Source organism: Thalassophryne amazonica, chromosome 22 (assembly GCF_902500255.1).
Source record: "Thalassophryne amazonica chromosome 22, fThaAma1.1, whole genome shotgun sequence".
NCBI classification, from domain to species: domain Eukaryota; kingdom Metazoa; phylum Chordata; class Actinopteri; order Batrachoidiformes; family Batrachoididae; genus Thalassophryne; species Thalassophryne amazonica.
The window spans coordinates 2,507,677-2,579,765 of record NC_047124.1 but is presented as its reverse complement, the minus strand read 5'-3'; the positions used below and the strand labels follow the sequence as shown (position 1 = coordinate 2,579,765).

The following is a 72,089-nucleotide window of genomic DNA, read 5'->3' as shown; positions in this document are numbered from 1 at the left end:
GTTGCCACAGTTACTTTGAGAAGTTACTTTATACAGTTACTTCATACAGTTACTTCATTACCAGTTTTACGCAGTTACTTTATTAGAAGCTGCCAACAATTTGTAACTCGTAAGTAACGTAATTAATGAAGTAACTGTAAAATATCACTGTTTAAAGTAACTAATAAAGTAACTTTTCAAAGTTACTGTTGCAACACTCGTCGTCATAATCTTATGTCATGGTATCGTGCGCCAACCAGCACTCGTGTCACGTTTCAGCAGCATAATTAATGTATCAGATTGCTCTGCAGGATATCCTGAAACTTTCCAGAATCCCTAATAGGTTGCTGGATGACACAGCCAGCCTATAAACAACAGATAGTTTCAACTGTACAAACTTGTGTTAACCTGAAAGCTTCATTGAAAACGGCAGGATACAGCCTCTACATGTTTGGAAAGGAGCCCATCTGGGCTTCCTTTGGAGGACAACGTAGGTTTTGTTTAACACCTGCTGCAGAAAAAAACTCGACGTCATCCACCCACCCCTTCCTCAAGAACATGATGCTCCCTTAATTCTCACTGTGAATAGCCAGACTCCCTGATGAAGCAGCGGAGTCACTACCAAACCTCCCAAGGGATCTGAACCTACAACCTGGAGCCTGCAGAACAGTCCATCACCTTCAGACAGTTCTGCCTCTCGAAAGGCAGAGTAAATCTGAAGTAAATGCTGTAATCACTCTAGCTGGACAAAGCCTCCTGTAATGCTTTGGTCAATACTGGCCTTCGGGCTAAAGAGGACACGCTGGCAACAATGTATCTCCGTTTACTCGATGGCCAATCACAAAGACAGAGCTCCTTCATGGAGACAACGCGTCCCTCGTAGGGAGAGGAGGAGTGAACAGACCGCATCTTTAACTCTGAACACCACAAGAACACGCTGTTCTCACATGGACAATGTCTACATGCATGTTTAATGAAACACTATTACCGCCGTCACAGCTCAGCCAATCTACAACCGAGGCAGCCGTCATGTGACACGCGGAAGAGATAGCCCATCTCATAAAGTGCTTTTACATCACAGCCACGCCGACGAGAGCAATATCATCACATTTATGAGAAAATAATGATTTCCTCTCTGAATTTGAGCATCTCAGTGAAAAAAGGTTCACATAAATTGCATCAGCATTAGAAAAAAAATAAGGAAGAAAAGGAAAAACACTCTGTTTAATTTGTTTCCCCCACAAGGGAATAAATACAGCTCTGTAATATCAGGCATAAAAGTCAATCCTGTCGACAAAGAATAGCCCAATTAGTTGAGCCTGGAGGAGATAAACAAAGGAATCAAAGCAGATCAATAAGGTAGAGCCACCGCCGCTTTATGACCACCAATCAATAAGAGCTTGTGAGAGGCAGACATCATTAGGCATCAGTAAGTTACAGCTAGCCTGTCCTTAATCAGAGGTAAGCTCATAAGTGCAGCAACCACTCAGGGGCTTCGTACATGATCGTGATCATCACAGAGTATTATTGAAACACCATTGATCCTGTTGGAATAGAAAATAAATAAGAGGAACCGCTGAAAGAAGCAGCTCAGAGGCATCAAACAATAATCCCAACTACTCTGATAATCAATTAATTGTCGATGTAACTGAAGTGAAAATCCAAATCTTTCACTGGGGCCAGCATTTAAAATAGAATTATTCACTGATTTTCTCTTCTTTAAAGCGCTTCAATGCAACAGTCACAAAAAGAGTTGCCAAAATTCCCAACATGGTTGAATATCAATGTTATCTGATGAATGCAAGGTAGGCTTTCTCACTCGATGGCTTGGCGCTAAACCCAGAAAGTAAGGTAAGAAAATGCTTTACAAGAATGTATTTATGATGCAGTCTTGCCTTTTAAGTGACTGCAAACTACAATGATCTGTTTGGGAGCCGTTAATCCTTTGACCTAACAGGACGTTAGCTGGACATAAAGCTTAGTAGGAAGCTCAAGGTGGATAACTGTGGCATGTGAATACCACAGTCGTCCACGAATATGACCTTCCATGTGGGTTGATGAGGTAACACGGTGGCCTAGCACGCAGTATGGCACTGCCATACTCCTGCTACAGTTAAAACAAGACCACTGTACAATGACAGAAAATCCCAGCTCACCATGAACATCCTTCCGGAGTGTCTACGGTATTCTGAGACAAGGACGAGGATTGAAACAATGAGCATCCAAGATAGATGACTGTGAAACTAAGAAATAGACTTTAGTGATTAATTTACCTTAAATAAACCGTGAGAACTTCAAGTAATTGCTGTTTGAAAATGTGAAATTTATTTGCAATGTAATTTGCAATATTTGTGTTTGAGAGAAATGCATAATTCATGTTTTCAAATCCCAAAGAACCTCAAACTGTCCAGTTTTTAACCCTACGGAGATGCAACCATCCGATGTATAGCCTGGTGTGTTCCAGCCACAATAGCAACTTACTGAAACAGTTGTGTTATCTTGAACAGAATAGGACTGAAATAGAAAAACTGTGTATACAGGTAGCTAAAACAACCTTCTTTTTTACTGTTATGTGGGCCAACATAAGAAGGGTTGATTTGGAGCTGCCATCTTCAAGCGACCCCCCCAACCCAAACCTGCCCCCACACAGTAATTCCATCATCCCTGCTATAAAGAAAACATATATTTGTTTGTTTGGTGGAAAATTGTACTTTGAATTCCAGTAAGAGAGCGCACACATGAAGGATGTTGATGAGTCTTCATATGAAATGGTTGCAATGCACTGCGACTGTGCTGGACAGCCCCGCAAGCTGTGTTCTGACCCAATGTCCTGTGGGGAGATATTGTGCAGCTCAGTGTGCGAGGCAACTTTCAAATTTCACACCACATGGTGAAAACGTTAATTCCAGGTAAGAGTTCACCTGGCTGGGTGGAGATGCAGCCATCACGACCCAAAACAGGGTGAGTTCTCTGTCCAAATGTTCACAGAATTAAAGAACACAATTCACATTCATCCATGGAACATTCTGCTGATGACACAAAAAGCACAAAACCTCTTTCCCTTGTGGTCCAGATCCTGTCCAGTTTCATTGTCCATTGCAATGTTTTCTGTACACATTGTTATTTTCAAATCAAGTTCATGTCTCCAATCTCTGCTGCCTGTTGCTACGGATGAGTTGAGGCGGTGTGGGACTCTGCTTAGGGTGCATCATGGAGGTTTTTCTAGCATGTTCAAGATCAGTGGAGATGATCCAGAATCCATGTGAAATGGAACACTTTGGTTACTTGCAAGCAGGCGCTGGAAGGCATTCATGGGCACCTCGTTTCTTGCTGCCACTGTGACTTCCACCAGAATACACAACTGAATAAACGGGTGCTTGGACCTATAAGTCACTGTCAATTCAGAAAGATATTTGCATGGTAGTTCTGATTCATTCAAACCACATTTAACCACACTAAAGTACTAAGTACATCAAAGTGTAGTATAAAATATGCATGATCATAGCATTTTTGCCATTTTTTTTCTTGGAATGGCAGCAAAAGCTCATTAACCGCCTGTACTGTATATAAAACGAGGACACATACTCGCAATAAGAAGAAGAAAATATATTCATGCATAATTGTGTGGAATCCAATCAAAATGTCTCAGATTGATTTCAGTGTAAGAAATTGATCAATTAAAGAGTGTCATGAAACAAACTGTGCCACATCCATCACGTCAGCCAACATAAACTTTTGAATAAGCAGTGACCCGACATTTCGGAAAACCAATTAATCAGCCTAACCCGACTAGGTGATATGTGTTCACCCAAACCAACTCACTCCATTTGGTGGCTCACAACCGGAACCAGAGGTGAAGCCGGCCTATTATATGAAAATTAATATGCCAACTTCTATTGCGGAGAGTGAAGGCAGGATTCATGGAAGTTGTGCAGGACTTGTTAGTGAGAGGTTCACGCCTGTCCGACAACAGTTCTCATGACGTTACAGCCCCTTCGCTGCTCAACATGTGTCCCACGGGGTCCCAGCTCTCATCCAATCACACATGGCATAAATCCATAACTTCGGCTCTCACCTTGGCCCCCAGGAAAACACAATAAACTGCACTCATCTTTTATGCATGATTTTCCTGCCGTCTCTCGAGCTAGCTTCACTTTTCAATGCGTATCAATCATCGCAGGGACGCTGCAGGGCAGTGAGCCAAAGAGAAAGTGAGAGCGATGGCGGGTGGGGAAATATACATGGTTGCACAACAAGGCAAAATGAAGAGTCCTGTTTCTTTACCCAGTGTCTTGGATTTCAATTTGGTTTGCCCCCGTCATTCCCTGCTGTCACCTCCTTCCAACTCTGCACTTTTCTGCCACCGCCTCAAACCTCCTTCTTCCCAAGTGAGAAAAAGGAATGCTCACGATATAAAACTGACCCGTTCACTTACATACATACATTGAGAGCCAGGAGTTCAAGGACAAATGCTGGTGTTTCATTTTCGACACAACACTTTCCTCAGGTTCAGGGGACTGGGGATGTGTGGGCCGATGTCCCCTCCTGCACACAGGTTAGCACTGGGAACATGTATAACGGATCTACATGACCCTCATTATTCACACCAGCCTACTCTCCAACTTCCAGAGTAAAGCTGGCACTGTGTGCTGGCTACTGTCTAGTAACCAACTATCCTGTCACAGCCTGTCTCTTGGCCTACGCCAGTCACAGGGGTCCCCAACACTGACCCAAACATGCTGGGTCATACATAGAGAAATGCACCACATGGCCAAAAGGGTGAAGCCTCACAATAAGTAATCACTAGCACCACAGTGTTCACCATAATGCAGTTTTAATCTGGGTGATAGTTCTTAGTACTATGCTGATGTCTAACCCCACTGAACACCATCAACAGTTTGGGAACTACTGCACACTTAGATACCAATTAACGTCATATACGTCGTCTTCATTGGCTTCATGTTAATTCTAGAATAGAATTTAAAATTCTTCTTCTTACTTATAAGGTTTTGAATAATCAGGTCCCTTCTTATCTTAGGGACCTCATAGTATCATATCACCCCAATAGAGCGCTTTGCTCTCAGACTGCAGGCTTACTTGTAGTTCCTAGGGTTTGTAAGAGTAGAATGGGAGGCAGAGCCTTCAGCTTTCAGGCTCCTCTCCTGTGGAACCAGCTCCCAATTCAGATCAGGGAGACAGACACCCTCTCTACTTTTAAGATTAGGCTTAAAACTTTCCTTTTTGCTAAAGCTTATAGTTAGGGCTGGATCAGGTGACCCTGAACCATCCCTTAGTTATGCTGCTATAGACTTAGACTGCTGGGGGGTTCCCATAATGCACTGAGTGTTTCTTTCTCTTTTTGCTCTGTATGCACCACTCTGCATTTAATCATTAGTGATTGATCTCTGCTCCCCTCCACAGCATGTCTTTTTCCTGGTTCTCTCCCTCAGCCCCAACCAGTCCCAGCAGAAGGCTGCCTCTCCCTGAGCCTGGTTCTGCTGGAGGTTTCTTCCTATTAAAAGGGAGTTTTTCCTTCCCACTGTCGCCAAGTGCTTGCTCACAGGGGGTCGTTTTGACCATTGGGGTTTTTACGTAATTATTGCATGGCCTTGCCTTACAATATAAAGCGCCTTGGGGCAACTGTTTGTTGTGATTTGGCGCTATATAAATAAAATTGATTGAAATTGATTGATACCCAGGATGCATCCATTTGAGATCCAGTCCCTTACTTGAGGACATATCAACACAGTGACCAAAGTAACCGCGATTTGATCTCCTAACCTTTTGGCAAGAGGACAACCCACTCTACCCACTGAACTACAGTCTGGTTTTGACTTTGACAGAAAAAAAAAACTGTCTTCTGACTTTTCTGCTGTCACCATTGATCAGAGGTCTACTTCCACTCACTGCTAATTCTTGTCAAGTGTTTTGGACAGAAGGTCTTTTGAAAGAGAAATTTTTCTTTGCATAAACACTTTGGGCACCAAGCCGTTGATTATTCTGAACCCCCACTCCCCTCCAGGCCAATCCATCACAATCAATCAGTCAATCAAATACATTTTTGTGGTGCTTTTAACTGAACCATTTGCCGCTCTTCACCTGCAGTTTCACGGTGCTGTGAACAGCGGGGGCTGAACGTGCAAAGCTAAATGTTTTGTGCACGGTTATAATGGAACACTGAATGTACGGTGTTTAAAGCCCACAGTGTGCACTGTAAAACATCGCTCCAATCAACCAATCTCCAACTGTGAACAGACATGCTTTCTCAATTTCATGTCAAACATAAGAATTTATTATCATTTGATGTCAGTGTAAAATTAAATTGTGGACACATTTCTTTAAAAAGAATTATGATGGAGATGGAATTTGGTCATTCTGAAGGTAACCGCGATAAAGTAAAGAAAAAAAAAATCAGGGTACAAGTTGGACATAGGACTATAGAACATTTTTTTCATGAGGAAGAAGTTCTATCTCCACAATCTGATCCAAAGATCTCTGACTGAATGAAGATTTAAATCAGGGTAAAAATAAACTATATATCATCACTCAATGCAAAAATACGGCCAAAGTTTCAAATCCATTTTTCTTTAAACAATAAAAAGTGGACATAGAAGCAGCTGATTCTCAGCGGACGAACCGTCTGTGTTGCGTTTTATGTTTTGGACGACCTCGCTGTCTTCATCTGGAGATGATTCATTTAAATTCTCTTTTCAAACTGTTAAGGACATTTTAAGAATAAAATCCTGAGTCTGAAGCATGTTTGATGCAAATGTTTCAGAGGATGAAATAGGAAATTCAGATGTTTTTATCTTGTTTTGTAGCATTCATTTGCTAAATGTACACTGACAGGTTAACCGGCTAATAGTATATCTCCTGTTTAGGTAAAAAACAACAACAAAACATCACCCACATGGCACGTTACACAGCAGTAAGAATCATGTCATCGTTCTCTGCCTATTTTGTGAAGTAAAATAAAATTACATGCAACTGAGTGCATCAAGCACACAAACACAACATTCAAAAGTGCATTAATCCATCCATCCATTCATTTTCTTCCGCTTTATCTGGAGTCGGGTCACGGGGGTAGCAGCTCAAGCAAAGCCGCCCAGACCTCCCGATCCACACACACCTCCCCCAGCTCCTCCGGGGGAACCCCAAGGCGTTCCAAAGCCAGCTGAGAGTCGTAGTCCCTCCAGCGTGTCCTGGGTCTTCCCCAGGGCCTCCTCCCAATGGGACGTGCCCGGAACACCTCTCCAGCGAGGCGTCCAGGGGGCATCTTGAAAAGATGCCCGAGCCACCTCAACTGACTCCTTTCGACGTGGAGGAGCAGCGGCTCGACTCCGAGCTCCTTCCGAGTGACCAAGCTCCTCACCCTATCTCTAAGGGAGTGCCCAGCCACCCTGCGGAGGAAACTCATCTCGCGATCTTCTTTCGGTCATGAGCCAAATCTCATGACCATAGGTGAGGATCGGAACATAGATCGATCGGTAAATCGAGAGCTTTGCCCCCTACTCAGCTCTCTCTTCACCACGACGGCCCGATACAGCGACCGCATCACTGCAGATGCTGCACCGATCCGTCAGTTGATCTCACACTCCATCCATCCCTCACTCGTGAACAAGACCCCGAGATACTTAAACTCCTCCACTTGAGGCAAGGACATGCCACCGACCTGAAGAGGGCAAAGCACCTTTTTCCGGTCGAGAACCATGGCCTTGAATTTGGAAGTGCTGATTTTCATCCCAGACGTTTCACACTCGGCTGCAAACCACCCCAGTGCACGCTGAAGGTCCTGATTTGACGAAGGCAGCAGAACCACATTGTCCGCAAACAGCAGAGATGCGATTCTGTGGTTCCAAACCAGACCCCCTCTACACCCTGGCTGCGCCTAGAAATTCTGTCCATAAAGATAATGAACAGAACCGGTGACAAAGGGCAGCCCTGGCGGAGGCCAACGTGCAACTGGAAACAGGTTTGACTTACTACCGGCAATGTGAACCAAGCTCCTGCTGCGGTCGTACAGGGACCGGATAGCCATTAGCAAAGGACCCCGGACCTCATACTCCCGGAGCACCCCCCACAGGGTGCCCCGAGGGACACGGTCGAACGCCTTCTCCAGATCCACAAAGCACATGTGGACTGGTTGGGTGAACTCCCATGAACCCTCGAGCACCCGATGGAGCGTGTAGAGCTGGTCCAGTGTGCCGCGACCAGGACAAAAACCACACTGCTCCTCCTGAATCCAAGGTTTGACTATCGGTCGAATTCTCCTCTCGAGGTACTCTGGAATAGACCTTACCGGAGAGGCTGAGGAGTGTGAGCCCCCCGTAATGGAACACACCCTCCAGTCCCCCTTCTTAAACAGAGGGACCACCACCCCGGTCTGCCAATCGAGAGGCACTGTCCCTGACCACCACGCAATGTTGCATAGGCGTGTCAGCCAGGACAGTCCCACAACATCCAGAGACTTAAGGTACTCAGGACGGATTTCATCCACCCCAGGAGCCTTGCCATCGAGGAGCTTTCTAACTACCTCGGTGACTTCGGCCTGGGTAATGGATGAGCCCGCCTCTGAGTCCCCAGTCTCTGCTTCCTCTTTGGAAGATGTGACGAAGGGATTGAGGAGATCCTCGAAGTATTCCTTCCACCGCCCGACAACATCCCCAGTCCGGGTCAACAGCTCCCCATCTGCACAATAGACAGTGCTGGTGGAGAGCTGCTTCCGCCTCCTGAGGCGTCAGACACTTTGCCAGAATTTCTTCAAGGCCGACCGATAGTCTTCCTCCATGGCCTCCCCGAACTCCTCCCAGACCCGAGTTTTTGCCTCTGCGATCACACGGGCTGCGGCACGCTTGGCCTGCCAGTACTTGTCAGCTGCCTCCGGGGTCCCACCTAGCAACAAAGACAAGTAGGACTCCTTCTTCAGCTTGATGGCATCCTTACTTCTGGAGTCCACCACCAGGTTCGGGGATTGCCGCTGCGACAGGCACCAGAGACCTTGTGACCACAGCTACAAGCGGCCGCATTGACAATGGAGGTGGAGAACATAGTCCACTCGGACTCCATGTCTCCAACCTCCCCCGGGATATGGGAGAAGCTCTCCCGGAGGTGGGAGTTGAAGACCTCGCTGACAGAGGGTTCCGCCAGTTGTTCCTAGCAGACCCTCACGATACGTTTGGGCCTGCCAGGTCTGACCGGCTTCCTCCCCTCCCAGTGGATCCAACTCACCACCAGGTGGTGATCGGTCGACAGCTCAGCCCCTCTCTTCACTCGAGTGTCTGAGACACGTGGCCGAAGGTCAGATGATACAACTACAAAGTTGATCATCGACCTCCGGCTCAGGGTGTCCTAGTGCCACGGACACCCTTGTGCTCCAACATGGTGTTCGTGATGGAAAACTGTGACTCCCACAGAAGTCCAACAACTGAACACCACTCGGGTTCAGATCGGGGAGGCCGTGCTTCCCGATAACCCCCCCCCCCAGGTTTTACTGTCACCGCCCACGTGGGCGTTGAAATCTCCCAGGAGAACAATGGAGTCGCCGGTCGGAGCGCTATCTAGTACCCCTCCCAGGGATTCCAAGAAGGTCAGGTACTCTGCACTGCCGCTCGGCCAGTAGGCCGAGAGAACAGTGAGAAACCTGTCCCCGACCTGAAGGTGTAGGGACGTGACCCTCTCGTTCACTGGAGTGAACTTCAACACATGGCGACTGAGCTGGGGAGCAATAAGCAATGCGACCCCAGCTCTCCGCCTCTCCCCATGGGCAACGCCAGAAGCAGCTGATTAATGTTAAAAATTAAAGTCTAAAATCAGAACTATATTCATGATCACAACCCGTAAAGGTGATGATAAGGGCACTTTGCCCTCACAATTAAACTCTAACTGAATTCACTCGTACTTTTAAAACAGAGAGAATGTGAGTCATATTGACTGGGAATGTTTTAGAGTGCAGCGCATTCACAGGAACGTCACAGCAGCCACAGGGAGGCTGAGATTACAGAGTAAAACCTGCTCCTCATCCCCAAAGTAATAACATCAAAATTAGACTGACATTTCACTGTCAAGGGGGGGGGACACTTTCAGTCACTCTCTCTCTCACACACACACACACATACACACAGTGAGCTGAGAATTCACCCACACAAACATCAGTGAAATCAGCAACAAGTTGCACTGTGAAAATGACGTAGAGTGACAATGGCACAAAAACTCCAAATTACAAACCCAAGAAGGGTAAGTTTTGAAAAATTTGGAAATAAGACAACAGGTCTGCCTCACCCTAAAGGGTTCAACATATGCCGAACCTCATATGTTAGCTCAAATCCATCTTTATCACAGCGCCATGTGAATCAATGTGGACAGCACTGCTTTCAACCACCGTCTGACAGCAACCTCAACAACTAATTGACAAGAAGTCATCGGACCAAAACCTCTGCATGCACAGATAGCTTTTTCCGGCTCTACGGTATATACGGCTCTGTAGGTGTGACGCACTGGCCGACATTTTCTGTTCACTAGTTCCCAGCCCTGACCAGAGGGAGAAGAATGCTCTTTCAGGCTGTAATGGATCTGGCAGTATGTGAGGTAGTTTGTCCTTTCCATAAGAAAATTGAAAGAGTCATCATCAGGTGGGAGACGGATTGTACTCTTTTTTTTCAGTTTGTGCCATCTGGCAGCTCTGGCCTGCCCACAGCTCACATCTGCACTCTCAGTACAAAGGAGCTCTCTTGCCTCAGAATTGATCTTCACCTTCTCCAACGCCTTCTTCTTCCCATGCCCATAGGACCCTGAGGTGTGGTCACTACCAGTGATCACATGGAGAGGTATGATGATATCTGTAAGCTCTTTCGAGAGCACGGCAGATGATTAATGCATGTTTTCATTTAATCAGCAGATCACCTCTGACTTGCTGAGAGACATCAGCTGCTTGGACAGACACATCTGAGTCCTCACTGACTAGTACAACAGGTCCACTGTACTTCCTGGCTCTAACCTTTGCACAGGCAGACAGCAGCACTGTATCTGCTTCTGGCTGTCTGAAGACAAAGTCCCCATTAGCCAGCGCTCAGGTTGGTTGACGTTTCTCCCTCGCAGTATATGACATCACCCTGCATCTGACCCACTTGTCTTTTCAGCTGTTCCTTTGGAACTTTCTCTAGTCTAACCTTGTTTCTGTAATTAATCATCAGTTGGTTGAACTCAGCAACACCTGGGAACCTGTCTTCGGGCTTGCAAAAACATTTGGGCTTTTTGGATGTTTTGCTGCTTGACGAGCATGCTCATCATCCTTGATGCTGAAGGGAAGGTCATATATGTCATTGACAAGGATGATGAGGTATGCATTGGTCATGGCGTGAGAAGATCACAGCACAGATTTTATAAAGGTAGTCACCCCAGTGGTACTCCGAACCATCCTGCTGCTGAGATTCAGGGTCTTCAGGTGTGGGTACAACAAGGCGCCAGATTAGTCCAATGTCCACAACACTAACGTGGTCTCTTGGATTTCACTTACTGGGTCTAGCTTAAAGACCTCATAACAACTTGCCCTTCACATTCTTGTGAATTTACCCATCTACATTGTAGAGTGAAAGGCACTCCTCAGTCACTCTCCTCTCAAGGGCTGACTCAACATGGATCATTCCTGATCCATCTTCAAGGTCCACTAGGGCTGCCAGCCCTGACCTCTCTATATGAGCAACCTTCATATGAGCACTGGATAGTGTACAGATCATTTCTCCGACTCCCACCTCTTATTCTTATGGATGGATGCAGTGAGAGGCTTGCAGGAAGGTTTCAATGTGAGCTTGGACATCAGGAAGTGCAGTGTTTAGGTCATGCACCAAGTCTGGCAAAGTGACCAAGCCAGACTGTAGCAACCCCAGTGTAGATGAAGAGACATCAAAGGCCTCAGCTTCAAACTCCATAATCCATGCCTCAGGTCCTGAACTGCCTGCAGCTCGTCCTTCCTCGTCCTTGCTGGCTGGCATTCAACATGCTTCCCGTGGCAGCCCTGGAACTTGAGGCTCTGCTTCACAGTAGACCTCATTCTCGCAATGTTGTTTGCATTTCTTGTTGTTGACAACAGCTGCTTCTCATTCTGTAGAAGTTGAATCTATCCCTATTTTAACTTCAACTTCAGATTCATAGTTTCTATCCAAAAGTCAAGTGGTTGACATTGGCTGGGTGAAGTAAATGTTGAAAAATGCCATTTTCTCATCTGGCAGTGAAGAGAGCACTGCCCAATAATTTGGCTACCACCTTCCATAATCATGGTTGTCATATGCCATCAGTCCAGGAAGCATAATGTATGTTGACAGTAGGTATTCTGTACCATTTCTTGCATGACATGCATCAAGACATTGTACAAGTTGGTCTGTCATCTCCAGGAATGAGACCAAAGGTCTGTGCCAGGTTTCTCATAAACTCTGTTGATTAGCTCCTTTACGTCACCATCCTCTTCAAGATCCTTGTGAGCTTCCTGTACAGCCTCCTGAGTTTCAGTGAGTGCATTGTGCGGGAGATTTTTCTTGATGTACTCTGATGGCTCTTCATGCTCAAGGATCTTTGCTAGTTGTTTATGGATTAGAGCCTCTCTCCAGAGCAAGATGCAGTGCACGCCTCGCCTATAGTGCTTCACTCATAGTGCTTGGTCTACAGACCCCTCCACAACTACCCCTGCTGTAACCAGAGTGTCTGCCATTCCAGAGTGCTTGAGTCTCTTGTAGATGGCACAGATGTAGGACATCTGTTTGTGGAAAGAGCTGAAGATTGGGATAATGTCCTTGAACATTTGTTCATTCTCTACCTTGAGAACGATTGTCTTGTAGGTGGACAGGTCACCAACGAGAAAGGAGAATGGAATATTCTTTTTGTGCATGGCGTTCACTATTTTAACCATAATGTCATGCACCACAGACTTGCTTGGAGGTTCACTGTAGGTTGTGTGGTAGTAAGGCTTGTTCTTGTTGTGTGGTAGACTGAGCACTCCTGTATCCTGGAACCGGCTGCTCTTGAGGTGTTGGTCTTGAACCATCAGTGCCTATGCGAGACCGTGCATGTATGACAGAGCAAGCACGCTGTGGAGCTGTGCCAGTCACTGGTAGATCTACCTTGGGATGAGCTGGTGGCTCACTCTTGCTACCAGGTGGGCATCTGTACTGATGGACCTTTGTCAGCTCTGCACAGTTGTGCCTCAGCTTTGCAGAGATCTCCTTCTTCTTGGAGAGCCTTGCAGCAGGAACTTCATCTGGTTTCTTTTTATAGCTCTCTGGTTGCAAATATATATTTGTTCGATGGGCTCCTGTCAGGGTGTCAGTCTTAAAGTCATTATTGTCTATAATAATAACAATAGCTGGTTTTCCATCTGCAATCTCCTGTGGGCAGGTTGCTGATGTCTCTATAGTCATCAAAGCCCATCATGTCTGCATAGCCAAAGCAGACACACCGCTCTTGTGTAGAGTGTCTACCAGAGCTTTACTCAAAGTCATGCTGTGGACACTGGCACCCAGGTGGATGGCAGTGGTAGTGCACTGTGCAGTAATGTGGTAGGTGATCATGGAGGCCAGACTAAGTGTGGCTGGGCTGAGGTTGGCAGTTTTTCTCTGAGGCTGTTTTAGCCAGGTCAAACGATTCACCAGCAACTCACACAACTGTTCATCTTCCTCAAGATGATCACTGTAAGGTGGCCAGGGAACAGTAGGTGTGTCTTTGAACATCTTCAATAGCCACAGTGCCAAATTCTAGAGGAGCTGCTCATCGCTGATGCCATGGGATGAGACTGCAGCCTCAATGTAGTCACCTCCTCCCCCAACAGCAGAGACCCACTCGCTTTTGTTAAGCTCACTTCTCTCTCTGAAGCCAATTTTCTCTGGATACTCATTGATCAGCAGGTCCTTGATGTAAGATGATCTAACACTGCCCAAAGTATAGCCACACTCACTGACAATGGATTTGTGGTCTGCTAAAAGAGACTGTAGTGAATGGATCTCACACTCAGTAAAGATGACAGAATCAACATGTCTAAAGAACAAACTCTTTGCCTCTGAGAGCGACACATTCTGGAGATGCATCGCATCATCTGGCTTGAAATGTGTACGGTGGATCATCCAACAGACACGGGGGTACATGATGTCATTTGCAAAAGGGTCTGACAGAGCTGATGTTGACTCAATGAGCCTCAACTGTTCACCTTCGATAAGGACTGCGTGGGGCTTGACGGAGTGCCATGCTGACTGTGTGCTGATTCTGAACAGCTTGCTTCGCACTCTATTTGGGTGCCTCGTGTCCTCATCTTTCATGCACCACACACACTTTGTTTTGTCGTGGAGAGGCCCACCCACAGATGAATGCAGGCGCTTTGGTGATGGTCCCTCTGACTCTTGATCACAGAGAGCCTTCTGAACTGGCATTTCACAACTTGAACACTGAGCAATGTCGCTTTCTCTGCTGATGTGCCATCCGGCTTTTTCAAGCTTGAGATATAACATGAGATGTAATGATCGCCTGGCCCATCCTGCCATGAAGTGGTGGTGTAAACATGGCCATAAACCATATGCTATTGAGAAGTGTTAAATTATTTTCTGGTTCATAATGAAATGATGGGACCAACTGATCAACACAATTCAGGTAACCAATGAAAAACAGGACATCAGCAAAGTGTGATAACCACAAACCTTGATCTTTTTGACCTTTGAGATTACTTCTGTGTAGTCTACTTGTAATTTATAGTCCCTAGCTTTGCTCAGTATGAGAAGAGCTTTCATTTGAGCCTAATACTGAGGCTCTATGATCAGTTTGAAAAACTGTCATTTAAAGAGCCAAAAATTGGCTGCCATCTTGAATTTGAAAGTCAAAAACAGGTCAAATTAATAAATCTACATCATTTATGAATTTCTTGACCCAAATACTCTCAGAAGCCATATGCTATGCAATACTGTGGGCCAAACCATTAAAAAGAACATTTACAAACATTTTGGATTTCGGGCTTTCACAAAATTTCCCCACATTTTTGCGAGGGGCACCCCAGCTTGATTTTTTTTATTTTTTTATTTAACCTCTCTAGATAACAAATCCAGTGAGAAACAAACCTTCGCTCTCCATGGTCACGGAACCACTATATGATGACCCCACCATTCCCCAATGAAGTAAGAGAAAGAGAGCTTGTTCAACTTTAGAAGAAATGACATTACACTGGAAAAAAAATTCTGTGAAATTAACTGTGAGATCACGAGATAAAAAAAAAAAAACTGTGAAAAGAAAAACAATGAAGTAATATTTAATTTACAGCTCAAGTGAAACTGAATTGTGAATTTAACAGTACACTTATGTTAAAATAATCATATACCATTGTAGAATTTACAAAACGCAGTTAGATTTTACAGATGAGTATTTTCACAAATACAGTAAAATACTGATAAGGGTTTGAAAAAGAGGTGATGTGTCTATTTAAACTACATTTTGAGGATAATTAAACATAAGATAAGCATTTTGCAGAGATTTTATCTTCTAAACACACAATAAAATTACAACAGGTTTACACTGTACAATGTACATATTTTACGTAAAAAAAAACATTTACATATTCAATGTGATTTTTTTCAGAATTCTCCTGGTGACCACAACTGCCAGAATGTCTCCATAAAAACAAGGGAACTTTTTTTTTTTTAAACAGCATACAACAATACAGGATTTTTCTTAAAAAAACAATGAAATGAGAATGGTTAGCGGGACTTACTAATCTGTTGGTATGACAGTTGGAACTGCGGTTCTCATGACAGCCTCACTTGAACAATAGTTATCACAGTATGGCGAGATAAAGCCCAATCACTCAATGGAAACACCGTCATTCTGCAATTCTGAAAATATCACTAAACGTTTGCATAAATCTATCATGAAAGCCAGACGGTGCATTTTCAATACCGACTGCACTGAAGTGAGACATGTAACTGGTCACTCCTAAACGTTACCGTTACCTATCAGAGCTGAAGCTTAGTGGACACGCGCCCTCGCCCAGGTTTAGCCTGCTAGTAACCGCAGGCTGAATTGACATACATAGTTCTTCTTTTGTTGCATAAGTTATTACAATTCCATTACATTTTTCAATTCAATTTTATCTTTTCAAATTCAATATTTTATTTGATGTTCCACAATGCATTTTTTTTTAAACACGTGGTGGGACATCAAGCTGAAGACAAAAGCAGAATGTGAAAATAAGGCAGCAGACGGAAAGAGTTATTAAGTGCATATTAATGTTTGCTCTCCTCCTCCATAGCAGCTTCTCCTGAGATCCACCCGTGACTACTTTAAGTATGAATACTTAATTACACACCAAACACGGTCTAATTCCTCTTCTCAGAAGGCAAGAAACACGGCAGAGCGAAGCGGAAACAGAAAAAACATTGAAATGTCACAGAGGCAGTGCCAGGATGCTAATAAAGCTCTGCAAACAGCAATTAGCTGAACCAATAACTTCAGAGTCAATACCGAAGCGCTCGAATGGGGAATACCCCAGTGCCAGGCTCAAGAGCTCAAAGGTCATGTAGCAAGGTCAGGGCACAAACAGAACCAGGAAAAAGAGCCACTAATTTTTCATTTGTTATGAGTTTAAGTGATTACAATTGGGCCACAATATCTTGCTGCTTTTATCTTCTGTTCATGTCCTCAGCGTTAAAAGCTTTTTAATTTCTGGAAATTGATGACAACAACAGCGACTTGAAGAGACCTGTTTTTAACAGGTTTCTAATTGTTGGAGGTCAGAGTGAGACTGGTTCAGCATTTTTTATTTACTCTGAATGGGATTTAAACACGACATGACCTGGTTCTGAACACGTGTATTCAACAGCCACAAGCTTATTTGATTATGACGGATTATAATCTGTCATAATTTGTGTACACCAAATGTAAAATGTTTTAAACTGATCTCATTTGCTGTTTAAACTGGTCTTAAATCTAGATTTGTCTGTCCATATTAAAGCCACTTTAATACAGTTTACCAATGGTTTAAAGTGGTTTCAGATGGTTCAAATTAAACCATTATCTTTTGTAAAATATTTGAAGTAGTTTCAAAGCTTTAACTCTTTCTCTTTGCTGTAGAACAACTTGAAACCAGTTCAAATCACAGTCACCACATCAAATACTTCAATATATCAGATTTAAACCCATTTAAACACTGTTCATGAAGATTTAAACACTTCTAGACAAATATAAACTGGTTTAATGGCTTTAAAGTTTTAGATAAATTGGTGTTCATTTTTTTTTTTCTCATTTTGTTGGCATTACCTTGATGGTGCCACTGGGTTCTGTGAAATTGTGAAGCACTTGTTTAACGTATACACTCACCGGCCACTTTATTAGGTACACTGCTTCAACTGCCTGTTGACACAAATTGCTAATCAGCCAATCACATGGCAGCACTCGGTGCATTTAGTCACCTAGACGCATTGAAGCTGACTTAATGAAGTTGTAAGAGAGCATCAGAATGAAGAAGAAAGGGGATTTAAGTGACTTTGAACGTGGCATGGTTGTTGGTCCAGACAGGCTGGTCTGAGTATTTTATAAACTGCTGATCTACTGGGATTTTCATGGATGACCATCTCAACAGAGAATGGTCCAAAAAAAGAGAAGATATCCAATGAGCAGCAGTTGGGTGGATGAAAATGCCTTGTTGATGTCAAAGGAGAACGGGCAGACTGGCTGAACAGGCAGACTGCATGATGCCATCATGTCAATATGGACCAACATCTCTGAGGAATGTTTTCAACATCTTGCTGAATCTGTGCCACCAAGAATTAAGGCAGTTCTGAAGGCAAAAGGGGGTCCAAACCAGTACTAGCCAGGTGTTCCTAATAAAGTGGCCTGTGAGTGTATTTCACATTTTATAGCCTCAACAAACTCTAAAGATCACAGTGAAAATAACTGAGCTACAGCCCTCATATGCTCAGAACAGACAGACACTGAAACTTAATGAAGCGTCGCCATGGCGAGAATCTGTCAGCACAAAAATAAAGACTTTCAAAGCTCTTCAGCTATTTAATACCAGGATCAGTCTTATTAAAATCCACCCTGTGGAGCGAGACAGAGGAGGCAGATCGCCCAGTTTGTCTACATTTGTCTTAAACCTTTTAATCTTTGGGGAAAGTACCAAAATGACCTACAGAATGTTAAAACACACACACACAGGCCCTGTGCGGCGGCCGCCCAATGTGGTGCGTAGCAATCAGGAATAGCACGTAGCCTGAGGCTAGCAAGACACGGTAAGATGGGCTGTGAGCTGAGTGAATGTGTGTCGATGGGTGATTTTTGAGGAAAAGCATCTAAGTGTTTACAGAAGCCAGAACAAATATAAAAGCTGAACGTGGGAGTTTGTCCTCAGTGGATTTCTGAATGTCTGGTAATATTTTCATTTTATCTGCTTCAGAGGGAAGACGGGTTTTCAACCCTCAGCTGCTGCTGATGGAGTGGTTGGTTTCTCTAAAAAAATAAATCTGTGCACAGCTTTGATTTTCCTTATGCCTCCCCTCCAATAGCATTTATTGATGTCCATATTTACATGTATGTCTCCTGTTTTTCATGTGTCTGAACATTTTCTTTGTCTTTCCCCCTCGTGTGTGTGCGTGTGCTTGCCTCAGCCTCTGCCTCGTCTCGTCTCTCTAAGCAGGTCCGGCTGTGACACAGTTTCCATTAATTACAGATCAAGCTGCGTAAATCCTGGTCAGGCAGTGGCCAATCAAAATCTCTGCTGGATGTGTCCTCCCACACCTTTCTTTCTCTTATTTCTCTGTTTATCACTCTGTTATTACCTCTGGTCCATCTTAGACTTCCATCTGCATCCCGCTGATTATTTTTGCTGCTGAGCGCTGCACTTAGGATGAAGGTACACCTCAACTTCTAACAAGGGGCGAGGAAGAATGGCTCCCATTACAAAGGATGCACACACAAAAAAAAAATCATAAAGGTGCAAAAAGCATTATGATGCAACAAAATAAAGTGGTGCATGTGAACTAACAATGATCCACTGTCCCTGCTAGAAACAACAACCTGAGCAAAACAACTAGATGGGGGCATGGAGAGACCATATCTCCACCACCAACAAGGAAAGCTTGAATTCCACATCCTTCATGACAAAATTACATTTTTTATTTATTATAAATTTATCACAAACCCCACCCATCATATTTCTCCATGTAATGTGGAGTTGCGTCAGGAAGGGCATCCGGTGTAAAATTTGTGCCAGTTCAACATGCAGATCCACCCTGAATCTGTTGTGGCGACCCTGAGTGAGAAAACAAGGGAGCAGCTGAAGGGACTTACTAATGACAACAGTACTACACATTTATGGCGCTGTTTCTCATAACACAGCGACTTCAGTTTGTACATCCGACAGGCTTCATCGGTACCAGCAGATCCAGTTCAGACAAACAGTTGGGAAATGACCAAAGAGAAGTTATCCAGAACTGGTTTCCAGATTTGGATTCTTTCTCTTGTTAGTATTGGACATTCCTTCAGATTTTGTAGAGACCGGCTAAAGATGTTCTGCCTTGTTCCAGCCCAGTCAGATTTTATTTTTCATGATACTGTCATGACATGCGTCACATTGTCGTGATGCACTCATGTTTCAGTCACAGTTTTTAATCCTACCCATAACCAAAACCTCCCACCCCACATTCCATGATACCATCATGAAAACTGGGGGAGGTGATGGTCTAGTGGTTAAGCGTTGGGCTTGAGACCAGAGGATCCTCAGTTCAAATCCCAGGCTGACCGGAAAATCACTAAGGGCCCTTGGGCAAGAGCCTTAAACCCCTAGTTGCTCCCGGTGTGCAGTGGGCACCTTGTATGGCAGCACCCTGACATCAGGGTGAATGTGAGGCATTATTGTAAAGTGCTTTGAGCATCTGATGCTCAATGGATGGAAAATGATGCAAAAAAAAAAGATGGAAAAGTGCTATACAAGTCCATTTGCCATTTACTATCACAAACCTGCCATGAGATCAGGTCTGTGCTTTGGATCCGCTTCAGCAAGCCTGGGGAACTGGGGGAAACAAAGCAAAAATAAATAGATAAAATAAAAAGATATTTATCTTTTTATTTTTATAATGTATTTACACTCAACAAAAATATAAACGCAACACTTTTGGTTTTGCTCCCATTTTGTATGAGATGAACTCAAAGATCTAAAACTTTTTCCACATACACAATATCACCATTTCCCTCAAATATTGTTCACAAACCAGTCTAAATCTGTGATAGTGAGCACTTCTCCTTTGCTGAGATAATCCATCCCACCTCACAGGTGTGCCATATCAAGATGCTGATTAGACACCATGATTAGTGCACAGGTGTGCCTTAGACTGCCCACAATAAAAGGCCACTCTGAAAGGTGCAGTTTTATATCACACAGCACAATGCCACAGATGTCGCAAGATTTGAGGGAGCGTGCAATTGGCATGCTGACAGCAGGAATGTCAACCAGAGCTGTTGCTCGTGTATTGAATGTTCATTTCTCTACCATAAGCCGTCTCCAAAGGCGTTTCAGAGAATTTGGCAGTACATCCAACCAGCCTCACAACCACAGACCACGTGTAACCACACCAGCCCAGGACGTCCACATCCAGCATGTTCACCTCCAAGATCGTCTGAGACCAGCCACTCGGCCAGCTGCTGAAACAATCGGTTTGCATAACCAATGAATTTCTGCACAAACTGTCAGAAACCGTCTCAGGGAAGCTCATCTGCATGCTCGTCGTCCTCATTGGGGTCTCGACCTGACTCCAGTTCATCGTCGTAACCGACTTGATTGGGCAAATGCTCACATTCGCTGGCATTTGGCACGTTGGAGAGGTGTTCTCTTCACGAATGAATTCCGGTTCACACTGTCCAGGGCAGATAGCAGACAGCGTGTGTGGCGTCGTGTGGGTGAGCGGTTTTCTGATGTCAATGTTGTGGATCGAGTGGCCCATGGTGGCGGTGGGGTTATGGTATGGGCAGGCGTCTGTTATGGACGAAGAACACAGGTGCATTTTATTGATGGCATTTTGAATGCACAGAGATACTGTGACAAGATCCTGAGGCCCATTGTTGTGCCATACATCCAAGAACATCACCTCATGTTGCAGCCGGATAATGCACGGCCCCATGTTGCAAGGATCTGTACACAATTCTTGGAAGCTGAAAATGTCCCAGTTCTTGCATGGCCGGCATACTCACCGGACATGTCACCCATTGAGCATGTTTGGGATGCTCTGGACCGGCGTATACGACAGCGTGTACCAGTTCCTGCCAATATCCAGCAACTTTGCACAGCCACGGAAGAGGAGTGGACCAACATTCCACAGGCCACAATTGACAACCTGATCAACTCTATGCAAAGGAGATGTGTTGCACTGCATGAGGCAAATGGTGGTCACACCAGATACTGACTGGTATCCCCCCCAATAAAACAAAACTGCACCTTTCAGAGTGGCCTTTTATTGTGGGCAGTCTAAGGCACACCTGTGCACTAATCATGGTGTCTAATCAGCATCTTGATATGGCACACCTGTGAGGTGGGATGGATTATCTCAGCAAAGGAGAAGTGCTCACTATCACAGATTTAGACTGGTTTGTGAACAATATTTGAGGGAAATGGTGATATTGTGTATGTGGAAAAAGTTTTAGATCTTTGAGTTCATCTCATACAAAATGGGAGCAAAACCAAAAGTGTTGTGTTTATATTTTTGTTGAGTGTATTTATTTAACCTTAATGCACCAGATCAATTAAATAAGCAACTTTGGTTTGTCAACGTCAGTTCAAGTTCATTCTGTTCAAGGAAAGATCTTTGCAACACAAAATAAAACTAAACAAAATAAAACTGATTTCTCAGCCAGTCAACCCATGCAACCGAAAGGGTGTAGGCAGAAGTAAAGCTTACATACACCGACCCCCTTTACCTCAGCAACTTTTACTTATCACAACAAAACCAAAACAAAACAAAGTGAGCAGAACAGCAAAACACACATATCTTAAAATAATCAATAAACTCAACTTCCTCATCATATCCACACCAGTAACAGCACACATCGCATAATCCAAAAATAATAATACAAAATCAATAACTTAATTGTCCATACTTTAACTAACAGCTATATAGTCCTTCAAACATGAATTGAATTTTCACAGAATTCAGAGAGTTTAGACAATTTTCACATATTCAGAAAACATCAGTTCCTTATACTGGTGTTTAAACTGACTGACATTTGGACATCGCTTCAGTTCCTTCGCCAAATTATTCCATATTCTAGGGCCACAAGTAAAAACACAAAAGCCTTTCCTGGTCGTCCGAGCGCCAGAAATTTTAAAATGATACAAGCCCCTTAAATTATATTTTCCCTCTCTCTCCTTAAAAAAAATGTTGAATTCTGAGGGGCAGTTGCTTATTCACTTTATACATTAATTGCACAGTATTAAACATAATCATATTGTGAAGTTTTAATATTTTAGATTTAATAAACAATGAACTGGTGCGGTCTCGATAACCTACATTGTGATTTGTTCTTAATGCTCTTTTTTGAAGAATGAATAATGGTTGCAATGTAGTTTTATAATTATTGCCCCAAACTTCAGCACAGTAAGTCAGGTAGGGTGCAACCACTGAACAATACAAAGTTAAGTCAGGTAGGGTGCAACCACTGAACAATACAAAGTATGAAGTGTTCTGCAATCAAGAACATACCTTACCTTATTTAGTACTGTAATACCTTTTGAAACTTTCTTTTGAATATGAGCTTTCCAATTAATTTTTTAATCAATAATAACACCTAAGAACTTATTTTCTTTGACACGCTCTATGATTACCCCTTGTATATTTAACTGAATTTGTATGTCTTTATTGTAATTCCCAAATAACATTATTTTAGTTTTGGACAAATTTAGTGATAATTTATTAATATAAAACCATCTCTTTAACATTATCATTCCAATATGTAAATCAGACAATAATTGCTGCAGACTTTCTCCTGAAAAAAACAGGGTTGTATCATCTGCAAACACAACTGCCTTAAACAGATCTGAAACTTTACATAAATCATTAATGTACAATATAAATATTTTGGTCCCAAAACAGTACCCCGAGGAAGCCCACAAACAATGTCCAGATACGAAGAGCAGCAGTCCCCAAGTTTAACAAACTGTTTCCAGTTTTGTAAGTAATTTTTACTCCAGTTCAAAGCCACCCCTCTGATCCCATACAGTTCCATCTTTTGAAATAATATGTTGTGATCTATTGTATCAAAAGCCTTTCTCAGGTCAATAAATAAACCTATTACTATTTCCCTTTGGTCCACATGACTAAATGTCCCGTAGATGTGTCTGCTGGACTGATGATGGATTAGAAGCAGGTGGAAAAGACAGATTGTGTTTGCACAGAAATTTATGAGGAAATAATGGTTTTCTGACTGGCAATTAGGCTCCAAAATTCAACACAGACACATTTCCACACAACCTTGCAGAAAGAATTTTGTATGAATTTAGCCATGAGAGAGCTATACACAGTAAGTGGATTCTGAGAGAGAGAGAGAGAGAGAGAGAGAGAGAGAGAGAGAGAGAGAGAGAGAGAGAGAGAGAGAGAGAGAGAGAGAGAGAGAGAGAGAGAGAGAGAGAGAGAGAGAGAGAGAGAGAGAGAGAGAGAATTTATGCACAGAAATGTACTAAATCAGAGATAAACTGTCAGAAAGTAATGACTTAAGGGACACGGCAGATCATCATAGAGCTTGTTGTGTAAGGTCCAACCCCTCATTTCCAGTCAACTCAGTGGAGAACCGGTTGTTCTAAAAAAGTTTCTTCACATTCAATGAGGTAAACATGCACGTTTAACTTCACATGGACTCTCCGTGCTATCAGACACATTTTCACCTTCCCAGTGAGGACAAGACCTTGTTTCCTGAGGGTGTTCTTAGCTTGCTTGGTTCCATTACATTAATTAGCCTGTTAGCCTTTAACAGTATTTGCACTGGAACACTAACACGCAGATTAATTTTGTTTTTTGTCTCAAGTAAAGAGCTGATCCCCAAAATGTCTAAAAATAGAGCTCAGAGTGAAAAATGTCAAACCTCCTCTTTAACAGCAGTTATGCTGTCAAACCCAGTCACAAGTCCACTCAACCCAGTGGAAAGGATTCTGGATGAATGCAGCTAAAGCAGTCACTTCTTCCTTCTCTCCATCTCAACAGATTTGTACTTTTGCAGTTACATGGAGCTTGTAACGAGGTTGTGGTTTCAGTTCCAAACCTAAGTCTGGTGGCTGACAAGGCTCCTGCTGCTTGTGTGAAGGAAAGTCCAAAAACAAAGTACTAAATTTCACGGGCTCTTCCTCTTTGTGAGACTGCTCACTCCACCAGCTGTCACGGAGACCGGCTGAAACTTTCAGGATCTGATTAAAACGTTTCAATCTCATCGAGAGATTGATCATCACGAATGATCCAGTATCAGTCTGTCCCCAAAACCTCTGGGCAGTCCTCCAACATAAACTAATACTGGTGATGACATAAGCTGCTGGCCAGAGGTAATCAGGAGCAAAAGATGTGGACGCAGGAGACAGCGGCGGCTGTTTGGCATTGTCAAGTTTGGGAGTAAGAGTGGAGCAAATGAGGGCGAACAGTCACTGCCGCAGACAGGCAGCTGAATAGACACAAAGAACAGAGAGGCAGGAGAGGAGGGCGAGGAGGTGTTATTGTGAGCATCAGCGTGATGGCAGAAATCTGGGCGCCGGGTGTCACTTTGGAACAATCAGGACTGACATCTCAGGAGCTACACAGCAGAAAAATGGAATTTCACCTTCCAGGGCTGCAGCATTTCAGCATCCTAATCATACTTGCAAATAAATGGAGGGCCAAAAACCAACCAGAGACCCACCACACCCTGCAGTACTCAGAGCTGAAAGAATACAGGGAGGGTACACTGATCTCCAGATATATGTATCAGGATACATAAGAAATGTGATTCTACAACTACGTCTGCAATGTGAGATTACAATATATTGTTTTTTGTATCACTAGACAATGGAGAAAAGTTAAATAATACACTTTTAGAAAGAGGCGTGTGTCAGAAATCATATTTACAAATTGGCATGCAGGACCCAAGATGGTTCCATGGTGAGCCTGTACCAGCACATGCTCCGAGACCTGACCGGATATAATCCATCTGCTTTGAAGCCAGTTTAACACCTGTCCAGTGAAAGCACTAAAGGAACTGGGGGAACGGCTCCTTATTCCAAAGGTCCACTGGTCCAAAAGTCCCTAAAGGAGGCCGGCCAGCTAGTTAGGTAGCAGGTGAACAGCACGCAGCAACAGAAGTGACACCTTTCCATTCTCTAATCTTCCTCTGGATTTGGATGTTTCTCCATGGCATGTCCTTGTTCAGCTTCTGGCCTTGCTGCTGGGAAGTGCTAAAGCTCCAGGCGTCGTCATCCACGCTCCTCCGCTGCTCAGGGGCCTCTCGGTCAGGCATTCCGTCGTCTCCTCATCCAGCCTGGTGGAACTTCGGACCAGTGGGCCTTTGGAATATTCAATAATCACCAGGAACTGGCTACTTCCACAGTCCCAAGCCTTTTTAACTTTGCCACTTATACAATTGTACATTAGTTTGCAGGTTTTTGTCTCAATTCCATTCAGTGACCTGAAAACACATTTACAGCTACTTTCAATTCAATTATTTAGTACAAAATCAAAAACGTAATCTCTCGAAGAAGAGGAAGAAGAAGGGCCTTAACTGTCATTGTACATAGAAACTCCAGATGCAGCGACACTGCCTTGGCCAGGGGCCGAGAAAGAAGCAGACCCTAAATAAGCATGGGGAGATTATACAAACCTCAACGTGCTAAACACAATGACAAGATGATGACTCAGCTCATCAGTCACTTTGGTGACAGTCGCACAGGAAAATCTGACTTTTAAACAGGAAGAAACCTCAAGCAGGCCAGACTCAGTGGAGTGACCATCTGCTTCAACTATTCAAACACGACAGAATATAGAAGACAAAAAACCAGACTGTCAGAAACACATGCAGTAACAGAAATGTTGTACAGAGCAAAATTTAACAGGTGCTTCCTCATGAATGTCAAACCATCATGTGTCGTGGACATGGGCTGGACAATTTGCACATGATCTCTATGGCGTCAGAAAATTTGAAGCTGGTACTTGGAAGCTTGAACCCCCCCGCAGCCAAACACATTTTCTATTTTTTTTTAAAACCACCAGCAGAATGACATCCAAATAATTTTTAATTCGGGTATATGGTCATTAAGGAGAAATGGTAGAATCAGATTCATTATTCATCATCGAGCCGCTCCAGCTTTTGATCATGGATGCCATCACCACGACAACTCCCTCAACGCTGTTAGAGGAAACTCATTAAATTCATAATTTAGGACTGAGCTCTGCAAATAAGGGAAATGTCATGTGTTTTCTTTTATTTAGTGTGGATTTGCTCCTTTTACATGCCAACAAAGCAAATGTTTTTATCCTTGAATGGTCGCTGCTCATCAGCAAAGCATTATGAGCAGATCAGAGACGCAAATCAAAAGAAATAAAAGGAAAGCGAGCCAGCCACTAATGATGTGTGGATTGTTAAACGAGCGCGCGAGACACCAGGAGATTTCTTCAGAGAGAAAAAAAATAAGAATTACAGATAAAGAGACAATGTGATGTAGATGGAAGAAAGATCTGGCTGTTTTGGAAGGAGGGACTGGCAGCCTGACTCCAAGGGAAGAGCAGGAAAAAACAAAAACAAAAAAAAAACGCATTTTCATCTTGCACTTTTTTCACCTTTCCATCCTTTAACATTTCCATCTTGCTGCATCTTTCACTCTTCTCTCGCCTCTCTCACCAGTATTGTTCTCTCTGTCAAGAGTTGTCATGACAAGGCTGTTTATTTCTAATGTTTGACATTTCGCCCCATCCCGCTCCCCTGAAAGAACACACCAGGATGAATGGTCCGTGATTTTCAAAGGAACATCTTGTTATTAGCCAGCAATTCCTCACCGCGCGCGCACACATAGACACACACAGCACCTTGAGGTAGAGATTTATTGACATGCGCACACTCTTGCATGTGTGCACACAGAGGTGCATTTAAAAATGGAAGGATCTATCAAGCTTTTTTAACCTTTCATCTCAGAGCGAAGAAAAACAGTTTTCCAACTCCCACATCGTGTTTCAACCCTCTGCTACATCCTCTACAACACTGCACCTCCCACTGGGCTTCCTTTCTTGCCCTCCCTCCTACGTGGATCAAATTAAAGTAAGTATTAATAAAAAGATGTGGGCTCGGCTGCAGATTAAGGTGTCCGCTTCGCGTGGAGACAACGCACACTTTCAGCCGCATGCTTTGTCCCCCTGTTGTGTTGTCTCATTGTTGAACGGCATCATCAGTATGGCAGCATTTGATTGTAATCCTGTTGGAAGAAAGGTCAATTTGACCTGCCTGTGGTTGCTGCACCACTTAGTGTTTCTCACAGCTGGAACCAAAGACCACCAACACATCTTCATGGATGTCACAGCATCCTAGGCAGAGTGCACACTTTTTATTTCCATTCATATTCCACTTTATCAGGTTATGTAACACAACCTGTCTGTCAGCCTGCTGCAAACACGTGTTTATTGTCCCCCAACAGAGCACCCACCTGTTGACCCCGGGGATCAACTTTTCCAGGTGTTAATGGACATCCAGGAGCAGACCTCATCACTACTCATCTTCTTCTTCTTTGTCTTTCGGCTGTTCCCGTTAGGGGTCGCCACAGCAGATCAATTGTTTCCATCTCACCCTGTCCTCTGTATCTTCCTCTGTCACACCAACCACCTGCATGTCCCCTCTCAGCACATCCATGAACCTCCTCTTTGGTCTCCCTCTTCTCCTCCTGACTAGTGGCTCCATCCTCAGCATCCTTCTCCCTATATACCCTGGGTCCCTCATCTGCACATGTCCAAACCATCTCAATCTCGCCTCTCTGACTTTGTCTCCAAACCGTCCCACCTGAGCTGTCCCTCTGATATGTTCATTCCTAATCTTGTCCATTCTTGTCACTCCCAAACAGAATCTCAACATCTTCAGCTCTGCCACCTCCAGCTCTGCCTCCTGTCTTTTTGTTAGTGCCACTGTCTCTAAACCATACAACATAGCTGGTCTCACTACTGTTTTGTAAACTTTCCCCTTCACTCTTGCTGATATTCTTCGGTCACAAATCACTCCTGCCACCTTTCTCCACCCACTCCACCCTGCCTGCACTCTCTTCTTCACCTCTCTACCACACTCTCCATTACTTTGCACAGTTGACCCCAAATATTTAAACTCATCTACTTTCACCACTTCTACTCCTTGTAACTGCACTATTCCACTGGGCTCCCTCTCATTCACACACATGTACTCAGTCTTGCTTCTACTGACTTTCATTCCCCTTCTCTCCAAAGCATATCTCCACTTCTCCAGACTAGACTCAACTTGCTTTCTACTCTCACTACAGATCACAATGTCATCTGCAAACATCATAGTCCATGGGGACTCCTGTCTGATCTCATCTGTCAACCTGTCCATCACCACTGCAAAAAAGAAAGGTCTCAGAGCTGATCCTTGGTGTAATCCCATCTCCACCTTGAATGAGTCTGTCATTCCGACTGCACATCTCACCGCTGTCACACTATTCTTGTACATGTCCTGCACTACCCTAACATACTTCTCTGCCACTCCAGACTTCCTCATACAATGCCACAACTCTTCTCTTGACACCCTATCATAAGCTTTTTCTAAGTCCACAAACACACAATGTAACTCTTTCTGTCCTCTGTACTTTTCCAACAGTATTCTCAGAGCAAACATTGCATCTGTAGTGCTCTTTCTCGGCATGAAACCATATTGCTGCTCACAGATCTTCACCTGTTTTCTAAGCCTAGCTTCTACTACTCTTTCCCATAACTTCATGCTGTGGCTGATCAGCTTTATGCCTCTGTAGTTACTGCAGCTCTGCACATCACCCTTGTTCTTGAAAACAAGAACCAGCACACTTCGTCTCCACTCCTCAGGAATCCTCTCACTTTCCAAGATTTTATTAAACAATCTGGTTAGAAACTCTACTGCCATCTCTCCTAGACATTTCCATGCCTCCATTGGAATGTCATCTGGACCAACTGCCTTTCCACTCTTCATCCTCTTCATAGCAGCCCTCACTTCTTCCTTGCTAATCTCTTTTACTTCCTGATTTATTCTCACCACATCATCCAGCCTTTTCTCTCGCTCATTTTCTTTATTCATCAACTCTTCAAAAATATTCCCTCCACCTTCTCAGCACACACTCCTCACTTGTCAGCACATTACCATGTGCATCTTTTACCACCCTAACCTGCTGCACATCCTTTTCAGCTCTGTCCCTTTGTCTGGCCAATCGGTACAAGTCCTTTTCTCCTTCCTTACTATTCAAATTCTTGTACAGCTCGCAATATGCCTTTTCCTTTGCTTTGCCACTTCTCGCCTTACGCCGCATCTCCTTGTACTCGTGTCTGCTTTCTTCATCTCTCTGACTATCCCAAAACTTTTTCGCCAACCTCTTTCTCCTTATGCTTTCCTGGATCTCTTCATTCCACCACCAAGTCTCCTTGTCTTCCTTCCACTGTCCAGATGTCATACCCAGTACTGTCCTAGCTGTCTCCCTCACCACATCTGCAGTACTTTTCCAGTTGTCCAAAATTGCTTCCCCTCCAACTAGTGCTTCTCTCACCTGCTCGCTAAATTTCACACAACAGTCTTCCTCCTTCAGCTTCCACCATCTGATCCTTTGTTGAGCTCTCACTCTCTTCTTCTTCTTTACCTCTAAAGTCATCCTACAAACAACCATCCTATGCTGTCTAGTGACACTCTCTCCTGCTACCACCTTACAGTCTGTGATTTCTTTTAGCTTGCATCTCCTATAAAGAATGTAGTCCACCTGTGTGCACCTTCCTCCACTCTTATGTTACCCTGTGCTCCTCCCTTTTCTTAAAGTAGGTATTCATCACAGCCATTTCAATCCTTTTTGCAAAATCAACTACCATCTGTCCTTCCCCATTCCTATCCTTGATACCATATCTACCCATTACTTCCTCATCACCTCTGTTCCCTTCACCAACATGCCCATTGAAGTCTGCTCCTATCACCACTCTTTCATGCTTGGGCACACTCTCCACCACCTCATCTAACACACTCCAGAAATCTTCTTTCTCCTTCATCTCACAACCTACCTGTGGGGCATATGCACTGATGATATTCATCATCACCCCTTCAATTTCCAACTTCACAGTCATCACCCTTTCAGACACTCGCTTAACCTCCAACACACTTTTAACATACTCTTCCTTTAAAATGACCCCAACACCATTTCTCTTCCTGTCCTCACCATGGTACAACAACTTGTACCCACCGCCGATGCTCCTGCTCTTACTTCCCTTCCACTTGGTCTCTTGCACACACAATATGTCTACCTTTCTCCTCTCCATCATATCAGCCAGCTCTCTCCCTTTACCAGTCATACTACCAACATTCAAAGTCCCCACTCTCATTTCCACCCTTCTAGTTTTCTTCTTCTCCCACTGTTCGTGTCAACATTTTCCTCCTCTTCTTTGTCGTTTTCGCCCAGCAGTAGCCCAATTTCCACCAGCACCCTGTTGGGCAATAGCACCGGTGGCGGACGTTGTTAACCCGGCCCGCGACCGATCCGGTATGGGAATTCGATTCTGAGTCTGCATAGTTGGGTTGGCTTGTTTTACGCCGGATGTCCTTCCTGACGCAACCCTCCTCATTTATCCGGGCTTGGGACCGGCACTCAGAATGTACTGGCTGCACACCCCATGTGGCTGAGTTCTCATCACTACTCATACCAAAGATTATTAAAGTAACACTAACCACAGTTAGCATGCCTCACATGGTAACATTAACAGCAGATGACTTTAGCTGTATCTTAATATAATAATATCAATATTAGCATTAACTGCTAACCGTGGTTAGCATTACATATGCAAATGATACTCCTGGTCTATGTTTTCTTTATGACAGTGCCTCAACAGCAAAATCCAGTGGTTTCACATTTAGAAATACTGCGACATCACGTGTACAAGATCCTCAAGGAACAGTTTCCAGTTGTTGCACAATGGAGCTGCACAAAAAGTACTAGTATGAACCACTTTCCTTCTTTCCAGACCTGATATTTTGGGTGAATCACCCAAACACCCACCGCTGCTGTCATCTTTTCTAGAAACTGTGGTGCGGTATTTTTGTGTCAAAAATCATAGTGCACTGTGGGAAAACTGTGGTGCATTTATGGAAATGTGCAGCCACTGGATGCCGTATGTCTAAATAAGATTCAGCATAAGGTTTGGACCTGGGCCCCACCTGACAGTGGAAGATCCCTCAGCATCCCGCCCACCACCAACTCTAAATGGATTTCCTCATCCTCTTCAGGATCATCCAATGAAACATAGGTGACAACCACCCAGATCTTCTGTAACACGTCACTACTGTGGTGAATGCACCCTACCAGGATCCAGCACATATGGCCAGGCTTGACCTGTGCTGGTGGTCAATGTTAGAGCAGCACAACTACTTCATGCAGTTCATGCAACCAGCATAAACCCCGCCAGCCTACAAGCCAGGATCACCTCCTCTGTATCATGTTTTTGTCATTATGTAACACCAATCAATCCAGCTGTTACCATTTGGAGAGCATTTATCGTTTGAATGAGCACGAGGTCTGCTGTCAGGAAGACACAGATATGCTGAAGGTGATTTAAAGTGAACAAATCATCATTCCTCTGGAGAGGGAAAGAGGAAAGATTTGCACGTGAGGGACACTGCTGTGTTTTAACAAGTGGCGACTTTAGTACCAAGTGATGGTGGCCTTGGTGGCCACCAGACCCGGACTTGGTGTTTCGGGTCTCCCACCTCATGTCATTGCTTACTGAGATAATGAGGGTAAACATCTTGATCTAAGGTCAAAACAGGTATTTGACTTTTTAACAAGTTTAAATCTAACAAATGCAAATTTGGAGCCGCTGAGTAACTTAAGGCCAAGATTTGCTCTCCAGCATCAGTTCTTAGTGAGATCTGAGTAGAGGTGAACTGTGTTGGTTTTGGCCGTTATCTTGGCAACATAAAGTGTTCCAATAGACCCCTAAGTAACTTCTACCTTTCCAAAACATTTGACACTAAAATTGGGCTCCTTTGGCCAGCGGTGGCATAACGTCCCTGGACGCAGGCACAATTTACTGCACTACACATGATTTTATTCAAGGCAGTTTGGTTGGGCTGCACACGGATTCAGCAACTGGACTTAGAGTTGACAGGTCCAACGAAAACTCTATATTGTTTCAGGTAGATGTGCAAACAATGTTAAAGTCCTGTTAAAGACTAAATTCCCACGTCTTAGTATCTGGACGCGTTATCAAATGTTGGCTTGCAGCTTTAATATAAGCCTGTCTGAGAATCTATCAAGTGAAAACTTTTCCTCTGGAAAGAAAAATAAGCACCAGTACAGCACAGAGCATGTCGATAAGCCAACACGAAAAGGTAGGATTTACTCAAAATGGATTAGATAGCCTTACTTTTAAACTGTATATTGAAATTGACAGCTGGAGCAAGATCAGAGCTGGTGTTGGGTGAGATCCTGGCAAGGTTTGGTCAATTCCCATTAAGTCAACTGGATGTGGAATTTGTCCATAGGTGCCTGATCCAATTTGCCGGGCCGACGTGGATGTGAAGCGAAATTGAACAGTAGACTGAATGCGAAAGGTGTTATTGGTCTTTTCCTCGGCTGAGGGAGACAGAAGGAGAGGGCCACTCTCTCCGAGGTGTTGTGCACACCTTGTAGGCTGCCAAGCCCCATTAGAGGGTGACAAACAGACGTCCACTCGGCTCGGCCCTGTCAGGCCACGGTAATGAAAGACACATCAACCTTAGAAACCGCAGATGAGGTGGAGGTGGGACAACAACAGCCGGCCAGCGCCGACACAAACGCATTTTCAAACTAATGGCTTAAATGCAGCTGCAGTGTATGTATACGAATGGAGTCTAGAGAAGAAGAAAAAAGACAATCTCTAAACAACATAACGAGAGGAAGGCGAGGGACAAGAAAAGATAAAGAGAGAGACTGAGTAAAAATAGATTAAAGAGAATCATACCAAAGCTGGAGATAAAAGAGAAACACATGAACAAAGGTTCAGTGAAATCTAATGAAAGAAAAAGTGGAAAAGCAGGAAGGAAGGAAAGCGGGCAGGTCCTCTGCGACTCACATCTCAGTGCTACACCACTAAACGGTAAGAGACGTCAATAATTATCTCTGTCTCAGCCACACTGCTAGCAAATGATTTAGTGGTACTAATAAAGCCCCGACGTAACAAAGCATCTTTCTGAGGCGCTGCGGTGGAGAACCGCACGCCCCGTAATAAAGACGGTTTTGAGCATTTTTATTCTCTTTGCTATGAATCACAGCTGCAGTTTCCGAGGTGTAGATGAATCCATGAGTATGTAATAATAAATGATGCACAAGGTAGGAGACAGGTGCAGATCCAGACATTATGGATTGAGCAGTTCTGGAGTCTTGTCATCATAACCTATGGATGGCGGTGTCGCCTCTCGATGATGTGGCGGAGACAGCGAGGCTGATAGTGTCATTCTCTGTCCCTGCCTGTTTCCTAATCTTTCCAAAGACGGATGACACTTGGCTCTGTCCGGGGGGGAAATACATTTTCTCTGCATGGCTGCGGAGCCGGAGCAAATGGTAAATAAATGGACTGTATTTATATAGCACTTTTCCATCTGCATCAGAAGCTCAAAGCGCTTTACAGTTACGCCTCACATTCATCCATTCATACAAACACACTCACACACCCATGTTAGGGTGCAACAAGGGATTAAGGACCTTGCCCAAGGGTCCTTAGTTATTTTTCCGGTCCACTAGATAATCACCTCCCTGCATCAAAATGTGGATTTTGATGCAGACCTAATTGTGGGGTCATCACAGTCTCTGGGTTTTTTCTACTCTCCATTCAATCATTATAAATTGTGTTAACACACATTCCATGAGCTGCAATGTCAAAAACCCTACAAATATCGAAGTTGAATTACTATAAGCATACTGATATCTCAGGAGCTGTGACGTGCAGAGAAAACTAAAATGGAACACGTGCTTGCAGATATTTAGGAAGCCTGAGTGAATGAAGACAGTAAGTGATAAAACCATAGCTTCCTGTAAGAGGCATCATGATCGGCTCTTTGGTGCACGGAGCCCTGAGCCGTGAGGCGACCGCTGTTTTTAGATTAGATAAGATTAGATTAGATAAACCTTTATTCATCCCTCAATGGGGAAATTTCAGATTTCCACACTCACATTCCACATACAAACAGCAATTGATCTACAATTATTACTTGTTTACCGTAATAATGGCACACATCAGAATTAGGACAACACATATACATTTGACATTGTTTATGTGCACTAAACTTGAAACAGTCCGTTTTCCAATTGAGGCGATGTCAGTGTGTTTTTAGGGTGGAATGTTAAGCAACTCAAAAGCTTATTGGAGTAGGTTAAATAGTTTTAGACATTTTGACAAATCTTGACTTCTGGATCAAACGCACGGTGGTCATGACAGACTCAGGGTACCACGTTTTGAATTTCATAATTTTATTCTGTGATTACAGGTTGATTTCAGTCAGCACCTTATCTCTCTTCACAAACATTAGCCTCAACCAATCCAGCCACAGAGTCTCAGAGGACTGGCGACCACACGTCACCGCACCACATCCCGATTCTCAGATGGAAACCATCCAGGCAGAAAACCCAACCATCCGATTATACTAATCACAAAAGAAATTAGGAAAATAGTCATTTATGAATTTAAAAATTGTAGCTCAAACTGGTTGTGTTATGTGTCGGACGCAGCTCGGAGAACCGACCAGCGTTTGAAGGACCCAGTATGAAATAAGCAGAGCACGGTACAAAAGCTAACTGAATTTAATACATAACAGTGATGTGATACAAAACAACAAAAGAGTGTGCGGTCTGGCGTGGTGGTGATACGGTGCGCTCCCAGCAGCGCTAACGGTCCGGAGCCAGAAGCCGTTCGGACCCAAGGACCCCGCCGACACCCCCCAGGTGGCCGCAACAAACCGAGTCTGTGAAAGAAGGAACCATTATGTGAGTCCACACTCTACACACAGAGAGACCACTCAAAGGTGTACATAAACAGCAAACACTTCCTGGCTTAATTACTAATCAGCTTCCCAACCTGCAGGCATGGAACATCCAGTTCACAAAACTCCACTGCAGCGGAAGCCGATACATGACTAACGTACAGTTCAATATAATAAGGTGTGAGGGACACCACATTTACTGACTGTATAAACGTTAGTCACAAAATCTAACGTACCTCAGGAAGTGTGCTGACGAGCGTGAGACCTCACCCCCTCCTCTTTCACAGACCGTGCATCAAACCCTGGACGTTCTCTGCATCCACTGATGATGAGATGGCTCCCGAGACGACAATCTCACCCGTCTGGTCACAAGGTCGAGTCTCTGGCAAATACACACTGTACACTCCAGTCTTAAATGCCACCATGTTCCAATCCATATAGATGCACCACAGCTGTGAGTCCTGACGAGCCGCAGGTGATCAGGGTGAGGTCCTGATAACCTCAGCAACACAGCCACTCAGTCCCAAATGCAAGCCACCTGGAAGGAAAAACAAAAGACAGAAACAAAAAGGCAGCCAGGCCCCCCAGCCATACAACAGGTTGTCCTGTACCAATCAGGCTAATAGCCAATAGGAAAACAGCATTTTTAAATATTGCTGACGTGTGTGTATTAAAGACACACCCATGCTAGCCGCAGACCGACACTTGATATGAAACACAGCTTTAGTCTAGTATTTGCTCAGTTTGGAGGACATGCATACTGAAGTTGTGATGTCTCATTCTTCCATCACACACTAAAACAGAATAATCTGATCAGATGATCAAAGCAACATCATAGAAAACTTACAAAGTACAATTTAAAAAAAAAAATCTCTCAAGACTACCAGTGCTGGAAAGGATCATTTACAATCTGGAAACACCATTTAAAGAAATTAAGAGGATAAATAGAACAAATGTGATGAAGAAAGTGTCTTCACTTTGTGAATCCACAGAAACTTATCTCCTCAGAGCATAAACCTTTGTAACGTCTTTTTTTCTTTTTTTTTTTACTTCGTTGGCCGCTGAGACTTGTGCACCTAAACAACTGACATGTTGAATCTGTAGATACTGAACTGGAAAGAAAATGCACATGATGGCTGGTTACCTGGAAAAATGACCTAGATCAAGTTATCAGCTACTGGTACAGGTGTTACCACATCAGTGATTAATTTTAAACTCTCCCCTCAACTGTTAAAACACCACAGGTCCATGAACATGTCTAACACTATCGCGGCCCATTCATGTTGTTGTCTTCACGATAGTACTTCAGATGGAAGGTCTGTAATATACGAAGGGATCTTCTTGCCTGTGAGGAACTGAGCTCCCTCATTGCTGAAAGTGTTGCAGCTGTGTTCAAACAGGTTGTACTCGTCACCTCTGGAGCTGGATTCTGCCAGTGAAGACAGGTACTCCATAAAAAGCTCTGCAGGTACCTCAGTGGAACCCAGATCCACTATGGAGTCAGGTTCACCCAAGATGGTACCACCAGGTGGACAGTTGATGATGCTCTCCTCTCTTTCTTTTTTCTTTTTCTTTTTAATATTTATTTCATTCATTTAAAAGAAAAACAGAAAAGCAAAAAACAAAAGCACCACAATACCAGAATGAAAAGGAGCAGAAAGAAGAACAAGTCTTATGATTTCTGCCCCTTTTAACAATACAATCTTTCAATATACAGCATCATAGTCAACATTATTTAACAGATTGCATTTCTTTAACTTGTCACATACCACTGACCCATTTCATAATTATGACCAGAAATTAATAGATTACATCACTGACAGGTTACATTTAAACTTAAGACACTCCAAACATTATTAACAGTTTACTTTTTTTTTTTTTTGACTTTCTTGCAGCCCACTGACTTACTTCATAGTTTCATACTTACTTAATACATCTAATTTAATATGTTTTTTAAATAATTTAAGCGACCTTAATTCTTTAATTTCTTTATTAAGATTGTTCCATAATTTGACACCATTTACTGCAATACTCCTTTCCTTTACTTTGGTTCTAAATCTTGGTTTTTTAAAGACTTCTATTCCTTTCAATTTATAACTACTTACTCTTTTTTCAAACATATTTTGAATGTTTGTTGGTAAAGTATTTTTATTAACTTGGTACATCGTTTGTAATATTTTCAAATAAACTAAATCATGAAATTTAAGTACCCTATACTTAATAAACAATGGATTAGATGGATCTCTAAAACCACTGTTACTAATCACTTTTAAAGCTCTTTTCTGCAAAATAAATAAAGGTTGTATATAGGTTGTATATGTTGATCCCCAGATTTCTACACAGTAAGTTAAATATGGGACAATCAATGAATTGTACAATGTTAATAAACCATAACTATTTAATGAATATTTTACTTTATGCAAAACAGCAATGGCTTTTGCTATTTTTCCTTTTATGTAATTTATGTGTGACTTCCATGTAAGATCTTCATCAATCATGACTCCTAAAAATTTCATTTCTTTTACCCTTTGTATATCCATTCCATCTATTTGTAATGACACATTATTTTCTTTCGCTCTATCATTAAACAATATGAAATTTGTCTTATTAATATTTAGTGACAATCTGTTTATATCAAACCAATGTTTAACTTTTTCCAACTCTGTATTTATCACTTGTGCTACTTCCTGTATATCTGATCCAGAGTAAAACAGCGTTGTATCATCAGCAAATAAAATGCTGCCAAGCACATTGGATACATTCACAAAATCATTGATATACAAAATAAACAGTTTGGGTCCAAGTACCGATCCTTGTGGTACTCCATAAATAATGTTACACAATTCTGATTTGGTATTATTTATCTGAACAAACTGTTTTCTATTTTCTAAGTAGCTTTTTACCCACTGATGTGCAACACCTCTTATTCCATATTGTTGTAACTTGTGGAGCAATCTTGAGTGGTCTATAACATCAAAAGCCTTTTTCAGGTCAATAAAAATACTTACAAAATAATCCTTATTATCTATTGTTGTTGATATTTTCTCTATTAGTTCCATAATTGCCATAGCTGTCGAATGTTTTGTTCTGAATCCATACTGAGCATTATTTAAAATATGATGTTTCTCAATAAATTTATCCAATCTTGTTACAAAAACTTTTTCCATAATTTTAGAAAACTGTGGAAGCAATGATACTGGCCTGTAATTAGAAAAATTATGTTTGTCTCCATTTTTATATAATGGGACTACCTTAGCAATTTTCATTTCATCTGGAAAAACCCCAGTTGACAGAGACAGATTACAAATATAAGTAAATGGTTCAATAACAATTTCTATGATACTTTTTACAGTCATCATGTCTAAATCTTCATGGTCAGTTGATCTTTTGCTTACACAGTTTTTTACAATATTTCTTATTTCATCTTTTTCCACATTGTCCAGGAAAATACTATTGACCGTATTTACCAATGTACATAATTTATCTTCTATTATTGGTTTATTTCCCACCAGACTTGACCCTACATTTGAAAAATAATCATTAAACCCATTTGCAACTTCTTTTATATCATATATCTCTTTATTTTCCTTAACAAAGTAATTTGGAATAGTTTCTTTCGTTCCATCACTATCAATCACACTTTTTATAATTCCCCATGTTACCCTCATATTATCTTTACTCTTATTTAGTTTTTCACTGTAATAATCTTTTTTTGTTTCCTAATTATTGTTAATAGTTTATTTTTATATTTTTTGTATTTATGTTCTGATTCCTTTGTTTGCAATTTTAAAAAGCACCTGTATAAATAGTTTTTCTTTGCACAAGCATTTTTTATTCCCTTTGTCAGCCATGGTTTATTTACTCTTTTCTTACTAATTTCAATTAATTTACAATTTTTATTGTATGATTTCATCAATATTTTCATAAATGAGTTATATGCTACATTAACATCACTGACATAAACTTCTTCCCAGTTTTGATTTTTAAGGTCATATTTTAATGCCTCTAAGGCTTTTACTGACTTATCTCTTTTAAAGTTTATATCAGTTTTTTTGTTGTACCTATTTTTATATTTAAATATTGAAAAAATTGGTAAATGGTCGCTAATATCTGTCATGAAGATCCCATTCTTAATAATTTCATCTGTTCTGTTTGTAAATATATTATCAATTACCGTTGCACTTTGCGATGTAATTCTGGTTGGTTTTGTTATCAAGGGGAATAACCCCAAACTATACATTGTATTCACAAAATCACTTAATCTTTGGCAGCTGGAGCTTTCTATGTTAATATTAAAGTCCCCACACATAAAAAGCGTTTTGTTTTTAATTTGATGGAATAATTCAATTATTTTATCTGTAAATTTCACAACACAAGAATCTGGTGCTCTGTATACACAACTAATTAAAATATTCTTAGATGTTTCATGTACAAGTTCCACTGTTACAATTTCTATGACATCATTCATAATTGTCATTTCTTCAACAATTGTACACATCAGATCTGTTTTTGTATACAGAGCAACACCACCGCCTTTTTTATATCTTCTGTTTACAAAATACAGCTCATATCCCTCCATTTGAACTTCATCCATGAGATCATCTTTAAGCCAAGATTCAGTGATTGCAACAATACTAAATCTATTTTTAAACTGATTTAAATAATCTTTTATTTGTGACATTTTACAATACAAGCTTCGACTGTTTATATGTATGAGTGACAGGGTATCTTCTGCAATTTTTTCACTATTCAGCTGTTCTACTGTATAATACTCACAACCAATCGTTTTTAAGTCAAATATACTTTCATCAATATTAGTGTCTATGTCATATATTTTATCCTCTGTTTCCATGTTTGATCTGATTTTTTGTTGGTCCAATTACCAACAGATGTTATATTTGATTGTCTATTCAGGTCTGTATTTCGTAAGGTCCTCCATGTTTTTGATTTGTATACCGTTTGTTCCTTCTTTCACTCTAATCCACACCCTACAATTCCAGACCCATGTAGCAACAATATGTTTCTGTTTTCTTAGTAGTCTTGCTTCCCTAGCAATATCTGCATTTTTTTTTGTTAGATGCTCATTTATATAGACACTCGTTCCTTTCAAATTCTTTGCCTGTCTTAATAACTCATATTTATATTTTCTGCTTGTAAATCGTATAACAATGTTAGATAGTTTATTTTTTCTATCTTTAGTTGGAATAGTATAACAGTCTGATATTGTGTCTTGATGGATGACAACACCTTTTTGATATAAAAAGTTTGTAACTTGTTGTTCCAATGATTGTCTTTCTTCAGGTGGTGCATCCTCCCCACTGGTTCCACCAGAATCCACCACCCTTGCATATGTCCGATGCCTTGTTTCTAGTCCAGATATTATAACGTCATCTTTTCTAGTAAATTGTTCAAGTTCATCTACACGTTGCTCAAGTTTCTTAATGATCTTGTCCTTCTCTTTAACCAGATTTTGGAGTTCTTTAATTTCCACCATCAGTTTGTCTAGATTAGACATGTCTTTTGATATATGGTTTAATGAGGTCTTTATCTCCTCTATATCTTCCTCGAGTTTATCTGTTTTCCTGGGTGGTGCCATGCCGACTGTCGTGGCTCAGTATGGCCACTATTGATTACAAAAACAATTCTCACCAGTAGCCTCCACCACCACAGGTCCGGTAGCCGCACCCCAACCCTCCCCGTTGCTAACCTCGTTCACAGCCGCCCCAGCCACGGTCGTAGCCGCCGCCAGCCCTGGATGTAGCCGCTGCTAGCCGCGGATGTAGCCAACGCCTCGGGCCTGGATGTATCGCCGCCACCGATGCCTCGGGCCTGAATGAACCGCCTCCACCGATGCCTCCGCTGCTAGCCTCGGACGTAGCCGCTGTTAACCTCGGATGTAGCCGACGCCTCGGGCCTGGATGTATCGCCGCCACCGATGCCTCGGCCTGGATGAACCGCCTCCACCGATGCCTCCGCCGCCAGCCACGGATGTAGCCGCTGCTAGCCTCGGATGTAGCCGCTGCTAGCCTCGAACGTAGCCGCTGCTAGCCTCGAACGTAGCCGCTGTTAGCCTCAGATCTAGCTGACACCTCGGGCCTGGATGAACCGCCTCCACCGATGCCTCCGCCTGGATGAACCACCTCCACCGATGCCATCGATCTGTTAAATGTTTCGTAGCTGATGTGTAGTTCTACCCTCTGCAAAATAGAGAAGAGCTGCTTTTTTTTTTAACATGCTTACTGAGGAGGTAATGGTCTAGCGGTTAAGCGTTGGGCTTCAGACCAGAGGATCCTCTCCACCACCTGCACAGAAAAACTCTTTCCCATGGACCACAATACCAGTGTGCCAGATCCCATCAATATACTCTCCAAGAATTATAGGACCCAGCTGGTGGACCATGCCTTTGGAAATGTCGTAAATGTACAGTTTCACAGGGCAAATGCCCATTTGCTCCATGATTCAGCAATGTTTATGCAAAGGGAAACAGTTAAACAGAGTGACGGCTTTAGCAAGCTAACAACGTGTGGAGGCTAGTAGTGCACTAAAAGATCTGCTAACAAACAAATGATAATTAACTGAAAAAGCAATTATATGCACCAAACAATGACTTTTTCAGTTCAACTAAATATTAATGAATGTAAAGGAGCAAATGGCTTCATCCAATTGAGATTCCTCCCTCTGTGTTGCCTTCAAAGTTGGAAGAGTCCGCAATTAATTTTGTGATGCGTTTTGCTTTTCAGAACTGCTGGTTAATTTGAAAATGCTGCTTTCAGTATCTGCTGGCTTGCTGCTGCAGGACGTTTGGCTGGAAGTTCTGCATTTACTTCAAGATGGTGCCTTGCTAGGTGGGCTTTGAGGTTTGTCATATTTCCGCAGTACACAACGTGTGCATTACAGATTTTACAAATAGCTTTTGACATGTCCAGTTCTGCTTTTCCCTTCAAATGTGATAGTGGGGGTTTTATCCCTGCACTATGTAGCGAGTTGTTCGCCATTCTCTGCTTTCAATTTAAGTTTTTTTTACCCCCCCTGGACAGATGCCATGTCGCATTGCCAGGTAGAGAGTTGAAAAAAAGCATTTTGCCCTCTGCTGGAGAAAAGCGGTAACTTTTACAAACCTGGCCTATAAATGTAGTCTAAAATGAAGCATTCATATTTAGAAAAATATTGATATTTTTGTTTAAAAATTATTTAAAAATCGTAAAACAAAAAACTGCAATACTTTTTTTCTCGCACCCCTAGTTTTTGTACTAGTTATGGAAGTCCTGCAACTTATACAATGGTGCGACTTCTATACCAAAAAAAGAAAGAGATAAGGAAAAAAGAAATCACAACTTTGTTAGTAACAACAGTAACTATTTATATAGAATTTTTAAAGGGATCAAAGCACTAAACAAAATCCATCCAAACTATTTTCTATACCCACTTATTCCTATTAAGGGTCACAGGGTGGGGGGCTGGAGCCTATCCCGGCAGTCATAGGGCATGAGGCGGTGTTCATCCTGGACAGGACGCCAGTCTGTCACAGGACCACATACAGACAAACAAACACATTCACACCTACAGACAACTTAAAGTTTCCATTCCACCTAACCTGCATGTCTCTGGATGTGGGAGGAAGCCGGAGCAGCCGGAGGGAACCCACACAAACACGGGGAGAACACGCAAACTCCACACAGAAAGGACACAGGTGGGAATCAATCCCTTGACCGTCTTGCTGTGAGGCAACAGTGCTAACCACTAAGCCACCGTGCTGTCAGTAAACAAAATAAACTGGAATAATAAATGAAAAAAAATGCCAATAATAAAAACTACTCTACTAGAATGCACAAAAATCCTAAATTAATGAACTAATAATCCAGAAAACTGTAGTCCAGTCCGATTTATATATGTTTTTTTCCTCTTCAACAGGTTTCTTACGGCAGATGCAACTTTCACTCGGGTATACTGGTATCAATTTCACCAATACTATGGATTTTGATTATAACTTGCTAAACAGTGATGCAAACATCACTACTTTGCAAGAGCAGTACACGGTGCCTTCTAAAACTGGGCCCCAGTCTAGGAGACACCTAGTTTGGGAGCAAATTTCATTACATGCCCTAAATCCACCCTATTCCTCTTTACACCAATAGTAACTGGCTTTACATTTCAGATTTGCACAAAAGCTTAGAGATATTTACACAATGTTAAAAAAAACATAAATAAATTGCATAATGACAAGAGTTTCCATTGAGTGATTGAATGCTGCTGCTGGGTTTTGTCCTCTCATGATGACAGTAATTCTAAAAGACGTGGCCGTGGATTGTTTGTTACTGTGACGCCACTCTGAACTTCACACGGTTGGATAAGCTTCATTTATTTCTGTTTAGCACTCTTCTGGTTATTAATTGTATCTACTCTGAACGTTATTTAACAACAGTCCTGTTGTGAATCGCTAGCAGTTAGCATTTGCTAGTGGTTAACATTCGCTAGCGGTTAGCTTTGGCTAGCAAGGTCGACCCCTTCCCTCTTTGTCGTTACTTTTTCTAGCTGTTCTTTTTTACCCGTTTAATACTTCTGTTTGTTTTTCAGTCAAACTGCTGTGAATTTTAAATAATTATTTTACTCCTGTGTAAAATCTTAGGAGCAGCTAGCATTTTCGCTAGCGGTTAGCTTGCGTTAGCTATTTCGGACCCCCGTCATCATTTTTTCATTACATTTTTTTTACACTCCTGTTAGTTAATTAACTGTTTAGTGTATTTTATAGCTGCTGCTTTTTTACCTGTTTAATACTTCTGTTAGTTTTTCAGTGTAACTGCTGTGAATTTTAATAAATGTACAAGGTCTCTTAGATAATAAACCGACCCTTTTATTTTTTTTTTTAACTATATGGATTTGAATGACGTGCGATTACACCAATCACGCTTGAACCCTCGTGTGCATGCGTGAGTTTTTTCACGCGTGTCGGTGACGTCATTTCCCTGTGGGCAGGCCTTGAGTGAGATGTGGTCCCGCCCTCTCGGCTGAATTCCTTTGTTTCACACGCTGCTCCAGACGGCACACGTTGCTTTATCAAAATTTTTTCTGGACCTGTGAGGAATATCCGAGTGGACACTATTCGAGAAATTAAGCTGGTTTTCGGTGAAAAGTTTAACGGCTGATGAGAGATTATGGGGTGTTTCTGTCGGTTTAAGGGCTTCCCACGGAGCGGGACGTCATGCAGCGCTTCCAGGCGCCGTCGTCGGCCTGTTTCGAGCTGAAAACATCCTAATTTAAGGCTTAATTCACCCAGGTCGTCGTGACAGAACAGAGAAGATTCAGAAGAGGCCGGCATGACTCTATGCGGACATTCCACTGTTTAAGGACATTTTTTTAATGAAAGACGTGCGTGCAAATTCGCCGAGTCGTTTCCGTGACTACTCGGCAAATCTGTGTGCGCTGCGACAGGAAAAACACCTCTGTGTTGAAAACCATTTGTAAAATTCAGGCGGCTTTTGATGGCTTTCAACAAGTGAGTAACTGAGAAATTGTTTAACAGCTTGGGCATGTTCCAACTTGCCCGTTAAGGTTTCCAACGGAGGTGTTTTTCCTGTGGCGACCCCCCGCGGTCGGGTCCGGCCCGACATGCGACTCTGCCCACATGTTCTTTCATTACAAAATGTCCGTTAACAATGGAATGTCCAAATAAACTCCTCATGCCGACTTCTTCTGAAATTTCTCTGTTCTCTGACGACTTCCTGGGTCAACAGAGCCTGAAATGTGGAAGTTTTCAACTTGAAACGGCGAGACGCTGCCGCCTCGAAGCGCAGATCGCCGTCCTTACGGCGACACTACCAGACCAAAATCTCTCAGCCGTTAAAATTTTTACTGAAAACCAGATGAATTTATCGAATGGTGTCCACTCAGTTGTGCCTTACAGTTTTGAAAAATTTTTGATCAAACAAAGCAGCAATCTCTGAGCCATTCCTAAACAATGAAAAAAACGACGAGAGGGTGGGCGACTCCTCACTCAAAGACTGCCCACAGGCGAATGACGTAACCGACAGGCGTGAAAAAACTCTTGCATGCCCACGAGGGTTCAAGCATGTCTGATGTAATCACACGTGATTCAAATCCATATGGTTTTTGAAAAAAATAATAAGGTCGGATACTTTTCTAATAGACCTCGTATTTGCGTCTGTGTGAGCCTTAGGAATGGTTAGCTTATCCATTATTGGTTAGCTTGTGTTTGCTTGGCTACATTCTTGAATTTCTTAGTGCACAAAGTACACTACTAATTCGACTTTACACCCTCCGTAAATCCTGCGTGATGTTGGAAGATTAGGGTGGCTCTCTTAGAGAGCCGTGTCCGTAAGTTAGAGCAGCTTCTTAGCTCAGTGGAGTTAGATGTTACGGGTTCTCCAGATGAGGTTAGTGTTGGGCTGGCTCGCGATCCCATTAGCATCAGCTGAGAAATGCCGGCTGTGGAGGACGGCTTTCGGACTGTGGCTAGGCGGAGGAAGCCCCGTAGGGCTTGGTGCCCGGTTGTGGCACCCAGATCACACTCGCCAGTGCAAACTGTGAATCGGTTCTCCCCCTTGGATTTGCCAGATGTGAATTCTCTGAGCCCACAAGTGACTTCCACTCCTGTCTCCAGGACGAAACACCGGACTTTAGTGATAGGGGATTCTATCACCCGCAAAGTCAGGTTACAGACGTCGGCTGATGTTAAATGTATTCCTGGGGCCCTGGGGACATTGCATCTCATCTTAGGGTGTTGACGCTGCAGAAGGGAAGACAGACGAAGGAACATGACATGAGATATAGTCACATACTTATTCACGTTGGCACCAATGATATCAGGATGAAGCACTCAGAGGTCACAAAAATGGACACAGAGAGGACTTTTGACCTTGCCAGAAAGATGTGTCAGCATAGATTAATAGTCTCTGGTCCCCTCCCCTCCTGGGGTACTGATAAGGCATTTAGCAGGCTGACATCGTTAAATAGGTAGCTGGCGCAGTTTTGTAGACAGCAAGGCTTTAGCTTTATTGATAACTGGCCTTCGTTCTGGGGCTGCTGTGGCTTGCTGATGCCGGACGGCCTCCACCTTACTGGGGAAGGCGCAGCCATCTTGTCTGCGAACATAGATAGAGCTCTACAGGGAGGGTAACATTAGGAATCTACAGCAGGCCACGGAGCAGGTGATTAGAGACCCTGCAAGGCTTATGACAAATGTGGGTGTGGAATCCATTAGCTTAGCGGGGAATTTAGTGCAGAAAATCCACTATGGTGATAGTGCAGTTTATTTGCCAGAGAGGGAATTTCAACAAGTTGAGACTGTGGCCTGCTTCCGTAGTCGTGTCCATAAAAATCATAGAGGGATATGCTTTCCAAACTTAATACCCATTACTATATTGGATGATGCCAAAACTGAGGATGGCCCAGTGGTTGTTCCAGCAATAGCAAAGATTTCATGTCTGCTACCTACAACGCGCGTGTAATGTCTTAAACCTAAACCTACTTCTAGGCATCTTATATATGCTACTCTGGAACCACCCCTAAACCCAAACAGTTCAACTGTCAACCCCACTGAGGTCCTTAGACTGGGTCTCATTAACATAAGATCACTGTCCTCAAAATCATTGTTGATCAATGATCTAATTATTGATCATCACTTAGATATGATTGGGCTATGTGAAACCTGGCTTAAACGTACAGCTGTCCTCCCCTTAAATGAGGCCTGCCCACCAGCTTATACATTTAGTCACGTCCCTCATGATGTGAAGCAAGGCGAGGGTGTTGCTCTTATTTATAAATCTAGGTTTAGCTTATTATCTGTTGGGGGTTACAAATATCACTCGTTTGAACATCTGATTCTCCGCTCTGCTCAGGATATTACACATTGCCAAGGTCACAAGAATAAAAATTGTCGTATTACGTTGTCACTGTATATAGGCCTCCTGGCCCATATTCTGAATTCTTAGATGAATTTGGTGCGTTCATCTCTAACTTGTCAACTAGTGTAGATAACATTCTGATCATTGGTGACTTTAACATTCATATAAATAAGCCTTCTGATCCCCTCTGCAAATCATTTATGGAAATTGAGGATGCATTAGGATTTCGGCAATGCATTCAGGATTCGACGCACATTAGTGGAAATACCCTGGATCTGGTTCTTGCACATGGTACTGCTGTCATGAATATTGACATCATGCCTCTTACATCAGTGGTGTCTGATCACTCAGTTATTAAGTTTACAGTTTCGCTGCTGTGTTTAGTGGAACAACAACCTTATATATCATTACGGCAATGCATCAACTCCTCAACTAACACTGAACTCAAAGCTAGACTGCCTGATGTCTTAGCTTCACATTTGACAAATACCCAGTCAGCAGACAGACTTGTGGATAGTTTAAACTCAGTGCTCAAAACTACACTCGACATGATTGCACCACCTGTGTTAAAACCACGTTCCCCCAAATCACAGTCACCTTGGTTCAATGATTATCTGCGTGACCTCAAGCATAAAGCAAGAGGTCTAGAATAAAAATGGTGTCGTTCAAAATTAGAAGTATTTCACCTTGCGTGGCGTGACGCTATCTTAGACTATAATCATGCATTATTGGCTACAAAGTGGATTTACTACTCTGATTTGATCAACAAAAACAAGCATAACTCAAAGTTCTTGTTCCACACAGTGGCAACACTTATGCATGGACAACCACCTGTAGTTCGCTCTCCTTTTACAGCACAAGATTTCCTGGATTACTTTGGGAAGAAAATAGAAGACATCAGGTTAAACATATCCCAGCATGCCTTAACCCAGCCACTACACCCTGCTATTGAGGTGGGCGCCACTACTGAGGTATTACCTAGATTTAAAGAATTTGATAGTATCTCACTAGGCATGCTGACAATACACGTAATGACAACAAAAAGCACAACCTGTTTATTTGATACTATACCAACAAAACTGTTTAAGGACCTGTGGCCCACTCTGTGCTGGAAATTATTAATCTTTCTTTAACTTCTGGATCTGTTCCTAAATGTTTCAAATCTGCAGTGATTAAATCATTACTTAAGAAACCTAATCTTGACCCTAGTGTATTGACAAACTATCGGCCGATATCAAATCTATCATTTTTCTCTAAAATTCTGGAAAAAGTGGTGTCACGGCAGCTTGTAGACTATATTACTGAGAATAATCTCTTTGAGCCACTGCAGTCTGCTTTTAGAAAATATCATTCCACAGAGACAGCTCTCACTAAAGTGGTGAATGATCTTCTGCTTACAATGGATTCAGACACCACTACGGTTCTGTTGCTGTTAGATCTCAGTGCTGTATTTGATACAATGGATCATCATATTCTACTTGATAAGATGGAAAATCATTTTAGGTTTACTGGGCATGCCCTTGCATGGCTGACGTCGTACTTGACCAGTCGTTCTCACTGTGTTTTGTACAGTAACACTACCTCTAACCTTAGTGACATGAAATTTGGGGTTCCACAGGGATCTGTCTTAGGCCCCCTGCTTTTCTCCCTTTATATAGTACCCCTTGGGCACATATTGCAGCATTTTGGGATTACCTTTCACTGCTATGCAGATGATACTCAGTTATACATGCCGATAACTGCTGGTAATCTCGTTCACATAAAGTCCTTAGAAGATTGCCTTGCAGCAGTGAGAAGTTGGATGTCTAGAAACTTCCTACTTTTAAACTCTGATAAGACTGAAATTATGGTTCTCGGTGCAGTGAGACATCGGCATCAATATGACCAGTTAACGCTCAGCCTCGGCTCGTGTGTCATACATCACACTGACAAAGTGAGGAACCTTGGGGTAATTTTTGATCCTTCGTTGTCCTTTGGCCTCCACATTAGAAATATTACTAGGACTGCTTCCTTCCACCTGTGAAATATAGCGAAGATTCGTTCCATCCTGTCTATGGCTGATGCTGAGACCCTGATCCATGCATTTATCTCTTCTAGATTGGACTACTGCAATGTTCTATTTTCTGGTTTACTGCAGTCTAACATTAGGGATCTCCAATTGGTTCAAAATGCTGCAGCCAGACTTTTGACACGAAGCAGAAAGTTCGAGCACATTACACCCATTCTGGCATCCCTTCACTGGCTTCCTGTCCCAGTGAGATCAGATTTTAAGGTTCTGCTACTAAACTATAAAATTATTCATGGACTGGCACCTCCCTACCTAGCTGACCTAATTAAACCTTACGTACCGGCCCGGGCTTTACGTTCTCAGGGTGCAGGACTACTTTGTGTCCCTAAGGTGAATAAGAAGTCTGTGGTTCACAGAGCTTTCTCTTATCATGCCCCTGTTCTGTGGAATGATTTCCCTGCGTCAACAAAACAGTCAGATTCTGTGGAGATTTTCAAGTCCAGACTTAAGACGCACTTATTTTCCCTTTCATATGGCTAGCATACTGGTTCAGTTTTGTTTTACGCTTTTTACTCTTTTAATTCATTTATTAGTAATTAGAGCGGGCCGCGGCCTCAGCTTTACCTAAATTCTGGGTCTTTTAGTGATGCTTAGGGCTAGTGGCCGGCGATCACCTTAGTATTTCTCTGTTTTTCTTGTTGTTTAATGCTAGCAAATTATACAGTATTTTTTGTCTTTCTGATGCCTGATTCTGTTTTTTCTCTGTTTAAGGTGCAGCTCCATCCAGAGATGGGAGTTGTGGTCGTGTTGGCGAGCCTCCTGTCCTGTGCCAATAGCACACGCCAATAGCATTTCTTGTATATTCGTCCGTGAATTGTTCTATAATTTATGTCTGTATCATGGCCCAAGCAGAGGGTCACCCCTTTGAGTCTGGTCTGCTTGAGGTTTCTTCCTCAGAGGGAGTTTTTCCTTACCACTGTTGCTCTGGGGGTTGGCAAGGTTAGACCTTACCTGTGTGAAGCACTTTGAGGCAACTCTGTTGTGATTTGGTGCTATATAAATGAAAATAAATTGAAATTGAAAAACATCAGTAAGTCCTGCAAAAATTGTAGTAGTTCATTGTTTGTTTTAATCAAATTCTGCCTGAACATTATCGCTTATAACGTTTAAGAAGCTCTTTGTCTGTTACTTCATTCACACGTTTTGTGTCACATGACCTCTAATAGCGTTTTCATTGCAGTTTTTTTATAAGGCTTTTTGGAGTCAGCTGAAAAACCACCTCATGTGAGCATTATTTACTTATTTTTTCGTAATCTTTAAGAGTTTTATTTATTTTTTTCTTTTTCCATTAACTGTATTGTCAGCTTGCAACTTCAAATTGCACAATTTGGAGGGTAATGGAAACCCACCTACTGAGACCAACTCATTCATAAGAGTACCTCAGTGAGCGAGTGAACAGAAAAATGGAACTGGTTTTAACTCAAACAAAGCAGTGAGTCAAAGTGTAACAGCTGACTGAAATAATCTTTCAAATGGATGTACAAGTGCCAAATTTGGTATAAAAAAAAATACCCCCTCCTCAGATATTATTCTTTTGAAAACGCCAACGGGCACGCAAACTTTCAAGAAGACAAAAATGAAAAATGGCTGCCATTCTGGCATATTAAATTGCACAGAAACTCACCACATGGACCAATTTGGATGAGGTTGGTGCATGAAAGTAGGTTTTTGACTACAAAGAGGTAAGGCTGATGCAGGCCCTGAGGACCATCTGGCATGAAACCGAAGAGCGCCCACGACTCATGAATGGAACGCCAGCCATCACATTACTTTCAGCGGTTTCAACAGCTAACGTTAGCTAACAGGCTACTTTGCAAAATGCGACAGTGGTGTCACAAGCCGCCTATCTTCTTCGTGCCATCATGTGTCAAGGACTAGAAGAGACTGGAACTCCACTGGGCTCCAAAAAACAAAACAAAAACAAAAAAATGCCCATGTGAATTTGCTGAGTGGTCACCTGTTCAGGAGAGTACTAATGTATCCTGAAAGTGGTGTATTATTTTGATCATTCCACAGAACCACTGCAGTAATTATGAGGAAAACTAGTGGACACCAAAAAAACATTTAAGGGCAGAATGCAGCTTTACAACAATTAATCTAAATATCAGCAAGAACAAATGATCCAAACCCGAATTAACATTCAGACTCACTAGCCTGAGAATTTCTGATGTGATGGAACCTTCAGTAGACAGACTCTGTTCAGTGTTTGTAAGCACTTCAGATGCTTTTCACAAATCTTTAATAAAGTTTGCAAATGCAAACCACTGAATGGGTTTCAGATTCACCCAGGCAGCGATGATGAAATAAAGTGCACCGATTTCACATTTATTTGTCTCCTTTCTGAGTTGATTAAAGCTGTTCATGGATCTCCTGTTTTAGTTTAGGTCATAATTAAATGCTTCACATTCAAACTGTGCAGAAAAAAAAAGCTTAAAGCCAAGTTATCTGTGCTCCTCCAGAAATAAAGTCATGACATGATTGCACCAGTGGCGGCACTATAAACTATTGATTGGGGGGAGGGGGCATTTAAATAACATGTAAAAAGTAAAACACCAAAAAGTACAGATGCAGGTCTTACGTAATACTAATAGCACAACATTACTGTAATTCACTAGTGAAGTGCAATGACGTTCTTATTTTAGTTCTGTAAAGGCATCAGACAGACAAACAGATTTAATACATTTCTCAGAAACCCCTTTTCGCACCCCCCCCTCCCGAACCAAAACACGTCTGGTGTCCACCGTGGTTGCACATGTTACTTAGTATCCATGTACAGCTGGCTGGACTATCATGACGCACTTGAAATGTCTTGGTCCAAGAACACAGACAGACTGAGATCAAAACCAGGTCTACGTGTTAACAAGCAACATCCTTGGCATGTCATAGTAACACTGCTTGAGTTGAGGAATGGCTGGTGGAGATCCAACTATGGATCCTACACGGTTAAAAAGGTGTGATTTGATTATCATCAATTTTGGGCAGGTCTGTGCACATCTATCACCATAAAAAGAATTTCCACAACAAGCATGACAGTCATCTTGGAAAATGGCTGCTACTTTGAAAATCTGAGTGGTTCATAGGGATTTTTTTTTTTTTTTTTTTTTTTTTTTTTTTAAGTGCAATGTCTCAGGAGTATTTTTGTCAAATTTGGTGTTGTACCACCAAAATTCCCATAGAATATTCCATTATCTGCTGAACTATCACAAAATCCAAACTTTGAGATTGTTTATGTGGTTACTTTTTAAACCACATAAATAAATCCACACCTCCACACGCTCAGAGAAAAAGGTCATAACGTGAAGAAGGAGGTTTTGTTTTATGTTTTCTTGTACTGAGTGTAACAAGTTGGGTATTCACTGTATACAAGTAAGTAAATAAAATTATTTCTGCTGCACTGAGTGATTCAATGTGAATAAAAATAAAAATCAGGTGCTCATTAAGGACAAAAAGAATAGTCTGTTTAAAGAGATGACAAAAATGACTCCACTCAACCTTTGAAAGTACAAATGGTAGTCCAAATGAGAGGTATGCAAGGCACTCTGATGTAAAAAAAAATTAAAAAAATACTGTATACAAGTCCTTTTGTAAGCACAAGAATATCTTGTCAGAGTAAAAACCCACGCGCATTGATGCAACAGTCTTCATCGGGGCACACGTGTCGGGCAGACGTGCTTTTGACCTGCAACCTGTACTCCTTTTCACTTCTTTCATTTCTGCGATTTTTGAAAAATGTATCCTTTTTTGCAGGGCAGGGGATAAAATAAACATGAAAAAATTACCTAAAAATGAACAACACAGACAAAATCTGCATGTAAAAACTGAATGCACAAGGAGATGCAGTTCAGCAGCATTTTAAAGCTGCACATGTGCTAGTCCAGATCACTGTCATTCCGTGGGAACTGAATGCCAAAAGCAATTTATTATTTAAATAGCATCAACAGGGTATCAATAAGAAAAAAACATGGGTGGCAATTTTAGTTCTACAATTTTGTGTTTTTATGCCAGAATACATGGCAACGTCATCATTTTCATGATTTTAACACTTCGATATCAGAAATGAAACTATGTTTCTTGAGATAATCATTCATTCTTGAGGAAATATCTGCAGGAAACACTTAAATGACAAGTGGTTTTGCTATAGAACTGTATACCTTTGTGTGGCATATATGGAAAATAATTTAAAAATTTGAGGTTTTATTAACTGAAACTGAAGGACTTGGTCTAGCATTCATGACCGTTTCAGTCCCTGTTTTCTTCTGAGGCATTACATTCACCAGAATGGTTTCAAATGCATTTCTGGTTGGCATATGTTTGATGTGGATAAAATGTTAGTCCTAAACATGTCAAATATCCTATCTTTAGTCATTAAATTTTTCACTGGAGAAGTCATGAAAGGTATGCAATATATTTTTATCAGTTTATGTGTGAATAACAATGAAGTTTGTTCATCTTGTCCTTTACCCAAAGAGATATAGGGGTCTACATGTGAATAAGTTTGAAAACTTGGCCCTTTAGGATGGTATGGTAATATGTGAAGTGGGAAACATTTATCTGTTTATACTACATGTACACTTATTTTAGCGTGGAGAATAATTGCTTGATGAGATCAGGTTATGTGTAAAAGTGGGAATGGATGCGATTAACAGGACACAAATTAAAAAAAAAAACTGGTATTTGTCATATTTTGGGTTATTGGCTTCACATTTTACCATGTTCATGTGTTAATTAAATGCAGGAATATTTTCATAGCTTTAATTGGACCATGGAAGGTAAGGATGTTGCAAACCCAATGGTACTGATCAAGTAAATGCAGACTTGTTTCTTGTTTCAGGAAGAGTCCACCTGGGTTTTGAAGCTGTATCATTTTGTATTGTAGGTCAGTGAGAAAACAAACCAGTGACAATGGACAAAACACAGACTTGTATCATTTGTGACAAAGGTGACCAGAAGGCACAGTCTTTACTGAAGAACCCATCATCAGATTCTGTTACCAACCTTAAGGATTTTGCTCAGAGACAGGCGAACTATGGTGAGACAAAGTGTGTACCACTTGCTGAAAAACTTTCAAATCTTACATCCGCCGAACTAGCACAAGTGCACTATCACAAAGAATGTTACAAAGTTATAGTCCATAAAAGGTATGCTGCAGAGAGCTGAAAAAAGGTTCAATGAATCATTGTCAAGTGACTCACATGTTCGTACAACAAAAGTTGGCCATCCATCTTCAACGGACAAGGAAGTTTCTGCCATTGGATGGGCTCAGAGAAGCACCCGAACTGAGCCAAAAAAGCAGGTCATGTGCATTTCTTTATGACAATCCCTATGATGGCTTTTTGCATCTTGTCCAAAATAATTCCATGGGGATGAGGTTTATGAGGATTATGGTAGAAGTTCATGTGTCACACTTTCTGAACTCCGATGGGAGCTTTTCAAGGTTAAGTATTTGGAAGGGGAAAAACTTTCTCCAACACTAGGCACTCTCAAACCACATATATAGCATGCCAATTTCATGTCCAAGAGAGATAAAAGCTATGGAAAACCAAAACCTAACACTTTGATCCCAGAGGGCAATGGATGGAAGACTGATGAGGATGGGAACCTTGTTCCAGTACAATGTCTTGAAAACCCAGCTCCACGTGCTGTACTGGAGCAAGTGAAATGTGGGTGCAAAGGTTCATGCAAACAAAAAGTGAACTGTTCATTGCCACAAGAATAACCTACCATGTACAGCACTGTGCAAATGTCAGGACTGTGACAACTTTGAAAACTACCATGTGTGCCATGATGATGATGTTTGAATATTTGCTTCACTCGATTGACAATTTTGATGGGAGAATTTATGTATGTTTTGGTGAATAAAATTGAAATTATACAAGATATTGACTTGATATTTGGTGAACCACTCACAGTTAGCAGGAGCTAAGTGCTTGGGAGATTTCATAAATTTCCAGTGAATAGTGTTTGAGAAATGATCATTTATAACAAATGGTCATGCCAGAAATCAATATCAAACCTGAAAGATGGGCATACATATTAGGGCATCCAAAAACCCCCAAAATACTTCAAAGTAAAGTTGCCACCCAAACTTTTCTGAATATTGATACCCATAGCAACTATATTAAACAAAAAAATTACTTTTGGCACTGATTTCGCACGGGCCCCAACATTAGTTACATGGGCTACCCGACTATGCAAGGTGCATTAAAATATGACTGACATTTCCTTTGTGGTGCAGCTGGTCGAAAAGGTGGCGCACCGCGTGCAACATCAACACAACTGTGCCATTCAATACTGACCTGACAAAATCATTACGCTGCTTCCTCTTAGGTTAACACCCCACACTACACAGCCACTTAGGAATATGGATCGGATTTGTAAAATGGTGAAAGGGCACATTAATGCAATCAATTATTTTTTAACAGTAATAACCATGCGAGAGTCCTTGACATACCCACACAGTCTATCTCTGTGGAGCATAATAGGCCTCAATGATTCTTTTGTGTGGGTTTCTGCTGGAGTTGGTCCCCTGGTGACATTTAGAAAGGGACTAAAGATCAATCCATTGGAGGAAAAGAAAAAAAAAAAAAAATCACCACATTTTCTGGTTAAGTCCCTATTTTAGCTACAATTAAAGCATGGTGTTGTACAGAGCTAAAGTGGAGAGCGGCCCCACTCTGTCTACACATTAACAAGCACCATCCATGGCATGTGGCCAACATTCACTGACGCTGCGTAATCTTTTAAATTACTTGTTTTTATCGTGATGTTTGACTTGGTGTCCACAGAACCAAGCTGCCATCCAGTGAGTCACTGCAACCACCGCATCAGTAATGATGCAACAGCTTATAACGTACTTTTACACCTCAGCGCTTTAGTTTGCAATTTATGCAACATAAAACCAACAAAACGAAATGTCTTCAGTCAGCAGACATGAAACTCTTAAGGTTTTGTCACTGCTCCCGTTTCAAGTCTGGGACAATCAAATTTTTTTATTTTATAAACCAAACTGATTTGGCCAAAATGATTGAAGTGGTTCCAAATTAACTTAACAACACTGATGGAAATCATGAGATTATGTGACCATTGCAGACTGTGAATAAATGAAAAATAATTGCCAAATAATGGTCAGTTTTAACACGGTGGAACACAGCAGCTGTGGTGCTTCGATGTTTGTGGAGGCTTTTATGGTCGGACGATATCTTCATACCTATTTAATTTAGATTAACATGGATCAAACCTAATGCCACCTGAGGTCAGATCTGGGAGCATGCACTGGTACCATCATGTGTTGCAGAATCCATCACACCACAGAACCACCTTGGGTCCTGGATGGCAGCCACCCAGGCAGACAACCGGCCCATCCCTACCTCTCAAAAGTAACCTATCTGCCACAGCCACGCATCTGGGCGTTCCCTTGGCCTTCTTCAGCCACTGGGGTCCTCAACATTGAGGCACCTGCATGGTGAATCATACCCACATGAATGCACCACATGGCCAAAAGGTGGTGACTGACTTTACCTCACAATACAAGTGTCATGCCTCATTGAGGCTCCCAACAATGCATACACTGTGGACAGGTTACCAGTCACACATAGTGCCAGCACACAACCATTTAATATCACACTGGCATCTCTGGGTAATGAATCAAATTATAGATCATCACTTAGATATGACTGGGTTATGTGAAACCTGGCTTAAACCTACAGCTGTCCTCCCCTTAAATGAGGCCTGCCCACCAGCATATACATTTAGTCACATCCCTCGTGATGCGAAGCAAGGCGGGGGTGTTACTCTTATTTATAAATATAGGTTTAGTTTATTAGCTGTTAGGGGTCACAAATACGAGGTCTGCTAGAAAAGTATCCGACCTTTTTATTTTTTTCAAAAACCTGATGGATTTGGATTTGTTGAAGCCTCACAATACATGTTGTGACATGCTCAGCTCGTCCACAATTTCTCGGATAGTCACACAACTAAAAAGCCACCGAAAACCATCTGAATCTTCCAAATGGTGGAAGAGCTGGGCATGTTACAACATGTCGAGAAACAAAATGACGAGAGACTCCACCCATCCTCACACAAAGGCTGCTTACAAGCAAATGACACAACCGACAGGCATGAAAGAAAAAAAAAAAAAAAAAATCACACATGCACACGAAGGTTCAAGGTTTGCTCATGCAAGCACATGTGATTCAAATCCATCAGGTTATTGAAAAAAATAAAAAGGTCGGATACTTTTCTAACAGACCTCATATAACTCGTTTGAATGTCTGATTCTCCACTCTGCTCACGATGCTACGTATTGCAAAAGGTCAGAAGAATAAAAATCAGCCATATTACTTTGTCACTGTATATAGGCCCCCTGGCCCATACTCTTAGATGAATTTGGTGCGTTGATCTCTAGCTTGTCAACTAGTGCAGATAACGTTCTGAAGATTGGTGACTTTAACTTTCAAATAAATAAGCCTTCTGATCCCCTCTGCAAATCATTTATGGAAATTGTGGATGTATTAGGATTTCAGCAGTGCATTCGGGACTCGAAGCACATTAGTGGAAATACCCTGGATCTGGTTCTCACACGTGGTATTGCTGTCACGAATATTGATATCATGCCTCTTACATCAGTGGTCTCTGATCACTCACTTATTAAGTTTACAGTTTCGCTGCCATGTTTACTGGAACAAAAACCTTATATATCACTGCAGCTACGCATCAACTCCTCAACTATGTCTGAATTCGAGGCTAGACCGCCTGATGTCTTAGCTTCACGTATGGCAAATACCCAATCAGTAGACAGTCTTGTGGATAGTTTAAAGTCAACACTCCAAACTACACTCAACATGATTGTGCCACCTTTATTAAAACCACACCCCCCAAAACACAGTCACCTTAGTTCGATGATTACCTGCGTGACCTCAAGCATAAGGCTGGAGGTCTAGAACGGAAATGGTGTACTTCAAAACCAAACCTGTGGCCCACTCTTGTGGAGACATGGGCATCAATTTTACCAGTTAACGCTTAGCCTAGGCTCATGAGTCGTACATCACACTGATAAAGTGAGGAACCTTGGGGTAATTTTTGAACCTACATTGTCCTTTGACCACATTAGAGATGTTACGAGGACTGTTTTCTTCCACCTGCAGAATATAGTGAAGATTCCTCCCACCCTGTCTGTGGCTGATGCTGAGACCCTGATTCATGCGTTTGTCTCTTGTAGATTGGACTACTGCAGTGTTCTGCAGTAGTCCGTTGGGGTTTTTCCGTAATTATTGTATGGCTTTGCCTTACAATATAAAGCACCTTGGGGCAACTGTTTGTTGTGATTTGGCGCTATACGAGGTCTGTCCATAAAGTATAGGTCCTTTTTATTTTTTTCAAAAACTATATGGATTTCATTCATATATTTTTACGTCAGACATGCTTGAACCACGCCTGTCGGTGACGTCATTCGCCTGTGAGCACTCCTTGTGGGAGGAGTCGTCCAGCCCCTCGTCGGAATTCCTTTGTCTGAGAAGTTGCTGAGAGACTGGCGCTTTGTTTGATCAAAATTTTTTTCTAAACCTGTGAGACACATCGAAGTGGACACGGTTTGAAAAATTAAGCTGGTTTTTGGTAAAAATTTTAACAGCTGATGAGAGATTTTGAGGTGATACTGTCGCTTTAAGGACTTCCCACAGTGCGAGACATCGCGCAGCGCTCTCAGGCGCCGTCGTCAGCCTGTTTCAAGCTTAAAACCTCCACATTTCAGGCTCTATTGATCCAGGACGTCGTGAGAGAACAGAGAAGTTTCGGTTTCAGCATTTTATCCGGATATTCCACTGTTAAAGGAGATTTTTTTAATGAAAGACGTGCGGATGGGTCCGCGCGTCGGGACACAGCCGGTGTGGTGCGGCGGCACAGGAAAAACACCTCCGTGTTGATAACCATTTGTAAAATCCAGGCGGCTTTTGATGGCTTTCAGTGGAGTGAGTATATGAGAAATTGTTTAACAGCTGGACATGTTCCAACTTGTCCTTAAGGCTTCCAACGGAGGTGTTTTTCCTGTGGCGGAGCGTCGCGGTGGCTGCGAGCCGACGCTGCAATCCGTCTGCACGTCTTTCATTAAAAAAAATCTCCTTTAACGGTGGAATATCCGGATAAAATGCTGAAACCGACTTCTTCTGAAACTTCTCTGTTCTCTCACGACGTCCTGGATCAATAGAGCCTGAAATGTGGAGGTTTTCAGCTTGAAACAGGCTGACGACAGCGCCTGGGAGTGCTGCGCGACGTCTCGCTCCGTGGGAAGTCCTTAAAGCGACAGTATCACCTCAAAATCTCTCATCAGCTGTTAAAATTTTTACCGAAAACCAGCTTAATTTTTCAAACCGTGTCCACTTCGATATGTCTCACAGGTTTAGAAAAATTTTTTTGATCAAACAAAGCACCAGTCTCTCAGCAACTTCTCAGACAAAGGAATTCCGACGAGGGGCTGGACGACTCCTCCCACAAGGAGTGCTCACAGGTGAATGACGTCACCGACAGGCGTGGAAAAACACACGCATGCGCACGAGGGTTCAAGCATGTCTGACGTAAAAACATATGAATGAAATCCATATAGTTTTTGAAAAAAATAAAAAGGACCTATACTTTATGGACAGCCCTCGTATAAATAAAATTGATTTGATTTGATTTCTATTTTCTGGTTTACCGCAGTTCAGCATTAGGGGACTCCAATTGGTTCAAAATGCTGCTGCCAGACTTTTGACAGGAAGCAGAAAGTTTGACCACATTACACCCATATTGGCATCTCTTCACTGGCTTCCTGTCCCAGTGAGATCAGATTTTACACGTTCTGCTACTAGTGTATAAAATAGTTCACAGACTGGCACCTCCCTACTTAGCTGACCTAATTAAACCTTACGTACCGGCCCAGGCTCTGTGTTCTCAGGGTGCAGGACTACAGGACTACTTTGTGTCCCTAGGGTGAATAAGAAGTCTGCGGGTCACAGAGCTTTCTCTTATCATGCCCCTGTTCTGTGGAATGATCTCCCTGCATCAATAAAACAGTCAGATTCTGTGGAGACTTTCAAGTCCAGACTTAAGAAGCACTTATTTTCCCTTTCATATGGCTAGCATACTGGCATAGTATGTTACTATGATTTTTACTCTTAATTCATTTTATTAGGAACTGTTTTTGTAATTTGTGTCAGTATTTGTGTCTGTATCATGGCCCAATCAGAAGATCACCCCTTTGAGTCTGGTCTGCTTGAGGTTTCTTCCTCAGAGGGAATTTTTCTTACCACAGTCGCCTGTGTTCTTGCTCTGGGGGGTTAGACCTTACTTGTGTGAAGTGCCTTGAGGCGACTTTGTTGTGATTTGGCGCTATATAAATGAAAATAAATTGAAATTGAAATAGACATGTCTAAAAATGCTCTGGATTGGGGGGAAAACTCGACAGAAGTCGGATTTGATCTCAGGACCTGGGTAACTGTTGATATGGCGCCTTTATAAAGCAATTGTATTGTTGTTGTTATTACTCATGTCGAGCAGATCAATCCTGATAAAGTCCTTTGTTTGCACAGAATGGTGCATTTTACATTTACAGTTTCTTGTTTGTACAGAAAATCCAAGGACAAAGACATTGTATCAGCTACAGTGATTGACAAGTAATCTCTCTGACAAGCGGCGGAAAAGCAACCACAACAATGAGCCACAACAGAGGTGCTGTCAAAGGTGAGCGCTTTAAAAGCCTGCGTTGGTGTCACGGCGAGCTGCTGATGTGGGTACTTTGTGGAACAGGAATAGCGCGTCTTTAATGACTGGCTTCAGTAATGTGACTCATTGCTTTTGACAGTTGCGTGCCATCGGAGATCACACTATAGCAACCGACACATCTAAAAGCAAATGACTGAACTTCTGCTTTCCAGCCCACGCTGAAGACAGATGACAGCTACTTAGCCTCTTCCAATTATGACTAAGTTAATTGAGAGGAACAACGAGCACATTTTAGTCGGCGTCGGTAAACTGATGGGCACGCCGCAATGGCGAGAACTATTAGAGCTTGTTTATGAAAATAACTCGAGTAATATCCATATTCTTAACACTGTTTATCATGTAGAACATTTACTGGTCCTTAATACACACAGAGACGGAGTGAGATGCTTAAACCGAAGGACTGGATGCATAATTGCATCTCGTCCTCTTATATCAAGGAGCTTTATGCGCCTTCCATTCAGGCACCCAGTTAATACCTGGCATGTGGCCGAGGTAATACGGGGGCTGTGCTGTCATCTGGGGGACCCATCAAATCCTCTGTAACGAACAAGGATGCAACTTTGGCTGACACACTCGAAAACCGGATCTTCAAAGAGGTGGATGGTCGGTCCGTCGGTGATGGTGCAGGGAGTTCGAGGTAAACCAAATCAGGCGCTTTTGATTTGGCTGAACCTACTGGCCTCTTGTAAAACCAATTACAAGTTAATCTTCACAGGAGACGGAGGTGAGCAAGTTAACGAGTCATCTAAGCAATGATGGAAAGGAAATTAGAAAAACACTGAATTACAGTGTGCGGGTGGTTCTCAACTGACGATAGATGTTGCATCATGAATTATTTTACAAGCATCAAAGGCTTTACAGCACCGACACAACATCCTTTGCTGTAGTGTCGGACCATTTTTGTTGCTGGCAAGAAGAAACACCTAAAAACCTAGAGGGAGGAAACCTGCAGACACCTCTGCCCGTGCAACTCCACAGCTGACCAAAACAAAACACAGAACCGTGCGAGTGTTCAGGCCAACCAGTGAACCTTCAAAAAGTGACGGAGTCCAGACTTCGTACTGAGCGTCTGAATTAATCAAAAATGGGCGGCAACACATGCAGTTAGCATGCTTACCTCCCAAACAGAAGGTCCCAGCTCAAAGGCACCATGTGCTGAATTGTCCATTTTCATCTGGAGTTACATCAGGAAACGCGTCCGTTGTAAAATTTGTGTCAAATCAATATGGAGATCTGCCATGGAATGGCTGAGGTGACGTGAGTAGCCAAAAGAAAGATATCTGTACAATCTGAGCCCAAAACAAAAACAACAACCTTGTTTAGAGTAAACTTTCATTTGCTTGCGGCTGAACTTGATATCTGCTCATAATGGGAACCTGGGTTCAAATCCCACTTATGCTACATGTCTGAGTTCTTGGACAAGATGCTTCACTACAGCAGACCTGGCTGGAAATGGGTCCTGGTCTTCATCAGGGAAGTAACATGCAATGGACTGGTGTTCTATCCAGGAGGAATCACGACCTGTACGGCACGTAGCATGAACCTGTCCTGCACTGTGACTAGTCACCGATCTGATCGACAGTATCTATGTGCACAAAGGTCAGCATGCCTGCTCCAATGTGTGCGTCTGTGTAAGACTGCCACAATGGCTCACATCATGTAGGAGGCATGTGCAAAATGTGGTGTCACAATGAGGCCAAGTGAGCTTAACAGCCATTTAAAACTGAAGCGTGTTCACGGACATTTGTATCAGCGGAACATTACACTGCTCTTACTGGAAGACCAGCTGTATAGATTTTACAATTATGTTGAGAATTCCTGAAAAAAATGGATCAAAGGCTCAGGAACGAGTAACTACACAACAGCAATTTTCGCCTGTGTTCAAAATCAATTTTTGTACTTTTGATCTTGGAGTCTGGCGAAGCGTTAAACAAGAGCAAAAACATTTTAAAAATACAAATCACCTGACATTCCTTTAACAACATGAACCACACGGCTCTTTGGATTAATTAAACAGTAAGTATGCACGATATACACGCAGAAAACCAAAAGGTTTGTGATAGTGGCCTTTCATGAGCTTTTCGACATTCATGTCTCCTTCCTCGGCTTCTGCTGTCATGCTGACTGAGCTCTGAGGCAACTTTGATGAATTAATCCAATAGAAGAAATTGGTCTTTCAAATGTAAGGAGCTCTGTGGTTCTTGAAAGTAACTCATGAGGAGAGGAAGGAAGGCAGATACAAAGCAGCATGAGGGCAGAGCTGAATGGACACGGTGAAAAGAAAGTGACTGGCAGAGTGTTTGACCACAGAGATCCAGCAGGGAAGAACTTGTACATGAAAGTGTTCACAGCACGAAACCCTGAGGAGCAAAACCTGGTCTGAACCAGATCACTGGTCCAGTTTAGGTTCAGGATGGCACGAGCAGTCAACATAATTATGCCAACAGATGCATGGACGTGTGCACGATTTATGCGAAACAGTATAACTGTAGACATTAATGAGGTGCAGAAATGACTGAAGCCTCTCTTCCAGCTAGTGTGCTCGTAACATGAAGTCTGGCCTAATGAATATGCCAATCTATTAAACAGCCTCATGAAATCCCCACTCAGGAAAGAAAATGATAAATGGACTGCATTTATATAGCACTTTTCCATCTGCATCAGACAAAGCGCTTTACAATTATGCCTCACATTCACCCCGATGTCAGCGTGCTGCCATACAAGGCGCTCACTACACACCGGGAGCAATAGGGGATTAAAGGCCTTGCCCAAGGGCCCTCAGTGATTTTCTAGGGGATTTGAACCCATGATCTTCTGGACTCAAGCCCAGCACGTTAACCACTAGACCATCACCTCCCCTGATGATCCAGCTCTGTTCAATGGAACACATCAGACCAAGCTTATGATGGCAACACACTGGTATCGCTCTACCATTATTGATCAGCTCAATCAGTTATCTACATGTCCAGCTGGATCAACTGTAGAATGCCCACACTGTTGGAAGGAACCCCATCGAGTTTTAATTTGAGTAAAAAAAAAAAAAAAAAAAAATTTTTTTAAAAAGCTCAAACATAATAAGCTCACAAAAATTCAGAATTCATGGTTGTTCAGGTCCAGATAACCATCACAGCTATTTCTTTTATTCCCCATCAAAAGTCAATTAATTCTCCATATTAAGTGTTTTTTATTCACAAGTGTAGGTTGTGCTTGTCACGAGAAATTGCTGTCCTTCTGTACGGCAAAAGCTGCAGCAACCCGAAAGTCAAGAACTGTAAAACTCTCAAAATCAAAATTTTTATGCATCAATACTAATAATGGGATTTATTCATTTTATTTTAATGTTTAACAGGGACAATACATACAACATTGCCACAGAAAAATGAAGCAACATTAACTTTTGACCCCTGTGCAAACTCAAACTGACCCTTTTGTCACCATTCTTGTTATTTTCACTCCATAATTCCAAAACATTCAGTCACAGACAGTCCAAACTATACTTTTTTGGAATATTTATGATCAGACAAATAATGTGGTGTAGTTTTCATTATGACTGGAGCACTTTTTAATTTTGACTCCTGTGTAATTCTTCATTGACCCCTATCTGGCTGCCTACTGAAAATTCAAATGGTCAGTCTGTTTTTTTTTGTTGTTGTTGTTGTTTCAAAAGAGCAATGTCTAAAGAGTATTTGCGCAGAATTTGGTGCCTGTGTCAGCATTTGAAGGACTGTTTCAGTTATCTGCTGCACTCATACCTCTTCATCACTCAAAACATTCACTCAAGTGCATCAACAGAGACTGAAGATGAAAAGATGCCTCACATGGAGCTGTGACGATTCAATTCTAAAATTACTCAGCAGCTATTTTGGTTATAGATTAATCATTTTTAATATTTTTTAATGTCCAAGTTCTCTGATTTCAGATTATTAAATGTGAATATTAGCATAATTATTATTTTTAACTCCTCTCTGGCAGTAAAGTGAGTGTCTTTGGACTGTGGCCAGAATAAGACATTTGAAAGCATCACCTTGAGCTCTGGAAAACACTGATATTTTTCACTAATTTCAACTAATCAATTAATCTGTCAATTATTTTCTCAATCTGTTTTAAATTATCATTATTGTAGCTCCTAGATGCTTTGAGTTTTGTAGTTATAACGAATCTATCTTGACATATTTGAAGACTTTGTATGGATAAATATCCACCTTACGTTGGTCTTTACCATCTCAGACAGTAAATACTCATGGATGTGCTTTACTTTGTTTTGGTTTTTTTTTTTAATAAAGATAAAGGGCAGGGCAGCCAATCTAGTTAACAGGAGCCAAAGGGATTCATTATATGTTGCCTGATCCAACATCTGCACAGGTGCACCTGCTGTGACAAACAGCCTAAATCAAGACAAATCACCAAATCCAGGCTTTTTATCAGACTCCAGCTTCTCAAACGATCCCTCATCAGCCAGCGAGTGGTGGCAAAGATTTCAGCTTAAAGGTGATAAACAGCGTCAGAGACTCATCCAAATTTGATCAGGTGGCAGTGAAACTGGCAACTGGCTTGTGTCCAGTGTTGCCAGATCTCACAAGATAAAAAAGCAAAAGCAACGATATCTGCAAGAATAAGCCATAAAGAATCCACTCCTTTATCGTGAAGAAATGAGGGAAAAGGAACAGAATGCACCATTTTTTTTATGCTTAGTTATCACATGATAGGGAAACATGTCAGAGAATCCAGTAAACGCTGATCTTGTTTGGTGTTTACTTTGTAGACCAAATTGTTCAACAAGATCAAAACTGTAAAAATTTTAATCCAATTCACTGAAACAATAATTTTCATCACTTTTTATTTTTAACCAAAACAAGAACAACTTTAATTTTTCAATTCAGTTTTACACAGTGCCAAATCACAACACAAGTCACCCCAACGTGCTTCACAAGGGCCAGGTCTAATCTCAGCAAACCCCATAAGCAAGCACGCAGGCAACACCATTCAGGAAAAACTCCCTCAGGTGTTTGACCCATTTTAACATCTGTCCAATTTGAAACTGACCTTTGTCACCATTTTTGCTGTTTTTACCCCATAACTCCATAACATTCAGTCACAGATAGTCCAAACTATACCTATTTGTAATCATTATCCAGCTCACCCGTGAACCTTTCTGTTTATACACTGATGCGAAATATAAGTTTGAAGCATTTGCTGTAAATGTTTGTCAGTCTAATAACACATTGGGGTTACGGTTCAAGCTCAGACAGCAAAACACTCAGTATGTCGAACTTAGAACCAGCAGAAGAATGGTCGGTATGTGACAGATCCAGGTCCAGACCTACAGCTGTACTGATAAGAAAACCACCATTAAAGACTGAAAATCACACAGAATTACTCACCAAGGGCAGGTCAGGACACTTCCTGAGAACCACGTCCACCAGTTCATCTTCTTTCATTAAGACCTTTTCAAAAGAAAGTGATAAAAAGCGGAATTTCACCATCAGTCTGTGATTTTTCTCTCAAAGGCTTCATACTTAAGCTGCTGGTATTGAACAAAATAAAGGTTATGTCCGTCTGTTTTGCCCTTTTTTCCAGCTGTAAACTGCCCTCAATGAATGTAGCATCAAAACTAGCACTTACTGAGTCAAACTTACTAAAAAACTGTTTGTCTAAATTGTTTTTGTTAGTGCTAACTGGGTGTGCTAACACCAGCTAATTAGCATGTTGAACGGCTGCTTTTACCTTTTTTTCCAAACGTGGCAGCTGATATTCAGCTGGTGAGAGAACTTAAATTTAACAGGTTAGTCCTGATATTGTTTTTTTAAAAAACGTCTTTTAAGATACTTTTCAAAGTAAATTAACGAGAAACATCTTTTCTCTTTCTGGTGTCTGTTTTTTTTTTTTTCAAAATTGTCAAACTGATGTTGCATTACTGCCACCTACTGTTGGAGCTTGGGACAGTGGATTAGCATGTTCTCAATTGTACCACCAACCGCCAAGATGTATTAATTTATTAATTTTGTTGACGATTTTGTTGCGCAACAGCTGCATGATGGACACAAACTTAAATCAGAGCTGAGCCTGTTTGTTTCAGGTATTTAATATATCAAAGCCCTTCTGTTTGGTTAACTCACACAATGATCGTTTGGCAACAAATAATCTGAGAAACATGAATTTAATATGTACACATACAGGGCTTGTTTTGGCAAATATCGGGGACATTGGGGTCAAAGGTCAAAATTAAGATTTTTTTTTTTTTTTTTTTTACTGATTCCCTCCCCAACTCTGACCTCCACCAAAAGTGGCACACACATACATGTGGGCTGTGGAATCACCCTGGTGAGATCAAATTTACAAACAGTCAGTCACTGGGAGCACGTTCATTGGTCCACATCAACAGGACGATTTTTCACTCCCGTCTCCACTCAGCATGGCTCACATACAGTATGTACGTGGCTTCTGAATTGCTCAGGCAAGATCAAATTTCAGTCATTGCATCAAAGGTCAAAATTTAACTTTTCACTACAATCTGCATCAGTGTTGGCACACATACGTAGAGGATGGTTCCCAGAGTCCCCTGCAAGGTCACATTTGTCAAACGTCAATCACTGGGGCCGACGTTATGTCGACTCCTTCAAGGTAATTTTGCTCATTTCTACCAAATGTCATTAAACCAGAATGGTCAAGGGTAAGAAATCTGATTTTCATACCAATTTGGACAAATATGGCACACATTTAAGTGGATTCCAAAGTGGCCCAGGCAAGGACAGCCAGAGGTCATTTTGGGTCAAGGTCAAGATCACTGGGGTGAAATGCCAGATTCCATAGAATTTACTGTCTTCATGCCCACCTCCACTCACCATCCACTTCATTAGGTACACCTGTTCACTTGTTTGGCAATCAATCAATCAACATTTATTTACAGAGCACCTTACAGCACCGACTGGTGTCCAGAGTGCTTAACATTAAAAACACAAAATCACAAAAATAAAACACATATAGAATAAAATTTTAAAACAGCACATAAAAAAACAGAACATCACCTCCCCACTAGGTGTTAAAAGCCTTTTTAAATAAATAAGTCTTTAACTTACATTTAAAAAGTGCTCGGTCAGGAATAGTACGTAACTCAAGAGGTAGCTTGTTTCACAGTCTGGGTTCAGCTACCGCAAAAGCATGATCACCCCAGCGTTTATATCTTGACCTTGGAACATCTAAGTAAAGCTGGCCAGACGCCCTTAATGTCCTACTGTAGGTGCGCAAAGTTAAAATTTCAGACAAGTAGGGAGGTGCAAGGCCATAAATAGGTTTAAAAACAAACTTTAAAATTTTAAAATTAATTCTAAAATGAACTGGAAGCCAGTGGAGTGAGTACAGGACAGGCGTAATATGCTCACGTCTAAAAGTGTTTGTTAAAAGATGAGCAGCAGCATTCTGCACCAATTGGAGACGACTGGTTAATGCCCGAATAAAGTGCATTACAGTAATCAAGTCTGGAGCTGATGAAAGCATGAATGCCTGTCTCAAGATCACATCTACTGAGGAAGTGCTTTATTTTAGCCAAAAGGCGATGCTGGAAAAAAACTTGCTTTGACAACAGAGTTGATCTATTTGTGTTTGTAACACAATTAGTTAATCAGCCAATCACATGGCAACAACTCAACGCATTTAGTCATCTAGACGTGGTGAAGACAACTTGCTGAAGTTCAAACTGAGCATCAGAATGGGGAAGAAAGAGGATTTAAGCGACTCTGAACATGGCATGGCTGGTGGTCCCAAACAGGCTGGTCTGACTATTTCAGAAGCTGCTGATCTACTGGGATTTTCACCCACAACCATCTCAATTTTCAATTTCAATTTATTTTCATTTATATAGCGCCAAATCACAAAAAGGTGCCTCAAGGTGCGTCACACAGTAAGGTCTAACCTTACCAGCCCCCAGAGCAAGAAGACAGGTGACAGTGGTAAGAAAAAACTCCCTCTGATGATTTGAGGAAGAAGCCTCAAGCAGACCAGACTCAAAGGGGCGACCCTCTGCTTGGGCCATACAGACACAACTGACAAAACAATTCACAAAACAAACAGGAAATGTTGCTGGTGCACAGGACAGGAGGGTTACAGAAACAGACACTACACCCATCTCTGGATGGAGCTGCACCTCAAACAGAGAGAAAAAAACAGAATCGGGCATAAGAAAGACAACAAATACTGTATAATTTGTCAGCATTAAACAACAAGAAAAACAGAAGAAATACTAAGGTGATCGCCAGCCACTAGCCCTAAGCTTCACTAACAGACCCAGAATTTAGATAAAGTTGAGGCTGCGGCCCGCTCCGTTTACTAATAAAATGAATTTAAAAGGGTAAAAAGCGTAGTAACATCCTATGTCAGTATGCTAGTCATACGAAAGGGAAAATAAATCTCTAGGGTTCACAGAGAATGGTCCAAAAAAAAAAAAAAAAGAACCAGTGAGCAGCAGTTGTGTGGATGGAAATGCCTTGTTGATATCAGAGGTCAGAGAATGATGGACAGACTGGCTGAATGGACAGACTGGCTGAGTGGACAGACTGGCTGAATGGACAGACTGGTTGAATGGACACACTGGCTGAATAGACAGACTGGCTGAATGGACAGACTGGCTGAATAGACAGAATGGTTGAATGGACAGACTGGCTGAATGGACAGACTGGCTGAATGGACAGAATGGCTGAATGGACGACTGCATGATGCCATCACGTCTATATGGACCAACATCTCTGAAGAATGTTTCCAACACCTTGTTGAAACTATGCCATAAAGAATTAAAGGTCCAGTCACACGGCACTTAATGAAGGGCAACGAAGCCCAAATGAAACAAGAAATCTGGGCTTTTGTTGACTTTCGTTGGCATCATTTAACCTTCATGCAGCTTCGTTCCTGCAGCTGGCACTTCATCAGGATTTTTAAACTGTTGAAAATTTTGAATGAAAGGCAATGAAAAATCTCAATTCGTCCATATTTGTTTTGCTGTCATTCTTGATGGTTTTTTTTTTAATCGTTTGCTTAGTTTTTGTAACGTTAGTGTTTAGTTTGACTTTGTTTGACCAGCTGAATGGTTTCACACAGTGCAGAAGCCGATTTGTGAGCACTGCTGCTGCATTCATGTACCATCGGAAATTACAGGGCAAACTCAGCCTGTTTGCTTGGATTTTTTTTTTTATCTGTGTGGGGGGTCAGCTTCACTGGGCTCAGGCACCTTACATAGGCCAGAATTAATCTTTTGTGTGGATACAATTATTTATTTTGCCACAAGCAACTGCTGAATTTGAAACAACAAAAAAGTTGTGTAATTTCCGACGGTATTTGAATGCAGCGTCAGCGACAGCTGCAGCTCCTGTGTGCGCTTATTATTGTTTATTAAATATAGCAATATGAGTGTAGGAATGATAATCCAGTCTGTACATGTGGCAACAGGTAGATGAGTCAGATGATTATATAAAGAGCTGTTCTGAAGGAAGAATTCACGTTGTGGATCAGCTGCAGCTGGTGGAAATAACCGCACGAGTCAATGTGCGTTCACATGGACTGATCAATTTACTGCTCTGACATATTCAATCATCTTTACACTTTTTTCACTTACACTTTTATTCCCCCTTTTGCAGCGTGTCATCAGACAGTGAGGGTTCTGATGATCGAGATGATCCCTCTTTTGTTCTGGATGAGGAACCAGAGCAGGTGGGTCCACCGACATGTGCACAGATCTCCACAGCTTCTGTTTGCAGTTTCTCCAGGACTCAGGTGTTATGAGCTCCGTCCCAGCACTGAGTCCTGCAGAGATGCAGACACACACTGCTCCATCTGTGGCTCCAGGCGTGTTTCGTTTAAAGCATCGAGATCGCTTGCTTCGGTTTTGTTTAGTTCCTCTTTAGTCCCTGTTGTGCTCTTGATTCGCAGGCTATTCGGTGATAAAGCTTTTTTGTCCACCTTTTCTCAACGAATTGTGACTTTTTTACTTTTTTCCTTTCCTTCAGGAATCGTCGTGTGCTGTGTGACTGGGCCATTAGGCAGTTCTGAAGGCAAAAAGGGGTCCAACCCAGTACTAGTAAGGTGTACCTAACAAAGTTGCTGGTGGGTGTAGATATTAGGATCAAACATATCTATATGATGTGACTTCATGTGAAAAAGCCAAATGTTACATCTGTGGATTTATCTGATGTTCTGGACCACAGCTCGTAGAATGAAGATGTAGCTCGTAAAGCGGTAGAGGATCAGTTTAAAAAAAAAAAAAGATTCCCACTTTTCATTAGGACATATTTTATAGCATATGTTTGCTCACGGCAATGACTGTTAGCTAGCGGCGGCTGAACATGTTCTCGTTAGTGTTTTGAAATAGTGAAGAACAACATTCCTGGGGCAATTCCATGTCAAAATTCTGCCCAGAGGATGGAAAAAAGCCCAAATGTGAGATTAATCTGCTCAAATATCTGCTTCTAAAGAACATGTTAGCAACATGAGAAATCATTAAAAAAAACATAAAATGCTGTTTGCATTGTTGTGTGTGTGTCTATATATATATATATATATATATATATATATATATATATATATATATATATATATATATATATATATATATATATATATATATATACACTCAACAAAAATATAAATGCAACACTTTTGGTTTTGCTCCCATTTTGTATGAGATGAACTCAAAGATCTAAAACTTTTTCCACATACACAATATCACCATTTCCCTCAAATATTGTTCACAAACCAGTCTAAATCTGTGATAGTGAGCACTTCTCCTTTGCTGAGATAATCCATCCCACCTCACAGGTGTGCCATACCAAGATGCTGATTAGACACCATGATTAGTGCACAGGTGTGCCTTAGACTGCCCACAATAAAAGGCCACTCTGAAAGGTGCAGTTTTATCACACAGCACAATGCCACAGATGTCGCAAGATTTGAGGGAGCGTGCAATTGGCATGCTGACAGCAGGAATGTCAACCAGAGCTGTTGCTCGTGTATTGAATGTTCATTTCTCTACCATAAGCCGTCTCCAAAGGCGTTTCAGAGAATTTGGCAGTACATCCAACCAGCCTCACAACCGCAGACCACGTGTAATCACACCAGCCCAGGACCTCCACATCCAGCATGTTCACCTCCAAGATCGTCTGAGACCAGCCACTCGGACAGCTGCTGAAACAATCGGTTTGCATAACCAAAGAATTTCTGCACAAACTGTCAGAAACCGTCTCAGGGAAGCTCATCTGCATGCT

At 42.0% G+C, this 72,089-nt stretch overlaps 1 long non-coding RNA gene across 1 annotated transcript; it reads left to right on the top strand.

Moving 5' to 3' along the window:
• The first annotated feature begins 34,801 nt into the window (after window positions 1–34,801).
• On the top strand, window positions 34,802–38,360 carry LOC117504043. Its single transcript, XR_004558710.1, has 3 exons — window positions 34,802–34,873; window positions 36,822–36,829; window positions 38,349–38,360. It is a non-coding gene; the product is annotated as an uncharacterized LOC117504043 (long non-coding RNA).
• Window positions 38,361–72,089: the final 33,729 nt, after the last annotated feature.